This window comes from Nicotiana tabacum, chromosome 3 (assembly GCF_000715075.1).
Source record: "Nicotiana tabacum cultivar K326 chromosome 3, ASM71507v2, whole genome shotgun sequence".
NCBI classification, from domain to species: domain Eukaryota; kingdom Viridiplantae; phylum Streptophyta; class Magnoliopsida; order Solanales; family Solanaceae; genus Nicotiana; species Nicotiana tabacum.
The window spans coordinates 188751352-188823440 of NC_134082.1; the positions used below are offsets into that span (position 1 = coordinate 188751352).

At 37.0% G+C, this 72089-nt stretch overlaps 1 protein-coding gene and 2 long non-coding RNA genes across 7 annotated transcripts; all 3 read left to right on the plus strand.

The window, feature by feature from the left end:
- The first annotated feature begins 21397 nt into the window (after positions 1-21397).
- On the plus strand, positions 21398-27792 carry LOC107821218 (protein TRANSPORT INHIBITOR RESPONSE 1). 4 transcript variants are annotated; one of them, XM_075250324.1, is made up of 5 exons: positions 21398-21523; positions 22064-22806; positions 24709-25201; positions 26170-26943; positions 27029-27792. In XM_075250324.1, the coding sequence occupies exons 2-4, from the start codon at positions 22298-22300 to the stop codon at positions 26920-26922; spliced, it is 1755 nt and encodes a 584-aa protein (XP_075106425.1). In that variant the 5' UTR covers positions 21398-21523; positions 22064-22297; the 3' UTR covers positions 26923-26943; positions 27029-27792. The 4 variants fall into 4 exon arrangements, with proteins under 4 accessions (XP_075106425.1, XP_075106427.1, XP_075106426.1 ...); XM_075250326.1 differs by having other exon boundaries at positions 22248-22806; XM_075250325.1 differs by lacking the exon at positions 21398-21523 and adding an exon at positions 21636-21892.
- A 4050-nt stretch (positions 27793-31842) lies between these two features.
- On the plus strand, positions 31843-33057 carry LOC107780464 (uncharacterized). Its single transcript, XR_001646829.2, has 2 exons — positions 31843-32614; positions 32757-33057. It is a non-coding gene; the product is annotated as an uncharacterized LOC107780464 (long non-coding RNA).
- Positions 33058-49992: 16935 nt separating this feature from the next.
- LOC107780462 (uncharacterized) lies at positions 49993-55447 on the plus strand. Of its 2 annotated transcripts, none has more exons than XR_012708072.1 (5): positions 49993-50394; positions 50645-50773; positions 53293-53386; positions 54496-54574; positions 55204-55447. It is a non-coding gene; the product is annotated as an uncharacterized LOC107780462 (long non-coding RNA). The 2 variants fall into 2 exon arrangements; XR_012708073.1 differs by having other exon boundaries at positions 53333-53386.
- Positions 55448-72089: the final 16642 nt, after the last annotated feature.

Consider the following 72089-nt stretch of genomic DNA (forward strand, 5'->3'; position numbering starts at 1 on the left):
ACTTCAACGTTATATTGGGCATGGATTGGCTATCTCCGTGTTGTGCTATTTTAGATTGTCATGCTAAGACAATGACATTGGCTATGCCGGGTGTGCCACAGATTGAGTTGTGAGGTTCGACTGATTATGTTCCCAGTAGGGTAATTTCATTCTTGAAGGCCCAGCGTATGGTTGGGAAGGGTTGTATTTCATATCTAGCATTTGTGAGGGATGTCGGTGCTGAGACTCCTAGTATTGATTCTATTTCTGTTGTGAGGGAGTTTCCTGATGTGTTTCCTGCAGACCTGCCAGGCATGCCATCGGACAGGGATATTGATTTAGGTATGAGTGCCCATTTCTATTCCACCGTATCGTATAGCACCAGCGGAGTTGAAGGAGTTGAAGGAGCAGCTTCAGGAACTCCTTGATAAGGGGTTTATTAAGTTTAGTGTGTCGCTTGGGGTGCGCCGGTTCTATTTGTTAAGAAGAAGGATGGCACGATGAGGATGTGCATTGATTACAAGTAGTTGAACAAAGTAACAATCAAGAACAAGTATCATTTGCCTCGTATTGATGATTTGTTTGACCAGCTTCAGGGAGCGAGAGTGTTCTCCAAGATTGATCTTCGTTCAGGTTATCACTAGTTGAAGATTAGAGACTTGGATATTCTTAAGACGGCTTTCAGGACCCGATATGGTCATTATGAGTTCTTGGTGATGTCTTTTGGGCTGACCAATGCCCCAGCAAGGTTCATGCATTTGATGAACAACGTGTTTCGGCCCTATCTCGACTCATTTGTCATAGTTTTCATTGATGATATTTCGGTGTACTCGCGGAGTCAGGACGAGCACGTGGAGCATTTGAGAGTTGTGTTGCAGATATTGAGGAAGGAGAAGCTTTATGCAAAGTTCTCCAAGTGTGAGTTTTGGCTCAGTTCAGTGGCTTTCTTGGGGCACGTGGTGTCCAACGATGGCATTCATGTTGATCCGAAAAAGATAGAGACGGTTCAGAGTTGGCCCAGACCATCCTCAGCTACAGAGATTCGCAGCTTCCTTGGTTTGGCGGGTTATTACCGTCGGTTTGTTTAGGGATTTTCATCTATAGTATCACCCTTGACCAAGTTGACTCAAAAGGGTGCTCCATTCAAGTGGTCGGATGAGTGTGAAGAGAGCTTTCAGAAGTTCAAGACAGCCTTGACAGCTCCGATATTAGTTTTGCCATCAGCTTCAGGTTCATATATAGTGTATTGTGATGCTTCGAGAGTTGGTATTGGGTGTGTGTTGATACAGGAGGGTAGAGTTATTGTTTATGCTTCTCGTCAGTTGAAGCCACATGAGAAGAACTACCCTATTCATGATTTGGAGTTGGCTGCCATTGTTCATGCGTTGAAGATTTGGAGGCATTATTTGTATGGTGTGTCTTTTGAGGTGTTTACTGATCATCGTAGCCTCCAGCACTTGTTCAAACAGAAATATCTCAATTTGAGATAGCGGAGATGGTTGGAGTTGCTAAAGGATTATGATATTACTATTTTATACCATCCGGGGAAGGCCAATGTGGTGGCCGATGCCTTGAGTAGGTGTTGCTCCCCCTTTTTCCTCGCAGAATCGGGTTTGTAACATTTGGAGGGACAACTCATTCTTTTTGGGAATTGAGTTTGATTTGAAGAGTCGCCACTTAATGATTAGGGTGCATTAGGACACCAATAGGGTTTGATTTGAGTAACCAGATATTGGTTAAGGGCTTGAAATTATTCAAAGGGGAAGGTGTTAGGCACCCCTTAGAATCCACTAGTGTGGTTCCTGGCCAGACAATTATTATGAGTTTAGGGTACAATTAACATGTAGACAAATAAAGCTCAAATATGAGGGGATTTCACATATAAAGGTTTGAAAATAGACAAAGTTTAAAAGAGCAATTTGAGGAAGCGGATTCTAGAATGAAAATGTTAAAGAAATAAGAGTAAAGGAAAGGGGGGGTCCTAGGTTTACTAAAAATATGGATCACCCCACACAACGTCCGGTAATCACTCCTCAATGAGGGGCTACATGTGACATTATCGTGTGGTCATCATATCCATATCTACCATTCCCACCCTGTTAAGGTATTTAAAGTGCGTGTTGGTCTTGTTTACTTATTGCATGCTATTACCCGTCCCAATCCTATCAGTCCCGGAGGCATTTAGGATTACTAATCTTAAATGGAGGGATATTGGGCTTATTTGTAGTTTCAAAGGTAAAAACTCTAAGTCAACATACAAAATACGTATTGCAAGTTGAGGGAAAACACATAACAAGCAGAGGCTCAGATATACCTCCTTGAACAAAGAAGCACGTAATCAGCATGACTTACACATACTGTTTAGGTCTAATTATTATAGATGAAGAAGGACAGTTACTGAGGCAGTTTTAGTTTATTACATAACTCAGATAAGAAGTCTGAATCAGGACTGCCTGCTAGTTGTAATAATTAACAGAAATAGATTCAGCTTATAATTTTATCCTAAGGCTTGCCTAAGCGTTGGACAAGGATCCTATAGGCATAATATCTACTGGATTCAGAAAATCAATGAAATAGTAGGGTCTGAAACATACTGGTTAAACTCGCTAAATAAGGGTAATCAGATTGTTAAAAGAGAGACAAGCCTTAATGAATTGGTTACAAGTTCTGCAACTGACAGTACCCATTATTACCAATTTTAGCTCTATACGTGAATGAAGCGGCTCAGGTTCGATTAGGAGTTCCTATAGGCATGCTTTCTACGTGTTGTTGATTTTGAACCTTGTAGACATGGTGTAAAAATGCAAAAAAAACTTATTGGCATAGTATCTAAATGCATAAGACTAGTTTTAATCCTACAAACATGGTATCTAGTTTGCAAAATTTTGCTTAAGGCCTATGCGCATGGTATCTAGATGTAATTGAATACGCAGAATTGAACAATCCTATAGGCATGACTTCTACATGTATTTGAATATGCATAATTCAAAATACCTATAAACATGATTTCTATATGAGAATTGGATATTCAGAACGACCTATAGGCATGATGTCTATATGCATTTGAGTATGCAGAATTCAAAATACCTATAGACATGGTATCTATATGAGAATTGGGATATGCAGAATTCAAAATGACCTATAGGCATGGTTTCTATATGCATTTGAATATGCAGAATTCAAAATACCTATGGTATCTACCCTTTGCATACATAGTTACCCACCCTTTTCACTAACCATCCCCAAGAGTTTATTACAAATTATTACAGCCCGGAATAAAATAAGAATATATCAGAAAAATATAAATAAAAGTACAACTAGAGGAAGCCTGATTCTGACTTCCTCACTGAGTTATGAGGTAAACCAACTCCAAGAGATCATGATCCAAAGCCTTTCTCCCATTTGAGTGTGTCAAAGTTCCCTAAGAGCCTCAATGGGACTCTGGGCAATGCTCACACCCAAATGTATTATTAGAACAGGGATAAGTGCAGTGTGGAAGGGCCACCCCTCAAGTGTCCAAGTTCAGAGGGAGCTCAAAGGGTCCAAAGGCAAGGCTCACAAGAGGGGGGCAGAACTTAAAGACTAAGAAAGTGTACAAGTGAAGAACAGAATGCTAAAGGGGGAAAGGAGAGGGAAACAACTACAAATAAGTACCCATACGGGGTCCAGGGGAATAGGGAATAGGGAAATTGTGAAGAGCCTATTACTTAGGCAAGGGCAGGCTTTAGGCATGCCCAACAATGGAGAATGTTAGCATACCTATAAACCTGCTAGAACACACATTATTAGAGGCTAGGATCCCAGGGGATCAAGTTTGATTCATGGACAATAATTTGCAGTATTGCCATGCCTCAAACCATAGCATGAACACATAAGGGGTAGGGGTTTGGGATTCATAATAGAACAGGCAGAAAGAAATTTCAGCATGCTAGATTAAGTGTTGAACTATACAGAAGCAGTAGGCAGACATGCATACAAAGGTAGTAAATAAACACATTGTTATGGTGCTGAAAACCTTAAATCAGGACATACCAGCTTTTAAAGAAGCAAATAGAGAAAAGCAGGCAGCAGGACTTGCAAATAGGACATAATACAAGTAACAAGAGAAAATACTTTTGAGTATGGGTATAAGTTCAGAAAGACTATGAGTGTTGGTGTATTTGTGTCATGAAGAGTAGGTATTTATAGTGTGAAAACAGGCGGAAAGAAGGTAAGAAAATAATTAAGGAACTGGGTATAAATTAAAATCAATTAGTACGAGACTTCCTTTAATTAAGGAGTTTAAACTTAAATGGTAATGAACAAAATTATTTAAGGAAAGGGATCAAGTAAGCATCTTGTGCAAAGTAGACAATTAAGGGTAGATACATTGGAGTTTACTTAAGGGAAGAATTTTGAAATACACGATTAAATAAATAAAGGTAAAAATCAATTAGTACATAGTAAATGAAGGAGTCAGAGATTTGTAATTACTGGTCCATGAATAAACCAAGTCAGAAAGGCTAAGGAAAGTTTTCGACCAAGTAACAGGGAAATCAGCAAACAAGGAAAGAAATCAATCAGGCTTACACAAAGGAAGTCTGAAATTAATCAAAAATTGAAAGCCATTTTAGAGGGAAGTTCAACACATATAAAGAGCACACAAGTATGCGAGGCTGAATTTAGGATAAAGAAAAACGTCACACAATTGCAATTTCAGTAAGTAGTAGACTATAGGGACATGGTAGTCACATAGGCCAGTCTCAGTAACTCAGTAATGTAGAAAAGAGAGAATATCAAATAGCATACAAAGGGTCCAGTAGAAAGACCTTAGAAGAGTTTAACAGGGAATCAGAACCATATAAAGAAACAAAGGTCGAAACAAAGCTTTGGAAGCCTAATCGAGTAGTAGATGAGATAACTTCAGAAACTCGAAATAAGTTCAAAGAAGTTAGGGCCTTTTTTTCTTTTGAAATCAAACAAGTTCAGAGATTTCAGAAAGGAACTGAGATCTTTAACATGCATCTTTCAGTAGAAGAAACTCATGGGAAACATAGTAAAAGAACAATATGCAAAACACAGTAGAAGAACTCATAAGAACATAGTAGAAGAAACACATAGGAAGACACAGTAGAAGAACTCATAAGAACACAATAGGAGAGACACATAAAAATCATAGTAGAAGAAACTAATAAGAAACATAGTAGAAGAAACACACAAGAGAGAGAAAATAAGAGAAGCATCTAAATAACTTAGAAAAACCCTAAATCGGAAAGATAAAGGTTTTGAAAGCATAGTTTGTTAAAAGAAATCTCGAGAAACCGTTTAAAAGTTTAGGGAAAACACGAATCTAGAATAGATCTAAAGAAATCAGAAGAAAAGTAGGGTTTCAGAAGAAACCAGATGGTGAGAAAGGCTTGGAGAGTCGTTGACCTGAGCAGGAGAAGTCAAGATCAGGCTCGAATAGCCACGGCTTGCCGGAGCAAGGTCGGAGGTGGCCATAGAACTCGAATCAAACAAGCTCTGGGCCAAGTTTCTTCATGGCCAGGCCTTGAAACTTCAGTAACCAAATGTGTAGGAGTTATAAGAGGTCGGTATATGACTTCTATGGCCTTGGAAGCCATGGATTGTGGTGGTTTTAGGGTGGGAGTGGAGGGAGACAACTAAGGTTTCTGAGAGAGAACTTAGGAGAGGGTGAATCCGGGGGCGGATACCGGTGAGAAATTATTAGAGTTTGGGAGGTATTGGGAAATTAAAAAGGAAAGGGTGAGTATGAGCCGTTGATCTAAATGATCAACGGCTGGGATTGAAAGGGGGATCCGAGCAGGTTATTAAGAGGGTCGTGGGTCGGGTAAATTTAAGATTTGGGCCGGGTAATGGGATCTGAAATTGGGTTCAATTAGGGGTGCCCAATCTGGTCAAAATTGAAATACAAATGGGCTATCATTTAAATAGCCATTTTCCCGTATTTATTTTCTAAAAAATAGTAAAATAATTTCTGGAAATAATTTAAAGATACTAAAATGATTAATAATATATTATAAAAATAAAAATACTGGAGTCAATTTTATAATTATAAACACAATTAAATCTTAAAATAGGCTAATATTGCAATTATATGCAATTTAGCTTTTAAAAATACTAAATAAATTTGTAAAATTATGCAAAAATTATGTAAGCTATATTTTAGTATAAATATGAGAATATAATAAGTGAATTGCCAAAATGACAATTTTGGGAATAATTATTGGGTTTTTCTTGATAAAATATGGCAATAAATTGATCCAAAAATCTTTAAAAATTAATGAAAAATAAGAAAACTCTTGGACATACTTATATATGCATACATATGCTATTTGAAAGGTAATTTTCATATAAAATATACAGGGAAAAATTGGGTATCAATAGTAGGAAGGCGGCGAGTATGAGGAGTTTGGCATATATTCCAGTTGGGGAGAGACCTTTTGCAGTTGATGTTTAGGTCTTGGCCAATCAATTCGTGAGATTCGATATTTCGGAGCCCAATCAGGTGTTGGCTTGTGTGATTTCTTGGTCTTCTTTATTTGATTGCATCAGAGAGCGCCAGTATGATGATCCTCATTTGCTTGTCCTTAAGGACAGAGTTCATCACGATGATGCCAGAGATGTGACTATTGGTGATGATGGGGTATTGAAGATGCAGGGTCGGATATGTGTTCCCATTGTAGATAAACTTCGGGAGTTAATTCTGGAGGAGGCCCATAGCTTGCGGTATTCCATCCATCCGGGCTCTGCGAAGATGTATCAGGATCCAAGTCAGTATTATTGGTGGAGGAGAATGAAGAAAGACATTGTGGGATTTGTAGCTCAGTGTCTCAATTGTCAGCAATTGAAATATGAGCATTAGAGACCGGGTGATTTGCTTCAACGGATGGATATTACAGAGTGGAAGTAGGAGAGGATCACTATGGATTTTTTAGTTGCACTCTCGTGGACTTTGAAGAAGTTTGATGCTATTTGGGTGATTGTGGATCGGCTGACCAAGTCCGCGTACTTCATTCCTGTGTGTACTACCTATTCTTCAGAGTGGTTGGCAGAGATCTATATCCGGGAGATTGTTCGTTTTCATGGTGTTCCGGTTTCTATCATTTCAGATAGAGGTACTTAGTTTACATCACAGTTTTGGAGAGCGGTGCAGAGAGAGTTGGGCACTCAGGTTGAGTTGAGCACAACTTTTCACCCTCAGACGGACAGGCAGTCCGACCGCACTATCCAGATATTGGAGGACATGTTGCGTGCTTGTGTCATTGATTTTAGAGGGTCATGGGATCAGTTTCTACCGCTCACAGAGTTTACTTATCACAACAGCTACCAGTCGAGTATTCAGATGGCTCCATATGAGGCTTTATGCGGGAGATGCGAAGCAGATATCCTCACCTATTCGAGGCTTCAGGTATATTTCTTGACTCATTCGAGGACGAACGTTTATTTAAGAGTGAGAGGATGTGATGACCCGATCAATCATCTCATGAGTTACCGCTTTATTTCCCCCATTTCTGCTTCTTATTGCTTTCGTTATCGGTATTATGTGTTATCGGATTGGTTGGTTCGGGTTAAGAAAGGTTTTGGTGAGATTTGAGACACTTAGTCTCTATTGAGTGAGTTTAAGTTGAAAAAGTCGGATGTTGACTTTTGTGAAAAAGGGCTCGGATGTGAATTCCGATGGTTCGAATAACTTCGGGAGATGATTTGGGACTTAGGAGCGTGATCGGAATGGGTTTTGGAGGTCCAGAGTAGATTTAGACTTAAATTGGCGAAGTTAGATTTTTGGCATTTTTCGGTTGATAGGGAGATTTTGATGTAGGGGTCGGAATGGAATTTCGGAAGTTGTAGTAGGTCCGTTGTGTCATTTGGGATGTGTGTGCAAAATTTTAGGTCTGTCGGACGCGGTTTGATAGACTTTTTGATCAAAAGTGGAATTCCGAGGATTTTGGAATCTTAGGCTTGAATCCGATGTGTTTTGGTTGATTTGATGTTGTTTGAGGGGTTTCGAAGATTGGTATAAGTTTGGATGATGATATATCACTTGTCAGTGCTTTTAGTTGAGGTCCCGGGGGCCTCGGGATGGATTCGGATGGTTGACGGAGAGTTTGGAGTTTTGGAGGAGATGCAGAATTTTCTGCTCCTATTGTTTCCGCACCTGTGGATTGGGGACTGCAGGTGTGACGCCACAAATGCAAAGAAAAGACCGCAGATGCGATCAAGGACGCGAAGGGCAGGAGTCGCAGATGCAGGGTTCTGAGCGCACCTGCGGTGGCGCAGGTGTGAGTAATTGATCACAGATGCAGTATTGGGTATTTAATTTAAAATCGTAGGTGCGTTGGGCTAGGCCGCAGAAGCGGAAAAAGGGCCGCAGGTGCGAAAACCTTGGGCCAAAAAGTATAAAAGATTTCCTTCGCGAATTTTTGGTTATTCCACCATTTCTAAGACGACTTTGGAGCATTTTGGGAGATTTTGAAGAGGGATTTCATAGAGGTAAGGTTTTTGGACCCTAAACTTGTTTCTATGGTGTTATTTCACTGATTTGACTTGAAATTAATGAAAATTAAGGGTTAAAAATTGGAAATTAAGGCTTGAGATTGGAGACCTTTGAGTAAGGGTTTGAGGGGTCATTTGTGGTCGGATTTTGGTACTTTTGATATGAATGAACTTGTGGAGTGATAAGGATTCTGTTGATGTAAATTTTATCGGCTGAGACGTGGGCCTGGGGGTCGGATTTTGGTTAATTTCGAGATTTGTGTTGTAATTTAATTCCTTTCAAGTGGGCTTTGTCTCCTTAGCATATTTTGATGGTTATGTACTAATTTTGGCTAGATTTGGAGCATTCGGAGGCCGATTCGAGAGGCAAAGGCATCGAGGGCTAGAGTTTGGACTAGATTAAGGTGAGTAATGATTGTAAATGTTGTCATGAGGGTATGAACCCCGGATTTCATATCGTTGTGCTATATTGAGGTGACACACACACTAGATGACGAGCGTAGGGTCGTGCACCGTTGGAGATTGTGACTTAGTCCATCCCGAATGACTGTTTTACCGCGTATTTGATTGAAAACTGTTTGCTATCATCATGTTTTGGGCTGAATGTCATATTTGGGCCTCGTGCCAACTGTTTTGGACCCTTAAGGGATTTTTACTACTATTTTCTCAATGTTTTGATTTTATACTTGTAATCAGTCACGCTATATTCTACTGTTTTTATAACTCAACCATGTTTACTCTATTTTGACATTTTAAATGATATTTTAGGCTGAGCATCATATTTTACTGTGCCCGAGTGGCTTTTAGAGATTTCTGACTGAATAGGGCCGAAGGCTTGTGTTGTGAGGACTATTATGGGATCGGGCTGCACGCCGCAGCAGTGTTGTACTGATTATGATTATGAGGCCGAGGGCTTGCGTTTTATGCCACGATGTGGCTTGATATGAGGTCGAGAGCCTATTTCATTATGCCACGAGATGGCTTGATATTGCGCTTGGGCCGTAAGGGGGCCCTCTCGGAGTTTGTACACCCCGAGTGAGCGCCGGTACCCAGTGTGATATGTGATATAGCCCGAGGGGCTGATGTTGTTCCATGTTATTGCCCGAGGGGCTGATTCTGTTGATATTGTGCCCGAGGGGCTGATTTTATGTGTTTATCTTTTCTCGCTGCTTTTTATTTACTTGTTTAACTGTTAAAAGGTGTTTTAAAGAAGCTTATACTAAACTAAGGTGTTTCTATAAGATTTCACTATTTTATTGCATTGTATTGGCTTTTCACTGCCTCTTTGTATCATTTTGCTGTGTTCTACGTGTTTTCTTATCGCTCAGTCTTCATTTATTTTTATTACTCACTGAGTTGGCATACTCACATTGCTCCTTGTACCATGTGTGCAAATTCAGGAGCTTTGGGTCCCGCCAGTGAGGATTGATTGCTCCCAGCAGGCCATTCAGAGTCCACTAGGTAGCTGCTTGGCGTTTGCAGCCAGTGTTTCTCCCTCCTATGTTATTTTCTGTGCTCTAGTTCTGTAATAGACTGTATAAACTTTTCGTACTCTTAGACAAATGATTAGATGCTCATGACTGGTGACACCCTGATGTCAGGATGTGTTTGTTTCCGCAGTTGATATATTTCACTATATTTTGGGGATTTATCATTATTAATGACTTAATTATGAATTATTATATCTGTTAATTTATTTGGGGGTTTGTGTCGGATGACCTTGTCTTCACGAGAGGCGCCATCACGATCGGATCTGGGTTTAGGGTCGTGACAATAAGGGTCTATCGTATGCAGTCTTACCCTGCATTTCTGCAAGAGGCTGTTTTCACGGTTCAAACTCATGACCTCCTTGTCACATGATAACAACTTTACCAGTTACATCAAGGCCGCCTTCCGTAAGACAATATAATCTTACCATTTAAATGTTCTTTTTTCGTCCCATGAAAAAAATTACAAAACTAAAGTTCATTGGTTCTTTTCCTTCTTCATTCATTTGGAGAGAGACAGAAAACCAAAAGATAGTGAGAAGAATAGTTAATGTTGGGGGACGGACTTAACTAGATAAAAGAGAAAGATATGAAAACCTAACTTTTAGCATCTAGGGAAAATCTCAGTCTTAATCATTGTTTAGAAATTTATTAATTGAAGAAAAAAAAAAGAGTTAGATAATAGATAGAAGGTTGGATGCATGTGCTTGCAATGTTCAAACTTCAAACCCTTTTTTGCAACAATAACTCAACTAGAGAGTTCTCCTATTCTTGGGGGGAGGTTGCAGGGGTTGGGGGACCCAAATGCCTTACGCTCACATATTCACATGAATGCTTTGTCAATATGCCACTATTCCATTCATTAGAAAGGACACTTTCCTAATACATTAATCCTATACTACACTATACTAACTAAGAGCCATAGCCGCAAAAGAAAAAAAAGAAGGAAAAATTTAGAGCCATCACAATGCTCCAATTTAGGAGAGCTTAAGGTGTTATAGTCAGATTTTCTATAACAACATTCCTATATAATAGCTATTTATTATAAAAGTTATAATTTTCTTGAAATAATTTTTTATGTTATTATTTACCCCTTTATATATAACAATTTTTTTTACCTATAACAACCGCATTCATATTTATAGCAATACACTCTTTTTATAAGCCAAATGTGCAGTAAAAGTGGACTTTATATGATGTAGTTAATACTGTTTAAATTATTGGAACCCCTTGGATTCGGATTGGTTTAGAAAGAGCTTGGTTCTTCATACAAGCAAAGGGACACAAACTCAAACTCATTAATCAATTAAATCGGACCTATTACACATTATTTTATTCCACTAATTTTCTTGAAATAATAACCATGTGAAAAATGGTTTCTTGTTGGTCCGCAGTGAGTATATTAGAAGATGATTTTAGAGATGGTGAAGCTCATAACTGAGTTTAACTTATGAAAGTACTTTTGCCCTAATCATGGTTAATATATGACATAGTTTGATGCTGAATTCATTTAAAGACGAATTGGCGACTCAAATCTTTTCAATTTATTTCTTATAGAAAAAAGAAAAACAAAGGATCGGAGTACTTTTTTGTTACTGTGTTATAGTACAAATTGTGTTGAAGAGTACAATCATCTCACCCTTTAATATGTGTTGAAAATTTGATTTTTAAAAGGAGATTGGAATGGTTTTTTTCTTCTTTTTGATCCCTATGATTTGAAATGGATATATATTTCCATTTCTATGATACCCTTTGGCCATTACCCCCAACTTTTGTTTTAGAAAGCAAAATAAGCAGCGACACTTGTTTTTGTTTAAGAGAAAAAATATATAACCAAAATGCTAAACTATTCTTTCATCATATACAAAATTAGTTTAACCAAAATCAAATCCAGACACACACACATATTGTTTATTGAAAACTGATAAAACGAACCAATCAAACTTTTTAATGATCCAAGTGCTACGATTAACAACCATAGAAAAACCAAACTTCTAAGGGACAAGCGAATAAAGAATTAATTTAGATAGTCTAAGGTGATACAGAAAAAGTGAAAATCCTCCACATCATATAGATAAGCACCCCTTTACTTTATGTATTACGTACGTCTATATTCAATGCAATTTAATTAAATTGTGTAATACAAGTTAACCAGGTCGTCTTTAATTAAATTCTAGTCATAATTTAAACTCCTACCACTTATTGTGACAACGTTCGCGGAGGTAGATTTAGGACCCGTTTGTCCATTTGATTTTTTTTAAAAATTAATCTTCAAACTATTATTTGGTCCTAAATTTCATTGAATTTTTGAAGATGAGTTTCAAGTTTGAAAAGGCGGCACTTTTTCAAGTAAAAAGCCATTATTTCTTCTCGTAAAATTGAAATATTTTTTCAAGTGAAATACTTATCCAAACATAATTTTAAATTCAAATATCCTCTTTTAACTTAACTCCAAGTAGGGGTGTTCAAACCGAACCAAACCGAAAAACCAAATCAAATCGATTAAAAAATCCGACTAGATTTGGTTTGACTTGGTTTGGTATTGAGTAAAATAACCTGAACCAAACCGATATACAAATATATAAATTTTATTTATATTTTTATGACTTTATAGTGAATTTTCTTTAAAAAATGTAGAAATATTTGGGATCCTCTCATGTATTAACCTTGAAAGCGTAAATTAACGAAAAATTATTGTTAGACGACTAAGAAAATAACTATCATGTGTTACTAAAAAAATTCTCTCATTAGAAAATTCTAATAGATCATATGTTTGTCAATTTTTTCTATATTTACTAAACATATATTAACTTATCAAAGCTTTATCTATAATTTTAACAAACTAAGATTGAAATAATATTTATGTAACAAAAAAAACCCGAAAACCCGAAAAACTTGACAAAATCGAACCAATCCAAACCGATATAGTTGCTTTGGTTTGATTTTGATAAAAAACCGAATATCCATGTACACCCTAACTCCAAGCATAAAAACAAACTACAATTGTTGTTTGATGTTGTAATGGTGAAGGAGAAGAACGTGATGGATTAAGGATACAACTGTAATCGATTAATTAAGATAACAAGTTTACTAATACGTACTTGATTTTGTTTATGTTTTTTGTCTTCTTACGTTGAAATTCTTATTTTAATTATTAGGTAATATTTTGAAAGAAAATTATAGAGATTCGAGATCATTAGCTGTTTTCCTCAGCTGAATACATGCCTCACTAAACTCTCTTAATTAGTGTATGATTTATTCTTTGTTACATCCTCGACTCGTGCGGCTTAAGGAGGGAATCACGTGATTCCCTCACGTGCGCTCATCCTCGGCCAGCCCAAACTATGTCGGCAAACCCAGCTGTTAGTTTTACTTAATTCTGCACCAATTTTAATTTTATTTAATTTGATACAATTATTATTCTTTTAAATCGAAGTTAAGTGAAGCTTGAATAAATTAAGAACACTTAATTTTGTAATTCTTAAATGGAGAACTGCAGGAATATGTATTATTCATAGGATACTACAATAGTACAATTTGTTATGAAACAAAGACTATAAAGTAAAGACAAGTATTGAGAGAAACTGATATATTATTCGAACTCAAACTGATCTACATAATGAACTGAAATCTCTTCTATTTATAGAAGAAAGGAAGCTGCTCTGTAAGCTGCTACTACAAGCTGCTGTGTAAGCTGCTGCTGTACCAGATATGGATAATCTTCTACTGAGAGTAATATTTATCCATAACGGAGTACTGAATGGATAAGCTTATTATACCCGGTATGGATAATCTTCTACCGAGGGTAATGTTTATCCATAACTGGGTACTGAAAAGATAAGCTTATTATACCCGATATGGATAAACTTCTACTGGGGGTAATGTTTATCCATAACCGGGTACCGAAGTGATAAGCTTCTTCAGGAAGCTTATTTCCAATATAGTACTAAATAGATAAATATATTTACGGTGGAGTCCCATATGGATAAGCTTCTTCAGGAAGCTTATTTACAACGGAGTACTAAATGAACATCCATAATATAATATATTTATAACACTCCCTCTTGGATGTTCATTAAAAGATAATGTGTCTCATTAAAACCTCACTAGGAAAAACCACGTGGTAAAAAAATTCTAGTGAAGGAAAAAGAGTACACATATTTAGTAATACACATTGTTAGGTGCCTCATTAAAAACCTTATAAGGAAAACCCCATGAGAAAAAAACCTTAGTAAGGGAAAAAGAGTGCATCGCGTATTTTACTCCCCTGATGAAAACCTTGTTTCAAATATTTGAGTCTCCGCATTCCAATCTTGTATACCATCTTCTCAAAAGTTGAAGTTGGCAAAGATTTAGTGAATAAATCTGCTGGATTATCACTTGAACGGATTTGTTGCACATCAATGTCACCACTTTTCTGAAGATCGTGTGTGTAGAATAATTTTGGTGAAATGTGTTTCGTTCTATCTCCTTTTATAAATCCTCCCTTTAATAGCGTTATGCATGAAACATTGTCTCCGTATAATATTGTGGGTCTTTTATCACATTCCAACCCACATGTTTCTCGAATGAATCACTGATCTCAATCATATGCATTCCCTGCTTGCTGGTTTGAAATCGAACTTTATGGGTATCGGATAAATAACCTGCATTACCAATATGATATGCACCACTTTTGTTAGCATTAGCAAGATAAATAAGTGCACCATCTACACCGAGATAGAGTATTTCAGGACCAAGGAGTTCCTCGTATTCTTCTGGAGGTCGGAACAAATCCTTATTTACTTCAAGTGATCGAACAACCATTGGTGTACTCAATGGGTGCGCTTTGTCCATGTAAAAGCGTTTTAAGACCCTTTCTGTATAGGCAGATTGATAGATAAAGATCTCGTCTGCTAAATGTTCAATTTGCAGACCAAGACAAAGTTTTGTCTTTCCAAGATCTTTCATCTCAAATTCTTTCTTAAGATATTCAATTGCCTTTTGGAGCTCTTCTGGAGTTCCAACAAGATTTATGTCATCAACATAAACAGCAAGTATAACAAATTCTGATGCCATTTTCTTTATAAAAATACATGGACAAATAACATCATTTATGTAACATTCTTTCAGCAAATATTCACTAAGGCGATTATACTACATGCGCCCAGATTGCTTTAAACCGTACAAAGATCTTTATAATTTGATCTAGTACATTTCTCAAGACTTTGAATTATATGCTTCGGGCATTTTCAATCCTTCAAGGATCTTCATATAGATTTAGCCAAATAAGTCATATAGGTTAAGACTTGTATCTAAATGGTACGACATCTTCAAGTGTCTGGACTGCTAGTCCGATCCTCACAATCGTTTACAATATTGTGCACTATATTGTATCAAATGTATCGTCGACGATCATTTTGTGTCAGTTCCGAAGCGACATAACTTGTGGAGATCTCATCACTTTCTTTATTTTCAGGTACCTGAACTTTTTCGGGAGTTTCATGAAATGTTATGTCGTGGGCTCTTCTAGAGCTTATTTCCTCCTCATTATGATCATTTCGATCATTAGCTCCTACTATTTTTCAAGGATTGTTACCTTTGGAACCGATTGGTCTACCACGCTTCATGCGTACAGTAAACTCTATCCTTCAGGGACTTTAATTTTAATAGGAGCATTTGCAGCTGAAATATGATATTTAATTTTGGATCAGCAAATGCTTCTGGCATTCGACTTGAATTATCTTCTAAGTGAGGATCATGATAATTCGATTCATATAACATATTTTCAACTGTTTATTCCATCATTCAAATGTTAGAAAAACTAACATATATCCTCAATCATCTTTGGGAAACATATCTTTGTATATTATGGTAGAGAAATTAATCACATACCACACAACAAAAGATAGTAAAAATATTTGGTTTCTGATCCTAAACCAATTGTGAATGGAGGACTTATCATATATTGTTGATCTGATGCATACAAGTGCTGCTATATGCAATTTAGAAAATCTTAGACCAACACATGAAGCTTTGTTCTCATAAGCAATGGTTTAGACATTAATAGGAGGTATTCAATGCTAAACCAGCTTGGATATAAACCAGCATTATCAAGATGAACTGTCTTGATTTCATAATCTGAAAATTATGCTCTTAATCGAGAAAAACAATTCCAAATGCCAAACTGCAGGTTGACAATAATTACACATGTAACCATCTCATATATGCACCTATAAGTGGTTCACATGATAGGTGAACGGGCCCATATTCACCTTTTATATATTTCAGAATCAGGGGTCTTAGTCCCAACTTTAGCTGGTATAATCATTCATTATGAGAACAAGCAACACATGAGAATTCCTGAAGAATCTTCTAGTTCTTTAGTATATGCTTATCTGAATTTTCAAATAGCTCATTTAAAAATGGCAAATGAAAATTTCAAGTTTATCATGTCATGTGTTATCTCTTAGTAAACTTTTGGTTTACTATGGCATAAACTTTTGCTTTAGTAAACTTCTGGTTTACTGTGATACATGATATAGTACAAATTAAAGAATAAGGTAGGTAACTTCTCACATACATATTATTTTACCCCCTATGATTGTGGAAACATGAAGATTATCAATCTTCCAATCATTTGTAGTCTCAATATGATAGCCATTTGTATTAGTAAACTTCAGGTTTACTACAACATATGTTTTGACCATAATCATATAATATGAATGACATATTTGTATATAAGCTCTTCGAGAGTCTTAATTTATTATCCACAATCTAATATTTATCTGGCACTACTGGTGTCATGTATTCTTTAGGCAAACATTTAGCTCTTCAGGAGTTATTGATACATTTTGTACTATCAAATATTTCTCAGACACTGCTGGTGTCATGAGAGAAAATCACAATCAAATAAACAATGTAAAACAATTGTTTAAGCACACGAAAACTCTTCTTCATAATATTTTTCCACTTCAGGAGGCAATTTCAACTGTGTTACTTCTTCAGGAGCAAATTTAAAATACGAAATATTGAGTATATATTCTCTCAATTATATTAACTCTTCTGGAGGTGAATTGTAATGTATTCACATCAAGAGCGCATTCATATTTACCCGATTTATTAGTATTGTCACATTCACTTCAGGGAATGGATTAATGTTATCAAAAGTTCTCATCCTTCAGGAAATCGAACATAATTATCTGAATGCGCATTAATCACATCAAATTGTGATGCCTCAACCTCTTTTAAAATATTTACTACTTCAGGAGCAAATCGAGGCGTGCATTTAATATAGAGAATATTTATGTAGCTTATCTTCAATTGTAACTATAGAAAGCCTAAATTATCACTTCTGGTGATCATAGACATATACCACTTCTGGTGGTTAACAAAATATAATTACAATGAGATGTATGAAATATAACTACTTCTGTTGGTTGTATATTTCTTGCAAACTCTGCTAGAGTTTAAGTTGATCTAATAATATTATCCATATTCTTTAAAATGACATAAATAAGATATATTATAGTAAACATCATTATCAAATCATAATTTTTCTTTATGTACAACAATTACATAACCATACTATCTATTACAAATAACAAAAATTAAAATATTTACATTTCTACAGATTCACCACCGATTACATGACTTGTTTCTCCTTCTGGGAGTGCAAAGTAATCAACTACATCCAAATGCATGAAGTCTGAATTATCTTCAGAAATAAAATTTGCTTCAGCATTTTTCTCTGTCTTCTTCAGGGAGGCTTGATAAAGCTCAACCAGGTGCTTTGGCGTACGACAAGTACGTGACCAGTGCCCTTTTCCTCCACATCTATAGCATGCATTTTCTACATTTGGCGCTTGCACCGCTTCATGCTTTTGTTCCTTCCTTTTTCACTGCTGGTGGTGAGAAGGCTTCTTTGGTGCATTATTATTACCATGATTGAGGTTTCTTCCCCGACCACGGTCATGACCACGACTGGGGCCACGACCTCTTCCACGTTTAGCTTGGTGGAAGTTCGTCTCATTCACTTCAGGGAATGGACAAGAACCAATAGGTCGGCTTTCATGATTTTTCATTAATAGCTCATTATGTTGCTCTGCTATAAGAAGATGTGAGATAAGTTCAGAATACTTTTTAAATCTCATCTCTCGATATTGCTGCTGCAAGAGCATATTCGAGGCATGAAAAGTGGTGAAAGTTTTCTCCAACATATCATGATCAGTAATATTATCACCACATAATTTTAATTGGGAAATAATTCTGAACATAGCAGAATTATACTCACTGATAGATTTAAAATCTTGTAGCCTTAGATGAGTCCAATCATAACGTGCCTGTGGAAGAACGACCATCTTCAGGTGGTCATATCTATCTTTCAAATTATTCCACAGTATGACTGGATCTTTAATAGTGAGATATTCCATTTTCAGGCCCTCATCAAGGTGATGGCGTAGGAATATCATTGCTTTGGCACGGTCTTGGTTTGATGCCTGATTTTTATCCTTGATGGTGTCTGCCAGACCCATCGCATCAAGATGAATTTCAGCATCAAGCACCCAAGACATGTAGCGTTTGCCCGATATATCCAGGGCTACAAATTTAAGTTTAGAAAGATTTGACATTATTTAGGAAAAGAAAGTTCTTACCTCAGATACTTTCAAAATATTTGCTCGAGATGGTAGAGCTTCGTGCTGATAACGTGTTATGAAACAAAGACTATAAAGTAAAGACAAGTATAGAGAGAAACTGATATATTATTCGAACTCAAACTGATCTACATAATGAACTGAAATCTCTTCTATTTATAGAAGAAAGGAAGTTGCTCTGTAAGCTGCTACTACAAGCTGCTGTGTAAGCTGCTACTACAAGCTGCTGTGTAAGCTGCTACTACAAGCTGCAGTGTAAGCTACTATAAGCTGCTGTGTAAGCTGCTACTACAAGCTGCTGTGTAAGCTGCTGCTGTACCAGATATGGATAATCTTCTACTGAGAGCAATATTTATCCATAACGGAGTACTGAATGGATAAGCTTATTATACCCGGTATGAATAATCTTCTACCGGGGGTAATGTTTATCCATAACTGGTTACTGAAAAGATAAGCTTATTATACCCGATATGGATAAACTTCTACTGGGGGTAATGTTTATCCATAACCGGGTACCGAAGTGATAAACTTCTTCAGGAAGCTTATTTCCAATATAGTACTAAATAGATAAATATATTTACGGTGGAGTCCCATATGGATAAGCTTCTTCAGGAAGCTTATTTACAACGGAGTACTAAATGAACATCCATAATATAATATATTTATAACACAATTGATGAAGTACATGTTTATAAAAAACAAAATGGATTGGTATGTGTTCTTATTTTAATTTTTAGCTGTTAAAATAAAAGTACTTGATTTAATACAATCACCTAAAAAAATTCTATATTTTCTTTAAGAAAAACAAAGAACTCCTACTATATTCGTTTCCACCATTTGCCTAATTTTGTTTTTTAGGAGCGTTTTCCGCAAATACCAAATATGAAAAAATTACAACAAATTATTTTGTTAACAATTTCATTTTCATCCAATTATCTTGTGATTTCAGTCAATTATTTTGTTACCAGTTTCATCCAATTATTTTGGAAGGTTAGGCTTACTTTTTCACCCTAATTTGGAAAACTTTTGAACTAGATCAATATAATTTTATTTAATTACGTGAATCCTTCTTTTAGGTTAGGTATCTATGTGGATGATTGCATTCTTGGCTATAAAATTAGTTATTATACAGAAAGCTACTTTTTAAAATAGAATTCCTTCCTAATTCTAACCCGGAACAATGATTTACTTATTTTTTTCTCTCTATATATTCAAGCCTTGATAGATAGAATTTTTGGTATCTATTGTCGGTGGAAATAGCAGATATCCCGTAGAATAAATCAAGGCGCGCACAAACTGGTCTGGACGCCACAATTTAAAAAAATATATTTTCCATTTATTAATGTATATACGTAGGAAATAGAGCATTTTAATTTCGTTGTAAAATATTTGGAGAAAGAGAGTGTCTGTAGGCGTTTGGATAATATTTGAATGATGTTAAAGTAAAAACTTAGTAGTATTTCGATATTGTTGACATGAATTTCACTTAACAAAGATTAAAAAACGGGTAATTAAAAACCACTATTGCTCAATTTTATTTGAAATACCATCAAAGAAGTAGTAGCATGCATGACGTGGAAAAAGGGAAAGAAAGTATATATTAATAAATAAATACAAATAATACCTAAACTCTAATATGAAAGCCAAAATGTGTAGTGTGACATGCCAATCTTTGCTGACAAAAGCTTTAGGACCGCCACTTTTTCACTTCGTCCAATATCCTTATGCTAATCTCATTATTTTCTTCTCATATATGCACTTTTAATTATCTCTTCCAAATTAAGAAAAATTGTTAAACTAATCTTTATAGTTTTCACCTCCCTTATTCACATTTTTTTCCTTATCTGTTCTCTCAAAATTGATAGTTTGAACTTTGGAGGACAATATATGTTTATTTCTGGTCCAGTTTTGGAAAGGACCAAACAAAATTGCATAAAATATACTTGTGGGTGAAAATTATTTACACCTCCTTGCTTTACTTACGAGGTTGTGTAAGGATATTTATGAACTTTTATTAATGTTTCATTCGCATTGATCCCCCTCTCCCTTATTTTTGGTCAAATACATTACAGCCCATTCAACTTGCCACTATTTTTTATTTTGGCACTCTATCTCTATCTTATTTCATTTTAGCCTTTCAACTTTATTTTATATGTTCCATTTTGGCCTTCCAATTCTATTTTTTATGTTCCACTTTAACACAAAAGCTGAAAATACGGGCAAAAAATTATAGCCTGTTATCTGAGGTGTAATAAATATACATATATTTTTTGCACTGGTTTCAGCTATTGTGTTAAAGTGGAATATAAGAAATAAAGATGGAAGGCCAAAATGAAACATATAAAATAGAGTTAGAGGTCAAAATGAAACAAGGTAGAGATAGAGTGCTAAAATAAAAAATGGTGCCAAGTTGGATGGGTTGTATATGTATTTGGGCATTCTTTTTTTTTTTCCAAAATTGATAAGTATAATAAGCAATGGAAATACCACATATCGTAATTGAGGGGTGAAAGGTACAAAATTACCCATTACCGTTACTTCGCACCATAAAAATGGCTCTTGTCTAATATGCGCCGTGAAAGATGTATGCACCAACGTGATTGTGTACACGTGTCAGGAAATCATATGCTCGCCCTACTGTCCCCACGCTGGAGAGGGTTGGGTGTGGCTCGCCTGCCATGTCTGTCAGCTTCACCTACGGTGGACTTTGTTATTATTATAACCTTTATGTGTACAGTAGTTTGATAAATTAAAAAATATAGTATATATTATGTAATTTGATACTTATTTTTATGCAATAAAGTTTTCTTTTTCTTTCGGGGGGAATAATTTGGTTTGCTATATAATATAAGTGGTTGGGTTGAGAGTTTCTTTGGCTCTTCTGGTTCACCAAAGTGTCCACATTTTTACACCACACTCAAGACTGAGGTATGCAATAAAAAAAAGCCTACACCTTTTTCAATTCTTGTTCAATCCCAATTTATTTTCTCAAGAACCCACCTTTTCCTGATTTTTCTTGTAATTGGACTGTATTTTTTGTGGTGGAGTTTTTTTTTTTTTTTTTTTTTTTTTAATCTTTTTAATTTGATCTAGGTATGGTCTTAAGCTGATTTTTATGTGTCATTTTCTATCTGCTTTTTTCAGAAGTGTTTCAGAAAGTTCTGCTATTTCTGACCCTCTTTCTCCTCTCTTCAAGAAATACTCTTTAGACCAATATATCTTTTATTTGTTATCTTGAAAGCTCTACCAAAGTGGACTAGAACTGATTGCAGATGATGTTTTCTTGTTGAATTTCAGGTGCCTCAAGATGGGTTTAGTTTCTAGTATTTACTATTAATTCGTTTCATTTTTTTGTTACAAATCTTGGAAAATTAGTGTTATTCTTTGTAATTTGCAGTTGATAATTTGTCTACATCTCAAAAATGGTATAAAGATTTAAACTTTGTAATTGCTTTCATTTAAATGCAGTTTCCTTGAGGAGAGTAAACTGTTTGAATCTACAAGGAGCTGAAAACGCTTTAAAGATTAAAAACTTTGCCATTACTTTATTGGGATGCAGTTTTCTTGAGGAGATTTAGCTGTTTGAATCTACAAGGAGCTGAAAATGGTGTAAAGATTTAAACTTTGCGCGATTGTTTTTATTTAAATGCAGTTTTTTTCTTGAGGAGATTTAAGCTCTTTTGAATCTACAAGGAGCTGAAAATGAATCCCAGCTTGAAAAAACCGAGGGAATCGGTGGATTTGTTGAATGAGTCAACAGCATCACCATTCCCAGATGAGGTGTTGGAGAAGGTGCTGTCACTTGTGCAGTCTCACAAGGACAGAAACTCAGCTTCATTGGTTTGTAAGGATTGGTACAATGCAGAGCGTTGGACAAGGACTAAGTTGTTCATCGGGAACTGCTATTCGGTCTCTCCTGATATTGTAGCAAGAAGATTTCCCAAGATTAAGAGCGTTACCCTTAAAGGGAAGCCAAGATTTTCCGACTTTAATTTGGTCCCAGAGAATTGGGGTGCTGATATTCAGGCTTGGCTTGATGTTTTTGCCAAAGTTTACCCCTTTCTTGAGGAGTTGAGGTTGAAGAGGATGACCGTTAGTGATGAGAGTTTGGAGTTTTTGGCTAAATCATTTCATGGATTTAAGGCTCTCTCTTTGTTGAGTTGTGATGGATTTAGCACTGATGGGATCAAATCCATTGCTACTTACTGCAAGTAAGTCTATCTTGTTAACAACATTGATTGTTATCCTGAACTATTTCAAGTAGCAAATTCTTTTAGTTCATATTTTTCTGATTGGTAGATACTGTAATATCAGTAAAGTTTCAATTTTTATACCAGTTATGTTTCAGGTATGGGTGTTGATTGGATGAAAACCTTCTATTTCTTTCTTCAAATAGTTTTATTTTTATTTTTTATAATTTGGCTGTAACTGGGTATTTCTAGCTTTGATCTTTTAGGTTCTTAGTTTTAGTATGGTGGATTTAGAATTCATTCAAGCCACATAGAGAAAAGGAAACAATACTGTTTACGTGGTGGTCCAAGCTAATTATTGTAGTAATGGAGGACAAAACAGTAGACCCATGTGTCTGGATGTGGAAAGGTTAAGAAACTTTCATTTTCATTTATAATGGCCATGTGGGTGAAGAAACAAAGTGACATGTCCTTTGTTCGGGACACGATATACGCCTGTTATCTTGTTGTCACCACCCTGCCTTCTCTCACATTTAAAAAGAAAGAAGAACAAAAAGATAGACAAAGTATAAGTGGAAATTGAAGTGGTTCTAGTTTATGATTTCTTTTCCTCTTCATTTTTATGTCACTTTCTTGATGTGACATTGACCTGTTAATGAGCATTAACTTAGAGAATTCCTTGATGCAATTGTTAGGCAAAAATAACTCTTCTTATTTGCCAAGAAAGAGTATCTCTTTTAACTTAGACTCCATACTGTACATTTCATCGCTTTACCTTTTATTGGCGATTAGACCTGTGGAGCTTGAACTAGTATATGCTGTCAAGTTGTCGCCCTAGATTTATAGCAATGCTGGGTTATTAAGGTTCACGAGACTGTCATGTTGATTTTTTTCTTAGCAAATAAGGAAGGTATTGACTGGTGCTCATGGATGGCCCGTGTAATTAGTATTCTGACTTGTAAGTATTTCCAAGTTTATACCATCACAAAGTTCCAGATTGTTTACCAAGTTTCCATTTGAGCAGCACTTATGATTCCGATATCGCATAGTTTGAAACCTAGAAGCTGGCATCTTGCGATTTTATGTTATGAGAATCTGAACCAAAAAGAAACTGAGAATATGGATCTTTGGATGTTATGATAAGCAATTAATGAAGACGTTGGCTACTGCTCATGTATGGCCTGTGTGATTAGGATTCTGATATCATATAGTTTCAAACATAGAAGTTGGCATCTTTACGACTTTACATAATGAGAGTCTGAACCAAAGGGAATCTAAGAATGTGGAATCTTTGGATGCTATCATAAGCTATTAGAATTCTCACTTTCAACGTATTTCCATGTTTATACCATCACAAATTCTAATTGCTTACCAAAAGTTCATCTTGAGTTGCATTTAATGATTCCGAATCATAGAAGCTGACAACTTTACAATTTTACATTATGAGAGTCTGAACGAAAAAGAATCTGAGAATTTGAGATCTTTGAATATTATGATCTTCAATTGTTCCAAGGGGATATAGTTTGAAGGATGGCTCTAAATATCACATCCCATATTTCTATATGCTGCAGAAGCAGGACTTGTATGTTCACTTTCTGGTTTGTGGCTCTGATACATAACAAATTTCTTCATTTATTATCAAAATGATGCATACAATTATAATGAGGTTCTATGTACATGATGATAACAAGAACTCGTTTGAGTGATTTCATAGTTCTTCTTGCTCCAGACCCCACCTAAGCTGGTGATACCCCTAATAAATCATCAAGGTTTAGAAAATGCAAAATACGGTTTTCTCCATAGGCAACAAAAAGTCAGCTTGTTTTGTTGCCCGCTCTTAAATTAATGCTTAACAACAGTCTATGGATGAATCCCAGTTGTCTTAATTGCTTTACCAATCTAAATGGTGGTTTCCCTTTGCAGGAGGTTGACAGAGCTGGACATTCAGGAGAATGGCATGGATGATATCGCTGGTAGTTGGCTAAGTTGTTTTCCAGATGACTTTGCATCACTGGAGGTGCTAAACTTTGCCAGTCTGAACAGTGAGATCAGTTTCGATGCCCTAGAGAGACTTGTCAGTAGGTGCAAATCACTGAGGGTTCTGAAGGTGAATAAGAACATTAACTTGGATCAATTGCAACGCCTGCTTGTCCGGGCTCCTCAGTTGATGGAGCTCGGTACAGGATCCTTTCATCAAGAACTCACGAGTCGGCAGTACGCACAAGTTGAAAGTGCATTCAGCAACTGCAAACATCTGCACACTCTCTCGGGTTTATGGGAAGCGACTTCTCTATATTTACCAGTTCTTTATGCAGCCTGTTCTAGTCTGACTTTTCTCAACTTGAGCTATGCAACCATTGGGAGTGGTGAATTATCGAAGCTTCTTGCTCATTGCCAAAATTTGAGACGCCTTTGGGTAAGGATCTAACTGCAACTCTAAATATCTCTGTGACTAATCCTTTCATGATGAAGTCTTAGGTATTAGCATCCTAACATTTGGCATTTTGTGGAGGAATGACACAGAGATCTTTAATTTTTCCCACCTATGTTTTCTCTGAGGAACAAATAACCTCACCACTAGAGAGCATTGGATGTGTTCATTAGAATTGATATTTCCTTCATGTACTTCTTGTATCTTTTTGATGCCTTTTATTGACATCGCTTACTTTATCAAAAATCTTCCTTACTAGTTTAGAGAAGAAGTTTGTCTGACATCATCCTCAATTCTTTGCCAAGAAAAAGTTGGGATTGAACTACTCTTTAATATCATAGTTATTTACTGGTGTATGTACATTCCTGTTTAAGGTTAGCTTGAGCCTCACATGATGGACTGATCAGGACTATCTACATGCTTTTAAGAGGAATATTACCTGTTTATCGCCTTAGTAATAGAAGGAGGAGATACCACATTCATTCGTCACGGTATCTGGTGAATTCTTAATCTGTATGGTGAATGTAAAATATTTCAGCTGATATACCACTGGTGCCATTTGTATGCTATTAGAGGCGCAGTTGTTGTTCTGATGATCAACTGTTGTATTCTTCAGGATAAAGGGTAAAATTGAAAAGGTAGAGGAAAATAAGGAGTTTACAACTGTAGTCTCTAACAATATATTTTCATTCCAGCACTAAGTACAATTTTAAAAGCAAATAAATTTCATGACTTTGTTTTCTTCATTGTCACTGAAAATGACCACTAATATGTCTTAGAAAGTTTAAACTGCTCTGTGGTTGTTTTCTCTGGGGGGAAAATCTTCAAAGGATCCCACTGTTTGTCCTCTGGTGGAAATCGCCGTTTCATAGCCGCTCCTCTACTCACCTTCTTATCCTGGTAATTCCATTTTTCTATTTTTAAGGTCTTCATGCCTAATCTTTCTGTTATAGGTCCTTGACACTGTCGAAGATAAGGGATTAGAGGCTGTTGGAACCAGCTGCCCCTTGCTTGAAGAACTGCGAGTCTTCCCTGCCGACCCTTTTGACCAGGATATAGCCCATGGGGTGACGGAGTCGGGCTTTGTGGCTGTGTCTGCCGGCTGTCCTAAGCTTCAATATGTTCTCTATTTTTGCCGGCAAATGACTAATGCTGCTGTTGCAACGATAGTGCGTAACTGCCCTGATTTCACCCATTTTCGTCTCTGCATAATGAATCCTGGCCAACCAGATTACCTGACAAATGAACCCATGGACGAGGCTTTTGGTGCAGTGGTCAAGACTTGTACGAAGCTCCAGAGGCTTTCCGTTTCTGGCCTGTTAACTGACCAGACATTTGAGTATATCGGGAAGTATGCCAAAAACCTTGAGACGCTTTCAGTGGCTTTTGCTGGAAGCAGTGACTGGGGTATGCAGTGCGTGCTTGACGGCTGTTCTAAGCTGAGGAAGCTGGAGATAAGGGATTGTCCATTCGGAAATGCAGCACTTCTTTCTGGACTGGACAAGTATGAATCCATGCGGTGTCTTTGGATGTCAGCTTGCAATGTCACCATGAATGGTTGTCGGCTACTTGCAAAAGAGATGCCTAGGTTGAATGTCGAGGTAATCAAAGATGAGGACAGCGATGACTATGCTGATAAAGTGTACGTCTATCGTTCTGTAGCAGGGCCACGAAGAGATGCTCCACCTTTTGTTAAAACTCTTTAGTACAAAGAAACTGGAATTCTGGTAAGCTCCCTCCCCTCTCCACGCCAAAGAATGAAATTAATACATTGATATGCTGATAATGAAAAGTTTTATGTATATCTGTCAGTTGCTGCACTGATGTTCATAAAGGTGGAAGAGAGTAAGTGGACAATGGGGCTGAATATGCTACACTTTCTATGTTTTACTTGTTGGAGAAGCTCGAAAATTTTCAAGGAAGATCAACAAAAGGGATGTCTGTGCTCTTGTTGGCCTTTATGCATAATTATGATGAGAAAGAAACCATGCTAATCTCTTACAGTTGGTGAGACCTTTGAGGCCATTGCAAATAATCATCACTCTATCGGCATTGCCAACTGCCAATGGCAATACATGGAGCAGGGACGGGAATAAGTGGAACGAATGACCACATGACGGAGTTGACAAGTTATATCTGCACGAGAAAACTTTCAGCAGAATGTGCATATCAGAAAATCTGAAGAGTCCTGAAGTTTTCTGGATCTTTCAAAGTGGAAGCAAGAGAGGACTTAGATATTGAGGGTGAAACTCTCTCAAGAAAGAGCAAGATGATGAATGCTGGTTTGGTAAATCGCACAGTTTTTCCACAATAAGCAGCATAATCATAAAGAAAGAAAAATGAAGAGAGTCAGATTTTAATCATGTTACTTGAATAGTTGAATGATGATCATTAGGTCTCACAGACTTTAGTCCTTTTTTTTTTCTTGCACCAGACTGAAGTCATTTGGCCAAAGTTGAAATTGCAAAAGAAGAAGAAACCATAGTATTCTTTTACATGTGATTGCTGCCTTGTCCTTTCTTCGTCAGAATGTAGTTAGTTAAAATTAAGACATTTATTCACTTCCATTTGCTTCATTCCTTGCGTTTTTAACACAGCTTTATCCATTGACTCTCTACGCTACATAAATGCAAGATTCAATGAGTAAGATATATCCTAAAAGCAGTATTTTGAACTGAATGGTTTCACTTTACGTCGTTATTTAAGGACAAAAAATGTAAGATGTTTGTGTAAGAGTGTAAAAAAGCTTAAAAAACAAAGTGATAAAATCATTTTTTTTAAAACGATTTTATGGCTGTGGAGGACTAAACATCGAAGTTTAAGCAGATAAAAGATGAATTAACGCCTTAAGTAGAAAGACAAATGAATAATTGTGATACCAATCACTATACTGAAAAAAAGACTAGCGTAACGACCCCGCCGGTCATTTTGAGAAATTAAGCTATGTTCGGCTGCGTAAGGTCTGGAATAGCTTCGTAATATGATTATCGACTTGCGTGCATGGTTGAATTCAGTTAACGGATGATTCAGAGTCAAATTGGAAGAAGGAATCTAGTTTTGGAAATTTAAACGGTGAGAATTTGACCGAAATTGGACTTTTGAGTAAATGGCCCCATAATGGGTTTTGGGTGATCTCAACAGCTTCGTATGGTGATTTTGGACTTAGATGTGCGTCCGGATTCGTATTTGGAGGTCTGTAGGGTAATTTGAGGCGTTTCGGCTAAAGTTGGAAAAGTTGAAGTTTGGAAAGTGGAGAAGTTTGACTAATAGTTGACTATTGTGATATCGGGATCGGAATGCGATTCCGAGAGTTGGAGCAACTCCGTTATGTTAGTTTGGAATGTGTATTTGGTTTTTGTAAAATTTGTCGGGTTCCGAGGTGCGAGCCCGGGGGGGGGGGGGGTCGACTTTTGGACCGATTTTTGAATTTTGTTAAAGATTGAAACTTTATGATCCGGAATAGTTTCTTATGTGTTTTATTTGTGCTTTGAAGTTAATTTGAGCCGTCCGGAGGTTTTTTCACCCGAGAAGTGCATTTTAGTGTATCAGTTTGTCGTCTTTGTGGTAAGTATCTTGCCTAACCTTGTGTGGGGGACTTCCCCTTAGGATTTGAGTCTGCTATATTGATTGTAGTTCGTGTACGCGAGGTGACAAGTGCGTGCTCGGACTTATTTGGAAAAAATTGGCTTTTTAGGGTTCTTAGGTCCTTATATTCAATGTGTATGAATGTGTACTTGATATTCTTGAGTTTTCCACTTACTAGTTTCACCTCTACATGCTCTAATTGGAATTACTTGCTTATGATTCATTCTTATTGCCTATTTGACTCTTATTTTGCTTAACTGAAGATTTTTACCTCTTATATTGTCATGCTATCTTTCATAATTGCTCGTCTTTATTGGAAATTATTATTATCTCCCATGTAATTGTTTGGTTTTAATTGAGGTTATGAATATCTTCCCCCTGCTCATCCTTAATTGAAATTGTTGTATATTCTTCGTAAATTTCCCAACCTTAAAAGACGTTTAGATATCCTATATTTAGTTGACATTTCCTCATTTGGAATTATTTGATTCGTGTTAGCTTCCTTGTTGTTGAATTACATATTGTGGGATCATTGCTTCATATTATTTTCTCCCTTGTTGAGCTGTTCTTATTACGCTTAGTATTCTCTATTGTGATTATTCCTTGTGAGCTAGTTTTACTGTCTCCTTGTGATCGAAAGTTCTTGAGTTGATTTACTTGTCGTGTTCTTGTATATATTGTCATTGTTGCTGTTGTACTTGTTGTGGTGGTGCACAAGGTTTCTGCCGTGCGATTGTTGTTATGGGGTTGCACGAGGTTTCTGCCGTGCTATTGCTACTATTGATATATTGCACATGCGGCGTGACAAGGTGGGGTGTGTATATATATGCTTATATGTGGGTTGTGCACGTGGCGAGACAAGTTGGGAACATTATGATGCACGTGTGGCGAAATAAGGCGGGCACTTATTATGTCATTATTTACACACTTGGCGAGACAAGGCGGACTATGTCAGGGATTAATTGTGATGATTTGTGATGGCCTGTGGGCATTCTTGTTGTTTGATATTGTGTTGTGGTGCGCTTACCTGTATGATCTTTATCTCGTGGAAGTTGTGAGGAAACATCTAACGTGATGCCCGTTCTTTTCCTTATGCTTATTAGCTGGTAGGAACTATGTTAAAGCACTTGCACAAGCATACACGTAGTTGAACACTCCTATTGAATGTGAAGTCCTCCTGATTTTGCTGAGTATAGATGCACACCCTCGTTTACTTGTTATATATGTGAGAGTGGCTCTAGTTAGCAAGTGAGTTGTCAGCATGACCATAAGGTGTGATAGGGGCACAAAATGCCAAGTGTTAGATTTCAGGTACTGGGATTCGTGAGTTGTAATTTGTCCGAGATTCGGTACTTCGTGGAAATTGTTGGATAATAACTGATGTGAAAACTGTCGTAGGATATGAGTTATTGCTTACCTTTACTGTATTGTAAATTTAGGATTTGGGTTTGTGTTTTCGCTCGGTCTTCTATGTCATTATTGTAGCACCCCGGAAAATTTTGAAGTACTTAAGCGCTATAAAGAAAGTTGATGTGTGCTAATTATATTATTTTGTATGCAGACGAGGACTATTAATATGATGGATATTAATTGGATATGATAATAAGTGTGCGAGGCGTATTTGAAGTGATATAGTTCATAAGGAGAGCCCTTTGGGCAAATCAAGATGGAAATTGCATGATAGACTAAAGTTCCAAATGAGTACGCCCAAGACCTAACTTTGGACAATCATATATACATATATATAAAGGTTTGAGTTATGAACAACCTATCAAATGAAAGGTCTTTGAGTCTAGTTTTTAACGCTTCAAACCGTTTGTCATTTGGACATTCCTACAAGAAGTTATGATCAAATTATCAAAGGCGGGCGGAGGAGCCTGCGGATGCAAAGCATCCGGAGCCGCGTCAGAAAGAATGACTGGCAGTGAAGTGTTGCCATAGCGTCCAAGGCCGCGTCCGAAGCCCTGAAATCTGGGCCTATAAATACCAAGTCGGGGGAGAGAGTATTTTGAGTATTGCGGGTTAGGGTTCTTGAGGTGAAGGGGCGATTTTGAGCTCAAATCAAGTCCAATCAACCGAGGTAAGTTTTTAATGATGTTTTGGGTTGATATTACTCAATATACATGAGTTCTAACATCCAAATTCTAGATTTCATCATCAAATCCTCAAGAACACAAAAATCACCAAAGTTGTAATTTTTCAAGATTGATCTACTAGAGGTAATTTCAATGCTTCAAACTTGTTTATTATGAGTAGTTAGAAGTATTTGAAGTATTTGGTTGAAAGATTGGATTATAAAAATCTAATTCATGACATGAATAGTACTTTTAAGAAAATAAGAGAGAAGATGAATGGTGAATCTTGGGGATGAAATTGATTGAATAAAATGAACCTATGGAATTATTTATTAGCAAAAGATGGAAGTGATCAACTAAATAAACATCCGAATTATATATAGTGTGAGCACGTAATTTTTGCCCTATAAGAAGTACTCCCATAAAATATAAGAAAATAATTTTTCCAATTTTAGCAATTTTATAGGATTTTTCATAGAAATTTTGTTAATTAGTTGCATCTTTGTGCATATTTAATTTCCATTAAAAATAAAATATCAAAAATACCATGCATTTGCATTTAGAATTTATTTTTATATTTTTAGGTTAATTAGTAAATTAGTTGTTTTATAAAAATAAAAAATCACAAAAAATGGCTCATTTTTGCATTTTTAGCCTTTTAATATTAAACTAGTAATTTCTTCTTTTAATTTAGGAGTAATTAACTTTCATAAATATCTTAGTAGGTAATTAACTTAATTTTACAGCTTAGTTTAATTTAAGAGTCTAATTTAGTTTTTTTTAATTAATTAAAATGGGAAAAGAAAAACAAATGGAAAAGATAGGAAAAGAGAATTAGGGTTGTTGATTTTGGCCCAAATACTAAGGCCCAATTTTTCCATTAATCCTCCCCAGCCACTCGCTCGCCCGTCTGCCCCAAACCCGACCCGTTCCCAAACGCTAATAAACAAAAGATACACAGAACCCTAATCTCCAAGACCCAAATCGGCGCAAACACTGTTCTTCTTCTCCAAACAACAGAATTCGTTCCCAAAAATCGCCAAAATTCAGGCGAGTGAAACCCAAACTCGCATCACGCGTTTTATTTTCTTTCCTCTTGCCATAGCGTAATTGTTTCTGACAAATTCCCCCTCCCTCACATGCTCTCTTTGATTTTAGTTCAGATTTTTCGCTCTTCAGATGAAAAAAGGAAAAATGGGGAGCGTTAGATTGGATTCGAGCTAATATACTCCCTCCATTTGTCCCTCTTTCATCAGAAACGGGGTAAGAAATCAGTTTGGGGGAGGATTTTTCATTTTGGGGGGTTTTCGTGGAGAGAAAGGAAGAAGATTCGAGAAGACCTGAAGGTCTATAAAATGTGAGAACGTTTTCTTATTCTGGGGATTTTTTTTGAAGAATATTTGGGGAAACGATTTGAGAGAGATTTCGGAAGAAAGTTAAAATTAGGGTTTGAGATTTTTGTTCTTCATTTTTTTATTGTTCTTTTATTTCTGGTACTAGAATAGAAGAAAAAAAAATCACTAAATGTTCTGCTATTTCATTTCTATGTCGATTATTGTTTAAATTTTTTTGAAATCTCTAGAGTCCATCTTCTTCATTTCGATTATGGATTTTGGTTTAAAAGTGGAAGTCATTTGAGAAGTTCGAGTCTGTTGCTGCTCGAGGGTTGATTTTCAGCTGCTATTTGCTTCCTTTGGGTCGATTTCAGGGTTGTATTAATTCAGTCTCTTAATTCCAGGTTCATTTCTTTTCTTCTCTTTAGTTCTCGTTGTGAATCGATATCCGAATGAACTATAAAACGGGTCGAAGTTTAAAGTAATAGCTGAGATTTGTGTGGTTATCTTAGTTTCATTTTGCTGCTCTGTTCTTCTTATTTTCAGCTTCTTCCATGATTTCACATGTGTGCTAACGCATGTCCATATAATCCTCTGGCCTCAGAATTGGTTGGTTGCCAGTCGAATAAGTTTAAATGGCTCGTGTATTTGTGAAGTTCATGCTTGTTTGTGTACCAGGTGCCAATCAGTCGAGTTACGAGTAGTTTTGTTCATGCCTTAATGCTGAAAATGTACAGACTATCTTGACACTAGATTTCCAATCAGTTTGCATTCTCTGTTTACTGGTTCCTATTCCCAGTGATTTGTTTTCACCTTTAAATAAGATTGGATTATCTCAGCTCTAAAACACTGATTTCTTTTAGTTAGATGGAGAAAACTTGATAGCTTTCCGCTTCTCTGTAGATTCTGTGCAAATTGTTTTACTCAAGATGGGATTGAATTGGAGTTTTGTTGGTGTATTGCTGTCTTTGCTAAGCTACTTATCCATATAACTTTACACTCGAAGGAACATTGATATGTTGAAGAGAAAATCGATCCATGAACTAAGTTTAGCGATTGCTTCTTGGTTCCTTGTTCATGCTTAGAGCCACAGATTTCTTTTAGTGTCGAACACATAGCTGATGAATGTTCGCTTGGATCTCGTAGTGCTGCAGTGTTATCATGATGAGTTTTGTGCTTGGCTGCTTGAATCTGCCTAACCTTGGTATAGCTTAAATGTGATGAGCCTTTAAAACAGGCCTGCCTAGTCTCATTTAAAGTTTTCAGGCAAAATAAGTTCACTGCTCTTGTTTGATGTTTGTTCAAATTAAGGAAATCTGGATTCAAGTGTCAGAGTGTTTTTATAAAATTGGTGCAAACCTTCAATTGATGTGTTGTTTCATATTTTTATGAGTTCATACCTAGGGATGATGATTGTTTATTAAGGGTTAGCAAGCCTAAGGTCTGTTACTAGAAGAAATACAGTGAGAGGGAGGGGTGATCGCAGGAGCAACATTCTGGGATTAAGAATTTTTGGGTAAAGTTGAAATCCTTTGTGAAAAGTAAAACACATATATGAAGTTTCTCTGCATTACTAGCTAGAAATCAGTAGTGGCTAATGGTAGTTAGATTGGGCCGTGGAATTTGTTGTTTCGCTAATTTAAAATAAAGGATTTGGACCTTGTGATGTTGGACTTGAATGGGCCGCAGCTTCTTAAGTCTTGGGCTTCAGTATTTTGGCCAAAGGGTTTTGGGCACATGATAACTTGTTTATTCCATCCATATTTTATCTCTTTTTCCAACTTGCGCATAAGTCGTGTTCCTCTCACATATTGTAGCTTAGCTAATTAAAAATCAGTGCTTGTAGAAAAGCCTTTAGGTGCGTTTAAAATACAATTGTGATTGTGTACACGTTCACGTGACATAATTACAATTTTAAAAATCAATTCGGAGTATGCATTCGCGCAACTTCAATCAATTTTTGCTTAATAATAATTGGTCTAATAGGTCGCTAATTAATTTAGGATTATATAGTTCGAGGTGCGCCATCCACAAGTCAATCATACATGACCCTCGTATTAATTTCATAATTTAGATATAACAAATAACAAATGATCGTAGTTTGATTTAGGCACGTTTAATATATTATCGTGGTCGTGGACACGTTCGCGTGACATGGTTACGATTTTAAAAATAAAACTGGAGTATGCGTTCGTGCAACTTTGGTCAAACTTTTCTTAATAATAATAATGCGTTATTAATTGTGGACATGTCGCGTGACATGATTTCTGACGCACCAAACAAATGGGTACACGTACGCGTGACCCGTTTCAATCTAATTTCTTAATTAAAAAAAGGCAAATGCACATAGGTTCTAAAATGAGTAGTTAGACAATTTAATAAGCCAGGTATGATCAAAGCGACCGTGCTAGAACTACGAAACTAGGGAATGCCTAACACCTTCTCCGTGGTTAACAGAATTCCTTACCCGAATTTCTGTGTTTGCGGAATATAAAACAGAGTCAATCTTTCCTCGATTCGGGATTTGAACCGGTGACTTGGTACATCACAAATTATCCCAAGTGGCGACTCTAATTTTTAAATAAAATCCCGTTTTGATTGTCACTTAAATAGGAAAAAACTCCCTTATACCCTTTACGGGGGTAGGAAAAAAGAGGTGTGACAGCTCTGGAAACTCTGCTGGGGATCGAACCCAGAATCTCTGGTTTAGGGTTCAAGAATTCGAGCTTGTTAATATGATTTTTACTTGGCTTCATTTATTGTTAATATTACTGTATTCTGTGAACCTTTTGTGCTAAATGTTATCTGCTTACCGATTTAATATTGTTTGAATTGTATATAACTGTCTTCTTACGCCACCCTCTTGAGTCTTCTGAAAATGGTGCACACGTTCGCGTGACCCGCTTTTTCTGTAGAAATTATACCAAATAAAATGAGGTTGGGCCAGCGACAAGGCCGGGTAGACTTTAGTGCTCCCGGTATGTCGCCCCCTCTTCGGCCCCAGTTGTCCGCTTGGGTAAACCCCAAGTCTAGAACACAACCCCAGGATTTAAACCTAGAAAAACACAGCCTCATACCAGATCCCTAGTAGGAACGCTTGCTTGCATCACGTGCATTCGACTTACGGGACTCAACATAAGGGTTTGGTCTGTCTAGGACAGTTGTGCCCCAAAATAACATACCATCCTGATGCATCCTATGCGTTATGTGAACATTTATTTGTTTCGGCCTACATGCTGACCGACTAGGGGAAATAAAGAAAAAGAAAAAACCAAGAGAGATGTTGGGAAGGAAATAAAGCCCGGTTCTGAAAAACCCGGTATTTGGAAATATCCCGAAACTCCGCCAAAATTTTCAAAAAAAAAAGGAAAGAGGAAGAGAGTTATTTCAAAAGAGTCAAACACTGTGTCAATTTCAAATGTGTCAAAGCTGACCGAACTACGCAGGTCTGATTTTCACCGGATGTGAGATACGTAGGCAACCTACATAAGGTTCGGCCTCATTTTTTAAAAAAAAAAAGGAAAAAAGAGTTAATGATCAAATAAATGTAGTTTGGAGTCTTGGTCAACATAAGTCGATCCAACTTCAGCAATGTCTTAAATCGTTCTTGCCAAGATAGCCTTAGAGTATCTTCAGTTTTCGAACGACTATTTTCGTAAAAGAATGGACAAGTTTGTGAAGTGTCATTTTTCTCATAAAGTAGTCCTCCCCGGCATCAAAATTCATTTGGAATTGGGAAGGGGCCACGTTTGCAAAACAATTATTTTGCTAAAATTAGCATATAGGGGAAGGAATCACGGTCCATTGATTTTTCTTGTAGAAATTGGAAAACTTGTTTTACAAAAGGTCCACCGGAGTCAAACCTAACCTTAACCCTCCACAGGCACAAATGAATACTATCCAGAACCCGTCACAAATGAACACTACCCAGAACTCGTCAGAAGTGGTTAGAAAACAAGCTCAGCAGTTACGTATGTGGTGGAATGATCTGGATGAAGATGGTCAAAAGTGGGTGAAAAAGTAGTTGGGTGCCTTTATAAACATTTTGGAAATCAAACCACGGGAAGATTTGATCAAGGCTTTGGTAACTTTTTGGGACCCTGTCCACAATGTTTTTCGTTTCTCAAACTTTGAGATCACCCCTACTTTTGAGGAAATGGCCGGGTACATTGAGTTTGGCTGGGATTTGAGGAAGCAACAACTTATATTTCCAAGTGCTCCTTCGGTGCACAAGTTCTTTGACCTCATGAATATCAGTAAACAAATGAAGAAGGCCCATGTAAGCAAAGGGTGTTGTTCTTTCCACTTCTTGTACTTCAGGTTCAGGCACTCGGCGGGGTTCGAAACGCACAAAAAGGGTTTGAGCTACAAGCAAGATAAACGCCTTTGGCAAATTCATCGCCGATTCGCTTTTATTGTGGAATTTTTGGGGATCATGGTTTTTCCAAATGAGGAAGGGACGGTGGATACTCGCATGGGCAGAATTGCGTAAATCCTCACTACCAAGGAAGATCATACACTTGTCCCATTGGTGCTGGCTGATATTTATCGAGCATTGACACTATGCAAAATTGGGGCTCAATTTTTTAAAGGTTGCAATATCCTTCTACAAATGTGGCTGATAGAGCATCTTCGCCATCATCCCAGATTCATGAGTTATGGTTCGAGCCTGGATAACTTCATTACCAGTTACGAGGAAAGGATAAAGGACTACAACGTGCCAGAAGGGTTTGAAGCATGGGTCTCCCACTTGAAAGTTCTTAAAGCAAGTCAAGTTGAGTGGCCTATAGGATGGCTCCCGATGACAGAAGCCATATACATGACTGCTACAAAGGGTTATCTGAGGTTAATGGGTGCGAGGAGCATCTAGACATATGCACCGGAGAGGGTTTTGAGGCAATTAGGAAGATATCAGATCGTGCCCGAAGATGAGGATCTAACCACCCAGGTGATAGAGTTGCATCCAGAAGCTGCATTGCCCGAGGCTTTAGTTCAGCAGAACTGGAACGGCTGCCGGTATCTGAAAAATGGCACCCAGGTACCAGATATTGCAAAGGGGGAAGTGGATCCAAATTATGCTGCATGGTTTGAGAAAAGGTCTTGTGTAAACAATGAGCGAGAGCCCAAGCCCGAGCCTAAGCCGAGAGGCCTGCCAAGAGACCTCATGTTCAAGCTTTTGATGATAAAATCAAAGAAAGGTTGGCATGGGGGGAGTAGGAGAAGAAATATCAAGCCAAGATTCACGCCTTGAAACAGAAGCTGAGAAATATGGAATTCAACAATGATCTCCAAGCACAAGAAGCCGAAGGTGAAAGAAAAAAGTTGGCCCAAGAGAATGAAGCTCTCCGAGCCCAAGTTCGAAAAATGAGAATAGCAATTGAGAACCCGGACAGGAGCAGAAAAGACGAAAAGCTCATCTACAGCCTTACCCAAAAAGTGCGTGATTTTGAGGATGAATTGCAAAAGACCGAAGCGGAGCTCACAAATGCCCGAGCCAAGTGAGCTAAGAATGCAGAGGGGCGGGCCAGTTTTGTTCTACAACTAAAGGAGAAGTATGACAAGGGAATGGTGAATATAAAGAAAAAGGTCAATGTCCTTGAAAATGAAATGTCCAAGCAAGCGAGAGATTCCAAGGAAGAAAAGGAGCACTGTTATGCCCTGATGGAAAACTAGAGAAAGACCTCCAACAGCTTCAAGAGCAAAACCATCCAGCCGAACAAGTTTTGGGTGCCAGATCTCAGCAGATCGGACGGTTGCTACATGATAAGGGTATTATCAGGGAAAAGGGTTAGGAGAATTGCGTACTACATTGTGATGAAATGCAGCGAGTGTGAAGACATGACCAGGTCCATGTTCTTCGCTTCAGTTATGATTTTTGTCCGACAGATTATGGATGACTTGTTTCGCCTCCAGGAAGACATTGTGCAGAGGCCTGCAACAAGGCCAACTGGAGCAGCAGTTGAAGCACTTATGTATTATTGACTTTATTTATTCGAGTTTATGTTTTAGTTTATTTTCAAGTCTGTATTGGTAGTTGTTAGTTCATTTCGAGTTTGTATTTTCAGTTTTCTTTTGAAGTTGTTGGTCCACTCATCAAGTTTGTTAGTCTTTATGTTTAAATCTGTAGGAGAAGTTGTCGTAATCAAGATTTTTTATTTTATTTTGTTTGAAAACCCCAATTATTTTTATTTTGTCATTTGTTTCACACTTGTTCCCAGAACTATGCTTGGTCTGATTCATGCGGCGGCATGATATGTAGGCAATCCCAATAGAATTCGATCATAACCGTGAAATGAAAAAAAGAAAGAGAAAAAAAAAGAGAAAACAAGAGAATTGTGGGAGGGAAAAATAGCAAAACAAGAGAGAAAAACGAGGGAATAAAAGAAAAACAAGTATCAAGCAAAGAAAAGCAGGAATGAAAAAAAGAGAGAAGTTGCAAAATGAAAGCTGGGATGACGCAAGCAACCGATCAAATGCATAATAGAAATGATTAACTGCTTAGGTGCATTGCATCCCCAATGTGCGGTTGCTTATCTGTTAAGCCCTAATCTCTAACAAGTTTGTTGTTGTCATCAAGTCCAGGCAGGTGGTTAGTTTGTTTGACATTCTAGAAACTCATTCGTACAACACCAGGTCCAAAGACAAGTTGATCATGGCTAACCAAGAACTGGATGCAAGTGTTATTGACCCGTCAAGAGAGAGGGAGGAGTCTGATATTAACCTGAAAGATGAGTTGTATAAGTTGAAACACCAGATGGAAGAGATGTACCAGGCATGGGTAAAAGGGCATCCACCACCATCCTACCCCGCCAACCCTGCTTTCGTCCCGCCGCTGGCTCAATCCCAGGAACCTCCCACTGTTGATTCATCTCCAGGCTTCCCCATTTACCACTACTACCAAGGCACCATTTCCCAAACACCACAAGCTCCACCACCCAAACCAGTTCCATACCCTCATCCACCAGCCAACCCTGTTTTTGTGGCACCCCCACTCGCCACACTCCACCGATCCTCCAGTGAGCCTTTATTCCAGACCCAAGATAACCAATACTATCCACCGGAGCCTACTTTCAAGGCCCCAATACCTTACTCCTACACTCCTCATTTCGACCTCCCTGTCGATACTGAGAAACCACCTAAAAACCTAGAACAGGAGGAGATGTTCTGGAAGGTTAGAAGCCTGGAACAGTCATTCAGAAACATGCATGGATTGGGAGGCTAGGTGAGCGTGGCCTACAAAGATTTGTGTCTATTTCCTAATGTTCAGTTGTCAGTGGGATTTAAGATGCAGAAGTTTGATTTGTATGATGGGCACGGAGACCCGGTGGCCCACTTGAGTGGATTCTGTAGTAAAATGAGAGGAGCTGATGGGAAGGATGAGCTATTGATAGCATACTTTAGCCAGAGTCGGAGTGTCTCGACATTGGAGTGGTACACTCGTCAGGATCACAATAGATGGTATACCTAGGATGATTTGGCCGAAGCATTCGCTCGCCATTTCCAATATAATATCGAGATTGTCCCAGATCGTTTGTCTTTGACTAAGATTGAGAAGAAGCCTAGTGAAAGTTTCAGAGAATATGGTTTTCGCTGGAGAGAACAAGCGGCAAGAGTTAACCCCTCGATGGAGGAGAGCGAAATGGTGGAGTACATTCTGCAGGCCTTGGAGCCCACTTACTTTGGCCATCTGATATCGACCATAGGCAAATCGTTTAATGATGTAGTGAAGATGGGTGGCATGGTGGAAGAAGGGTTTAAATCAAGCAAAATCATGAGTTACTCGGCTATCAAGGCAACTACCCAAGCCATTCAAAACAGTATTGGGGGAGAGATTGGAAAGAAGAAGAAAGAAGATGTGGCGACAATTGATTCAGGATCAAAGTTTGGACCTAGGGGCCCGTCACACCAATATATCCAGCCTCGACCCCATCACCGAACCTACACAAAAACCCCATATAATCCACCCCAACACTACTTCCCATCACCAGACCCTCATATTTCTATCCACCACGCCCAAACATATACTCAACCTCCTGCCTACACACAATGGTGTGCCCCAGCCCCACAAAACACCTACCCAGCTCGGTAAAATGCTTACCCACCCCCACGAGCATACTGAAACCCTATCGGCCCAGGTTTCCAGCACAATCCAGTATTCAAAAATGAGAGGTTGCAGCGGAAGAAAACCTTCGCCCCATTGGGGGAGTCTTATACCAGTATATTCCATATATTGAGACAGTTGGATATGCTGAGGCCAATTGAATCAAAATTGCCAAACCCTCCTCCAAAGAGTCTTGATTACTCCGTGAGATGTGAATATTGTTTTGGTACTCCGAGGCATGATACAGAGAAGTGCTGGCACTTAAAAAATTCCATCCAGGAGCTCATTGACACAAACCGGATTGAAGTCCAAACTCTAGAGGCACCCAACATCAACCAGAACCCATTACCAACCCATCAGGAAACAAACATGATTGAGATAGTACATAAGGGAGGGGAGCCCAAGAAGCCTTCATAGACCATCATGATGATTCGGTCCAGTGAGGTCAAGCCAGTTAAAAAACCAACAATTAAAGGATCAGTGAACAAGTTGAGTAGGACAAAGCGGTGAACCATCTGTGGTAGTCAAGAAAGGATCCCCAAGTGATGTTACGGCAAAGCAAGAAAAGTCAAAAGTGGTTGTGCCAGGAGTGGAGAACAAGCCTATCATAATATTAGAGGGTGCCCATTCGGATCCTGTCATTATCAAGCCTGTAACCTAGTTGCTAGTAATCAGCACCAAGGCCATCCCATGGAACTATGAACGGGTGATAGTGACCTATAAGGGAAAGGAAGTGAAAGAACAAGTCAATGAGGCCCAGGGATTAACTCGTTCGGGGAGGTGCTTCGCCCCAGAAGAGTTAAGGAAAGCTAAAATATCCAAAGATAACCCAGTTCTAGTGAAGAAAGCAGTGACTGAAGAAGAGGCGGAGGAGTTTTTGAGAAAAATAAAGGTACAAGATTATTCCATCGTGGAGCAATTGAGAAAGACGCATGCTCAGATTTCATTGTTGTCATTATTAATCCACTCAGACGAGCATCGTCGGGCCTTGATAAAAATTTTGAATGAGGCTCATGTTCCCAACAAAATTTCAGTAAACCATCTCAAAAAGATCGCCAACAAAATATTTGAGGTAAACAGGGTCACCTTCTCTGATGATGAGTTGCTTGTGGAAGGTACTGAACACAACAGAACTCTCTATCTTATGGTAAAATGTGAAGATTTTGTGGTTACCAAAGTATTAGTTGACAATGATTCCAGTGCAAACATCTGCCCTCTCTCTACTCTAAACAAGTTGAAAGTGGATGATGAGAGGATTCACAAGAACAACATCTGTATTCGGGGATTTGATGGTGGAGGGAAAGATTCAGTTGGTGATATAGTGCTTGAGTTGACAATAGGACTGGTGAAATTCACCATGGAGTTCTAGGTGCTAGACGTAGCCGTCTCCTACAATTTGTTGTTAGGTCACCCTTGGATTCATGCCGCTAAAGCAATCCCATCCACTCTGCACCAGATGGTCAAGTTCGAATGGAATAGACAGGAGATCGTTGTGCATGACGAAGATAATTTGTGTGCTCACAGTGATGCCTATTCCCGTTCATTAAGGTTGAAGATGACAAAGGGCCCTGGGTCTATCAGGTTTTTGAAATAGTGCCGGCCGAGAAAGTTCCAGAAGGGAAATGCGTTCCAACTCCAAAGATAACCTCCGCGTTAGTCATGATGGCCTTTGAAATGCTGAAAAATGGCTTTGTGCCCGGTAAAGGTCTGGGTGCATCTCTGCAAGGTATCATACAACCAGTGTCCCTCCTTGAAAAAATAGGCACGTTCGGTCTTGGATTCAAACCTATAACGGGAGATGTGAAAAGGGCCAAAAGGTTGAAACAGAAGGCGTGGGCGCTTCCAAAGCCTGTTCCGCGTCTCTCCAGGTCTTTTGTCAAGCCCAGTGCTAGGAAACGCCCAGTGACAACAGTTCCAAGTTCTGTTGTTAACATTGATGAGGAATTAATTGAAAGGTTCCAGAGGTTGTTTAATGATGTGAACATGGTGGAAGTTGGAGAAGGTTCTAGCAAAGCAGGTGTGCAGTTCGTTGGGCCGAATGTAAAGCTTAACAATTGGAAGGCTATTCCTCTCCCTACCCGGAAGGAGTTTTGGTAGTTTGTTTTGTTTTCCTTTCTATCTGGGTCATTCCAGGGTTGTGACCCAGATTTTTATTTTCCGCTTGTTAATGTACTAACCCCGTTATTCTTTATTTTAATGAAATGCAATTTCCCTTTCCATCACTCCTGATAGTTTTATTTTTTGTTTTCTTTTCTTCTATGTACAGTTTTTTATGCTGGTTTCAATGACATGACATGCATGAGGAATCTTCGGCCCAGTCTTAAAAGTCAATCTAATTCTGAAATAATAATCCAAGAAATAGAGTGTGATGATGAACCAGAATATGATGAGGATGAGGCCTTTGATTAGATTAGTAAGGAACTAAGTCATTTTGAAGAAAAACCCAAGCCTAATCTGAATGATACGAAAGCAATCAATCTAGGGGACCCAGGTAATGTCAGAGAAACTAAGATAAGTGTCCATCTTGAACCACATATCAGGGAAGCAATAATTAAAGCATTGTTTGAGTATAAGGATATTTTTGCATGGTCGTATGATGACATGCTAGGTTTAAGTACTGATTTGGTGGTCCATTAATTGCCAATTGATCCAGCATTCCCTCCCGTCAAGCAAAATTTGAGAAAATTCAAAATTGACATGAGTGTGAAGATTAAAGAAGAGGCCACAAAGCAGTTTGATGCAAAGGTCATTCAGGTCACGCGGTATCCCACATGGTTAACCAATGTTGTGCCTGTGCCAAAGAATAAAGGTAAGACCAGAGTATGTGTTGATTACCGTGGTCTCAACAAGACAAGTCCAAAGGACAACTTCCCATTGCCAAATATCCACACTTTGATTGATAATTGTGCCAAGCATGAGATTGGGTATTTTTTGGATTGCTATGTGGGCTATCATCAGATTTTAATGGATGAGGAAGATGCGGAAAAGACGACATACATCACGCCATGGGGGACATATTGCTATAGGGTCATGCCTTTTGGTTTGAAAACCGCAGAGGAAACTTACATGAGGGCAATGACAACCATATTCCACGACATGATACGCAATGAGATTGAGGTTTACGTGGATGATGTGATTATAAAGTCCAGGAAGCAGTCTGACCACGTCAAAGATTTGAGAAAGTTCTTCCAAAGGCTCCGCAGGTACAATCTTAAACTCAACCCTGCAAAGTGCATTTGGTGTTCCATCTGGGAAATTGTTGGGATTCATAGTTAGTCGGCGGGGCATTAAGTTGGATCCGTCAAAGATCAAGGCTATCCAGGAATTACCACCGCCGAAGAACAAGACCGAGGTAATGAGTTTGTTAGGGAGGCTGAACTACATTAGCAGGTTTATTGCTCAGCTCACGACAACTTGTGAGCCCATCTTTAAGCTACTAAAGAAGGATGCTGCGGTCAAGTGGACCGATGAGTGCCAAGAAGCCTTCGATAAGATCAAGGAGTATTTGTCGAACCCACCTGTGTTGGTCCCGCCAGAACCTGGAAGACCTTTGATTCTTTACTTGACAGTCCTGGATAACTTATTTGGTTGTGTGTTGGGTCAGCATGGCATCACTGGAAGGAAAGAGCAAGCCATCTACTATCTCAGCAAGAAGTTCACATCTTATGAGGTTAAGTATACTTCCCTTGAAAGAACATATTGTGCCCTGACTTGGGTAGCACAAAAGTTAAAGCATTACTTGTCATCCTACACTACTTACCTCGTCTCTTGTCTGGATCCTCTGAAGTATATCTTTTAGAAGACCGTGCCCACAGAAAGGCTCGCAAAGTGGCAAATCTTATTCACAGAGTTTGACATCGTATAGGTGACTCAGACAACGATGAAGGCCCAAGATCTAGCCGATCACTTGGCCGAGAACCCGGTGGATGAAGAATATGAACCTTTGAAGACTTACTTCCCTGATGAAGAGGTAATGCATATTGACGAGGTCGAGAATGATGAAAAGACCGGTTGGAAACTCTTCTTTGATGGGGCCGCTAACATGAAAGGTGTTGGGATATGGGCTATACTTATTTATGAAATAAGGGCATCACTACTCGGTTATGGCTCAGCTTCATTTCTATTGTACCAACAACATGGCCGAGTACGAGGCATACATTTTGGGTTTAAGCCTAACTGTAGATATGAGAATCCAGGAAGTTTTGGTCTTGGGAGACTCGGACCTTCTGGTGCACCAGATTCAAGGAGAATGGGAGACGTGAGATTTAAAGCTCATACCGTCTCGACAATGTCTGCATGATCTCTATCAGCGATTTCAATCGATAGAATTCAAGTACATTCCAAGGATCCATAATGAGGTTGCCGATACCTTGGCTACTTTGGCATCGATGTTCATCATCCAGATAAGGCTTATGTTGACCCTTTGCATATTTAGGTCCGTGATCAACATGCTTACTGTAACATGGTGGAAGAATAACTTGACAGTGAGCCTTGGTTCCACGATATTAGGGAGTACATCAGGTCGGGAGTATATCCAATACAAGCCACAGGGGATCAAAAGGGAACAATTCGTCGATTGGCAAGTGGACTTTTCTTTAGTGGGGGAGTTTTGTACAAAAGAACGCCAGATCTTGGATTGTTAAGATACATAGATGCTAGACAAGCCACGACCATCATGACCGAAGTACATTCCGGGGTTTGTGGGCCACATATGAGTGGGTATGTTCTGGCAAAGAAAATTCTTCGAGCGGGTTATTATTAGCTCACCATAGAACGAGATTGTATCAGTTTTGTGTGCAAATGTCATCAATGCTAAGTACACGGAGATTTGATTCATTCTCCGCCATCTAAATTGCACACAATGTCTGCACTATGGCCATTTGTTGCTTGGGGTATGGATGTTATCTAACCAATTGAGCCAGCAGCATCCAATGGACACAGGTTCATTCTGGTGGCCATTGACTATTTCACTAAGTGGGTTGAAGCTAAAACTTTTAAATCTGTGACCAAGAGGGCAGTGGTCGATTTTGCTCATTCAAATATCATTTGTCGGTTCGGAATCCTAAAGGTGATCATCACAGATAATGGGGCTAATCTTAACAGTCATTTGATGAAAGAAGTGTGTCAACAGTTTAAGATCACGCATCGCAATTCCACCCCGTATCGCCCCAAGGTGAATGGAGCAGTCGAGGCAGCCAACAAGAACATAAAGAATATACTTCGAAAAATGGTGCAAGGTTCCAGGCAATGGCATGAGAAGTTGCCCTTTGCGTTGTTGGGTTATCGCACTATTGTTCGCATTTCAGTAGGTGCAACTCCTTATCTGTTGGTATATGGCACTGAGGTAGTGATACCCGTGGAAGTTGAAATTCCATCCCTTCGGATTGTTGCTGAAGCCGAGATTGATGATGATGAGTGGGTCAAAACTGTTTGGAGCAGTTGAGTTTGATTGACGAGAAAGGATTGGCAGCAGTGTGCCATGGCCAGTTGTATCAAAAGAGAATGGCGAGAGCATACAACAAGAAGGTGCGTCCGCGAAAATTTGAAGTGGGTCAACAAGTATTGAAACGCATCCTTCCAAATCAGGCTGAAGCAAAAGGCAAGTTCGCCCCAAAATTGCAATGGCCGTTCAGTGTAACAAGAGTGTTGTCCGATGGTGCTTTTTATTTAACAGAGATAGAAGGCAAATGTGTAGATATAGCTATCAATTCTGATGCAGTCAAAAGATATCATGTATGATTTCTTTGGTTTAAATTGTATTTGTTTGTAGTTGGCATGTTTTGAAGATTGGAATAACGAAGACATTTTGTTCTGCTATCCAAATACTTTATCCTTTGTTACCCCTTTGAGCTGTACCTATTTACTTTCATACCCCTCTTTTGGAATCAGTAGCAAAATTCAGAAACACGAGCGCAAAAGGTGAGTAAAGAAAAAAAAGAGAAAACAAAAGAGAAAAGAGAGAGAAAAGGATGGATAGAGTGAAAAAAAAATGAGAGAAAAGAAAAGGAAAATAAAAGAAAGCAAAGAAAAGGAAAAGAGAAAAAGAAAAGAAAAGAGAAAATCACAACAACAAAGTAATTCCTATGTCATGAACTACGTTCGACCTGATTCCTTGTAAGGATACGTAGGCAGCCTCACGGTTCGGTCCTATCAAAGTAAAATCCAGAAGTCCCCAAGCAAAGAAACTGGGGCAGAAAGTTGTGGTTGTTGTAAGAAATTTGATTCCAAGAGTTGTAATGTTTTTAAACCCATTAAAGTTGTTTTGAGCCTCTTGATATCCGTTCTTTCTAACCCTATCCAAAAGCCCACGTTACGGTCCAAAGAAAGACCTTCCGATTAGTTTTCGAGAGATGATAGGTCGAGCAAGCAGAGGTGATTTATACCAGGGGCAACACTCCGGTCTAAGCAGGAAAAAAAAATGAGAGAGTCTTATTGGTGAAAACCCTCACGAGCACTGTAAGGTGATGGAAAGCTGAGAGAAATTAAAAATGAGAGAGTCTTATTGGTGAAAACCCTCATGGGCACTATAGGGACAGCAAGTTGAGAGATGATTAAATGAGAGAGGTTTGTTGGTGAAAACCCTTCAGGGCACCGCGGATCGAACAAGGTCAATGATTTGGCGAAGAAATTAGGTTATGGAGATCCTGGGGCATAAGGTATGACAATTGAAAGGTGATTGGTTGAATTGGTTGGGTTGATTAATCTGAAATGCATGTCATGATCATTGGCGCCAGCTGTTCCACTCAGATAAGTCTCTTTTCCTTTTCCCCTCTCAAACAGTCATCCAGTTTTGGACCTTCTTTTACTCCTAACTCTCAAAGTCATTGCATTTCATTTCTTTTGGGTTATTTCTCTAAGGTTTTTCCAATGTCGGCCTTGTTTAAGAAAGTACGAAAGAATTTCAAATCTTACCACCAACTTCCAAATTGCACAAAGCAAAATGCAGCCAAAGCATACCAGAAATAGCATGATGCAAAAGTTGAAAGAATAAGGTGTTAGTGAAAGTTCAAACGGATGAATGGTTTTTGAATTTTGTGTGAGATACATAGGTTCAGGTAGAAGGGTCAGAAATGTAAAACAACGATTTGGGTGAAGAGCAATCAGGTCATCCAAGGTCATACGGTTGAGAGTCAGTCAAAAAGTCAAACGGTTCTTAGCCAGTTCAAGGCAGCTAGTCAAAGCAGGGCACAACAACGAGAGGATTATCGTCAACAAGAATGCCGCAAACTAACCACCACATTTTAAAACTGACAAGATTTTTCTTTGATTGAAACAGGGGCAGAAAATTCTGTTCGTTTCGGAGAAACCTTCTGTAAAGAAAGCAATGTATCGGACAGGTTCGATCATAAATTCTCAAGACCCACCTGGATAATGAGATTTAATTTGAAGTTCTCAGGACCCTCCTAGACAATTGAACCTAGTTTATAATTCAAAACATTCATGAGTAACAAGATCTAGCATAAGATTTACCTTGAGGAAATATAAGTTGGCTTTGAAGTTTTCATTCTTAGGATAGGATTCAATTCGAAATTTTTAGGACCCTCCTGAATAATGGGACTTAGATTTAAAACCTCCATTAGATAACAAGATTTAGCGTAAGTTCTACCGTAGGGAAATATAATTTAGCCTTAAAATCGTCACTCTTAAGATAAGATTTGATTTTAACTTTTAGGACCCTCCTAGATAATGGGATCTAGCTTTTTAATTCTTAGAGATATTGGGTAACACAATTCAGTTAACACTCACAGATGTGCCCAGCTACCAAACAGGGGCAGAAAATCTTCTTTGTTTTGTCTATTCTGTGGTAATCAAGAGCCCACCTGGAGAACAAAGGGAAAAGCAATTCAAGTGTTGGTAATCAGGAGCCCACCTGAAGAACAAAGAGAAGCAGTTCAAGTTTCAAAGAAAAACCGTGTAAGCATTGGCAATCAGGATCCCACCTGGAGAACAAAGGGATAAACAATTCAAGTGTTGGTAATCAGGAGCCCACCTGGAGAACAAAGGGAAAATAAATTCAATTGTTGGTAATCAGGAGTCCACCTGGAGAATAAAGGGAAAAACAATTCGAGTGTTGGTAATCAGGAGCCCACCTGGAGAACAAAGGGAAAAGCTATTCGAGTGTTGGTAATCAGGAGCCCACCTGGAGAATAAAGGGAAAAGCAATTCGAATGTTGGTAATCAGGAGCCCACCTGAAGAACAAAGGGAATCAGTTCAAGTTTCGAAGAAAAACCGTGTAAGCGTTGGCAATCAGGAGCCCACCTGGAGAACAAAGGCAAAAGCAATTCAAGTGTTGGTAATCAGGAGCCCACCTGGAGAACAAAAGGAAAAGCAATTTGAGTGTTGGTAATCAGGAGCCCACCTGGAGAACAAAGGGAAAAGCAATTTGAGTATTGGTAATCAGGAGCCCACCTGAAAAAACAAAGGGAAACATTTCAAGTTTCAAGGAAAAACCGTATAAGTGTTGGCAATCAGGAGCCCACCTGGAGAACAAAGGGAAACAAGCAATGTCCAAAGGAAGATGGTGCAAGTTCGGCAATCAGGTGCCCACCTGGAAAACAAAGGGAAAACAAGTCAAGTTTCGGGAAAAAGGAAGATAATTCAAATGTTGGTAATCAGGCGCCCGCCTGGAAAACAGAGGGAAAGCACCTCAAAATACAACTCAGGTCAGCAACAAAGGAATTTCACTTGGAGAGTACAAGTCAACAAAGCAACAGAAACTGCAAGACCAATAACCTAGAGAGTACAAGTCAACAGAGTAACAGAAACTGCAAGACCAAGTTTGAAGATATAGATAGGATTATTGTAATTTATAGGTCATAGTTTAGTCTAGCTTCTTTTATTTCGTCTTGGTGTAATAAGGAGTTCAGCAAGCAGTAACAACAGCAACAACAGTGAAATCACAGCTTCCTAGTAGTCCCAACTACCGAAACTTCCAGATCTACACCGACCTCATTCCTTTATAGCCAAGGATATGTAGGCAACCTCTGAAGCAAGGTTCGGTCAGGCTCTTTCAAAAATTCTTCTTATGGAGTTTCAAACGGACAAAAATCCCTCATAATTTCTCATTTTATCTTTGCCCAAAAACCCTTCGTGTCTCTAAGCAAAGAGGGGCAGCTGTGAGCACGTGACTTTTGCCCTATAAGAAGTACTCCCATAAAATATAAGAAAATAAGTTTTCCAATATTCGCAATTTTATAGGATTTTTCGTAGAAATTTTGTTAATTAGTTGCATCTTTGTGCATATTTAATTTCCATTAAAAAACAAAATACCAAAAATATAATGCATTTGCATTTAGGATTTATTTTTACATTTTTAGGTTAATTAGTAAATTAGTTGTTTTATAAAAATGAAAAATCACAAAATATTGCTCATTTTTAGCCTTTTAATATTAAACTAGTAATTTCTTCTTTTAATTTAGGAGTAATTAACTTTCATAAATATCTTAGTAGGTAATTAACTTAATTTTACAGCTTAGTTTAATTTAAGAGTCTAATTTAGTTTTTTTAATTAATTAAAAAGGGAGAAGAAAAACAAATGAAAAAGAAAGGAAAAGAGAATTAGGGCTGTTGTTTTTGGCCCAAATACTAAGGCCCAATTTTTTTATTAATCCGCCCCAGCCACTCGCCCGCCCGTCTGCCCCAAACCTGACCCGTTCCCAAATGCTAATAAATAAAAGATACACAGAACCCTAATCTCCAAGACCCAAATCGGCGCAAACACTGTTCTTCTTCTCCAAACAACCGAATCCATTCTCAAAAATTGCCAAAATTCAGGCGAGTGAAACCCAAACTCACATCACACATTTTATTTTCTCTCCTCTTGCCATAGCGTAACCGTTTCTGATAGATTCCCCCTCCCTCACATGCTTTCTTTGATTTTAGTTCGGATTTTTCACTCTTCAGATGAAAATAAGGAAAAATAGGGAGCGTTAGATTGGATTCGAGCTAATATACTCCCTCCATTTGTCCCTCTTTCATCAGAAACGGGGTAAGAAATCAGTTTGGGGGAGGATTTTTTGTTTAGAGGGGTTTTCGTGGAGAGAAAGAAAGAAGATACGAGAAGACCTGAAGGTCTATAAAAGGTGAGAACGTTTTCTTATTCTGGGGATTTCTTTTGGAGAATATTTGGGGAAAAGATTTGAGAGAGATTTCGGAAGAAAGTTAAAATTAGGTTTCGAGATTTTTCTTCTTCATTTTTTATTGTTCTTTTATTTCTGGTACTAGAATAGAAGAAAAAAAATCACTGAATGTTCTGCTATTTCATTTCTATGTCGATTATTGTTTAACATTTTTTGAAATCTCTAGAGTCCATCTTCTTTATTTTGATTCTAGATTTTGGTTTAAAAATGGAAGTCATTTGAGATGTTCGAGTCTGTTGCTGCTCGAGGGTTGATTTTCAGCTACTATTTGCTTTCTTTGGGTCGATTTCAGTGTTGTATTAATTCAGTCTCTTAATTCCAGGTTCATTTCTTTTCTTCTCTTTAGTTCCCGTTGTGAATCGATCTCTGAATGAACTATAAAATGGGGCTAAGTTTAAAGTAACAACTGAGATTTGTGTGGTTATCTTAGTTTCATTTTGCTGCTATGTTCTTATTGTTTTCAACTTCTTCCATGATTTCACATGTGTGCTAACGAATGTCCATATGATCTCTGGGCTTATAATTGGTTGGTTGTCGGTCGAATAAGTTTAAATGGCTTGTGTATTTGTGAATTTTCATGCTTGTTTGCGTACTAGGTGCCAATCAGTCGAGTTACGAGTAGTTTTCTTCATTCCTTAGTGCTGAAAATGTACAGACTATTTTGACACTGGATTTCCAATCAGTTTGCATTCTCTGTTTACTTGTACCTAGTCCCAGTGATTTGTTTTCACCTTTGAATAAGATTAGATCATCTCAGCTCTAAAACACTGATTTCTTTTAGTTAGATAGAGAAAACTTGATAGCTTTCCCCTTCTCTATAGATTCTGTGCAAATTGTTTTACTCAAGATGGGATTGAATTGGAGTTTTGTTGGTGCATTGCTGTCTTTGATAAGTTAGTTATCCATATAGCTTTACACTCGAAGGAGCATTGATATATTGAAGAGAAAATGGATCCATGAATTAAGTTTAGCGATTGATTCTTGGTTCCTTGTTCATTCTTAAAGCCACAGATTTCTTTTAGTGTCGAATGCATAGCTGATGAATGTTTGCTTGGATCTCGTACTACTGCAATGTTATCATGATGCGTTTTGTGCTTGGCTACTTGAATCTGCCTAACCTTGGTATAGCTTAAATGTGATGAGCCTTTAAAACAGGCCTACCTAGTCTCATTTAAAGTTTTCTGGCAAAATAAGTTCACTGCTCTTGTTTGATGTTTGTTCAAATTAAGGGAATCTGGATTCAAGTGTCGGAGTGTTTTTATAAAACTGGTGCAAACCTTCAATTGATGTGTTGTTTCTTATTTTTATGAGTTCATACCTAGGAATGATGATTGTCTATTAAGGGTTAGCAAGCCTAAGGTCTGTTACTAGAGGAAATACGGTGAGAGGGAGGGGTGATCGCATGAGCAACATTCTGGGATTAAGAATTTTTGGGTAAAGTTGAAAACCTTTGTGAAAAGTAAAGCACATATATGAAGTTTCTCTGCATTACTAGCTAGAAATCAGTAGTGGCTAATGGCAGTTAGTTTGGGCCGTGGAATTTGTTGTTTCGCTAATTTAAAATAAAGGATTTGGACCTTGTGATGTTGGACTTGAATGGGCCGCAACTACTTGAGTCTCGGGCTTCAGTATTTTGGCCAAAGGGTTTTGGGCACATGATAACTTGTTTATTCCATCCATATTTTATCCCTTTTTCCAACTTGCACATAAGTCGTGTTCCTCTCATATATTGTAGTTTAGCTAATTAAAAATCAGCGCTCGTTGAAAAGCCTTTAGGTGCGTTTAAAATACAATTGTGATTGTGTATACGTTCACATGACATAATTACAATTTAAAAACCAATTTGGAGTATGCGTTCATGCAACTTCGATCAATTTTTGCTTAATAATAATTGGTCTAATAAATCGCTAATTAATTTAGGATTATATAGTTCGAGGTGCACCATCCACAAGTCAATCATACATGTCCCTCGTATTAATTTCATAATTTAGATATAACAAATAACAAATGATCGTAGTTTGCTTTACGCACGTTTAATATATTATCGTGGTCGTGGACACGTTCGCGTGACATGGTTACTATTTTAAAAACAAAACCAGAGTATGCGTTCGCGCAACTTTGGTAAAACTTTTCTTAATAATAATAAAGCATTATTAATTATGGACACATTCGCATGACATGATTTCTGACGGGCCAAACAAATGGGTACACGTACGCGTGACCCGTTTCAAGATAATTTCTTAATTAAAAAAGGCAAATGCACATAGGTTCTAAAATGAGTAGTTAGACAATTTAATAATCCAGGTATAATCAAAGCAACCGTGCTAGAATCATGGAACTCGGGAATGCCTAACACCTTATCTCGGGTTAATAGAATTCCTTACCCGGATTTCTGTGTTCGCGGATTATAAAACAGAGTCAATCTTTCCTCGATTCGAGATTTGAACCGCTAACTTGACACCACAAATTATCCCAAGTGGCGACTCTGATTTTTAAATAAAATAATTCCGTTTCAATTGTCACTTAAATTGAAAAAAAACCCGTATACCCTTTACGGGGGGGGGGGGGGGGGGGGTCCGGAAAAAGGAGGTGTGACATATGGTGCAAGTTTTGATTATAGAAGATGATGAATAGTAATTTGGTGGCATTGGGCAATGGATGTAGTAACATTAATGACTTCGAATGGGTATTAAAATATAAGGATGAAGTTGAATGGTTTAGCTTATAAATTTATTTGACGATTTGAGTTGTTGGAGGCTTGTAGCCACTTTATGAGCCATATATGGATATTGCTTAATATCTTAGGTCATATTTTGATGTAATTAGGATATCTAATTGTAGATATCAACTTGTTGGTGATGTTGAGATTTTTAATCAACAGTGGAATGATGGAAGAGGATTGAAAGCTTGTGAACATTAATAAAGCGCAAGCGAGGTAAGTTGATTAAAACTTACTCTTCTTGAGGGACTTTCCCTAAAAGCATGTTTCAAGTTAATACTTAAGTTGTTTGAAAATGTGCTTTCGTGCTTGTGGGGACAAACAAGTACGAATGTCTCCATGTACTAAAATATTATGTTGGATATGTAGTGTCATGCCGTTTTGTAAAATTTTATTTTAAATCCTATTGGCTAAATGACACTCAAGGTATATGTTATAAGATTTTATCAAAACTTATGTATTGACAAGAGTATACATATTTGAGTACTAAAGAAAAGTTTTCATGGAAAGTATTTCTTTTGGAAATTGATGTGCAGACTAGCCCTTGTGGTATCTTTTAAAGATTGATGTTAAATTGCAAAAGGCTTTAGCATGTAAAAGGTTGTTTATTTAGTTTTTGTTCAAATGATTTAGATTTTCTATAAATGCTATAATTTGATAAAAATAGATCCTTTGAAGCTACTATGCTGTGAATCTATTTTTTAAGTACCAAATGTTTTGGGAGTTACTTGTGTTCGCCGAGATTGACTTCGGATATATTGTGTTCGTCGTCATGAAACTACACATGCCGATGTAGGCGTAGATAGCCACTTTGTGGTATAGACTGTGGCAGAGTGCTCTCCCTCGAGAGAGTACTATGTTGTGCTATTATTAGCATGGTTGAGTCGATTCGTACGACACTACGATGAGACACTCTAAGCAAGTAGGGTATATGATACTTTCCGCTAGGTACATAACCTAGTTGACCTTCTTATGTCGGTAATGGTATGGTACTCCCAGTGAAAGGTAAGGATGATTTTCTTATGTTTAGGTCTAAGGATCCAAAAGTGATTTCAATGACTTAAAGCAAATGAAATAATTTTTTATGATTTTATAAAATCTTGGATTAGTGTAAGCATTTTAAAAGATTATATTGTGGGTTATATTTCACTTGGCTTTGGTTCAAAACCACAAGGGTCATGAATTGATAGAATTTCTTATCGTTTTATTTCAAATATTGGTGCATTATTTTTATAAAGTTTGTCCCAAGAACTTAAGTTAGCGAGAGTCTATGATACTTATTGAGTACCGTTGTAGTGTACTCATCCCTTAGGGGCCCCCTCTAGGGCCCTGCTTACTTTACATGTTTCAGGATGATGTATGATACATGGTATGTGGTCAGGCCAGGATGACTATCTTTCCAAGGTATTATGAAGCACCACTTTTATTTCGTGGTAGCTATCATGTTATTCCTTATTTTATTTTATTGGAACTTCTCCAACCGTTGGTTCTATTCTTTGGTATAGAGGCTCCATAGATAATTATGAAAGATTGTAGTAACGGGATTGTACACGACATTCATGAAAGTATATTTTACTTAGTCTCATTGTTATTATTATGAAAGGGCGTCATGTGTGATTTTGAATTGGAAAATATTTTATCATTTAACTTGAAAATGTATAAGATTTTCAAGGAGGTTCCGCAGTTAAATTTAGTTTTCATGCATATGATTTGGGTGCATCGCATGGTTTGGTTCGCTCAGGTCGGGTAGTGTGCCAGGTGCCGGTCACGTGGTTTTGGGTCGTGACAATTATTTTGGTATTTCCGATGTTACTTGCTGTTTTCTTCCCTTATTGTGATTGTAGTATCGTTAGCCATTTTGTGCAGTCTTTATATATACATCATGTTCCATTGTTCCTATATTTGTACAATTTATTGGACCGGTAGGTGTCTTGACTATTTCTCGTCACTACTCCACCGATGTTAGTCTTGATACTTACTTGGCAGCGCTGTGGTGTGCTCATGCTACTCTTTTGCACATTTTTGTTGTGCAGATCCAGATATCGATCATTAGTAGTTGTGCGGGTCATTGCTGAGGAGACTCAAGGTAAACCTGATGCTGCGTTCGCAGGCTTCAGAGTCACATTCTTACTTGTATTCAACTGTTTTCACTCTTTTTCGAATAGTTATACTTAGAAGTGGTAGCTAACTCTGTAGAGCTTATAACTTGTATTATTGGGTTTTGGGAATTATAAATTTTGTAGAGATTTCTGCTTCAAGACTATTACATTTCATTTATTATTGTGGTATCTCAGTATGAATTAGGCTTACCTAGTCCCTAAAACTAGGTGCCATCACGATACCCAAACGGAGGGAAAGTTGGGTCGTGACAACTAGCCATTTATAAATCTCTGAATCGTCAGATCATTGACGCGTGTACTATTTATTTAGGATAGAGGCAATTTTTCTTTTTCAAGATAAAACAAAGCTAAACGTATGCATAAGATGTGAAAATGGCGTGGGATAGCCACTATTTAAGGTGGTATTTATTTTTTATTCAATAATTCTAATGTTGAGCAAAAATAGCAACTACTCTATTAAAATTAATATGAAAAGACATTTTTACTCTTTCTTTCATAGAACCGGAGCCCTGACAATGGTTGTTTAGAGTTTGTTCGTTTTGTTTCAAAGGAAGATTGTCACACTAATGGCTTTCCGTCTCGTAGGGTAAGTTGGTTTCAGCCTAACTTTTGGTTTATCCTAAGGCTTGTTTGATCTCTATCTCAATTTTTGGGGGGATTTTTAAATTTTTGGTTTAGGTAGAAGACAAATGGTTGTTGTTGCTGGTAGGGCTTTGCTTGGAGCACCAACAACACAAATCAAGTTCAAAAGTTAAGGACATGTAGTCCTGAAGTTCTGAACTTAGAGTTCCAAGTTCAAAAGTTAAGGACATGTAGTCCTGAAGTCCTGAACTTAGACTAACAAACTCAAAAGTTAAGGACAATAGGTCCTAAACTTAGGCTAAGAAGCCCAAAAGTTAAGGACAATAAGTCCTGAACTTACAGTTACAAGTTCAAAAGTTAAGGACAATAGATCCTGAAGTCCTAAACTTAGACTAACAAGCTCAAAAGTTAAGGACAATAGATCCTGAACTTAGGCTAAGAAGCCCAAAAGTTAAGGACAATAGGTCCTGAACTTAGACTAACAAGCTCAAAAGTTAAGGGCATTTGGTCTGAACTTACAGTTACAAGTTCAAAAGTTAAGGACATGTAGTCCTGAAGTCCTGAACTTAGAGTTCCAAATTCAAAAGTTAAGGACATGTAGTCCCGAAGTCCTAAACTTAGGGTTACAAGTTCAAAAGTTAAGGACATGTAATCCTGATGTCCTGAAGTTAAGTTCAAAAGTTAAGGACATGAGTAGAAGGGTAATTTTGTCTGAGAAGTTAAAGTTTATTAAAGCAGTGGCTAAAGACTAAAGACATTTTAAACAGTGGCTTAAAAGTAAATACATGTCTTATTAGTGGCTAACCGTGCACTTCCCCCACATAAGATCAACTCAGCTACTTCAATCAAAGTTCATGAAATTGGGAAGCTTTTACTGATATAGCCACTAAAATGCCTTTGGGCCATCGATGTTGAACTTGGCAGGAATGACATCAGGTAGCCAGTTTAAAGGGCTAATATTTAAAAATTAACCAGTACACCCTAAATTTTAGTTTTTCAGTTTAATTTTTAAGGACAAAAATCGCCTTAATTGTCCTGAAGTTAAAAATTTTAGTTTAAATTTTCAGGATAAAATAAGTACGGACTAATCTCTAAATAACATTGTAGACATCGAAATTTTAACGAATCAAGCCAAATCCTAAATTAAAGATACTGCAGGACTTTTGAAATCCTAGGAGTCTATTAGGGTTTCTTAGAGGTTACTCTACCCTAAACCCTAACTTACATCTATATAAAGGGATACATATTCCCTTGAAGAGGCATCTAAAAAATCCCATAAATCTTGGGATATTCACAAAGGGATCAAGACATAAAATAATGCCGTGATTAATAGATGTGCTTCTTGATAATCAAGTACTTCAAGAATAATATTTATACAATGATCGACTTTCACGGAGATTAAGTAATCCAGAGAGGTCCGTATCATCCTACGTTCGAGAATACACTGATCTAGCCCTCGAATCACGGGGAACAATTCAGAAGAAGAATCAAGGGAACAAACAGAATTGTACCCGCATCATTTTATCAATAAAATTATGTTTATATTGTGGTTGCAATTTATTTTTGTATCACATATAATTTGTTGCAAACAAGCATCCTCAAAATAGCTATTTGTGCACTTGCCCCGATGGACTTGTCACATCTATATTACAAAAATATTACATAGTGATTAATTATCGGACAAAGATTACTTTTATCCCGCGGCCAATATTATTTACATACGATAGCCGTAAAGTGTATAAAATCTATATATTTTTTGTATATAAAGTACAGAAATGTATATATATACAAAAAAAATACAAAAATATACTTTTTCTTGGCTATTATTTTAAGAGCAGTTATACAGTATCACTTTCCCTTAATTATCCACACATGATGAATCAATATCGTCTTGTGATATAAGTAATTAAGTATGTTGTCTTATACACAAGCATGTTAAATAAAAGGAGTCCATTGCTCAAATGGTCACTCAACTATCCCAAATTATCACCTAAAGTCATTTTTCTTTCGTTTGTAACAACAAAGTCACTGAACTATGTCTATTGCACTCAGAAAGTCTCTCAACTAGATTTTTCAAATTTTGAATTGCCAAATACCTACTTTACCCTCTAAATTATAAGCACTTATCTTCTTTTTATTTTATTTTTTTATAATATTTTGATATTATGATTTTTTTCCTTTTTAATTTACATTATGAACTTACCTATAGAATGAATAAATAAATATTATTTATAAATTAGAAAAATCAAAAGTATTTAAGTATATATAATGCTGGAATAACAAAATAATGAGCATAGTAAAAATAATAATTAGAATAATTATTTAGTAATAGTGATTTTAGTATTACAACAAAAATTTAAAAATCTATTTGTCACACCTCCTTTTTCCGCCCCCGCGTGGGGACAAGGGAGTTTTTCCAATTAAAGGACAATCGAAACGGGATTTGTTTATTTATTTCAGAGTCGCCACTTGGGAGATTTAGGGTGTCCCAAGTCACCAATTTAATCCCGAATCGAGGAAAAGAATGACTCTGTATTACAGTTCGCGAACCAGAAATCCGGATAAGGAATTCTGTTAACCCGGGAGAAGGTGTTAGGCATTCCCGAGTTCCGTGGTTCTAGCACGGTCGCTCAACTGTCATATTCGGCTTGTTTATCTGATTTTATACAATTATGAGCTAATGTGCAAGTTTTAACTTTTAACCGCTTTCGTCATTATTTATATATTTTTTCAAGAATTGCAACATCATGGAAATACATCTCCAACCACGTCACATCAATGCACCCGTGGTTGTTGGCACATTTCAACTCTGTTGAGATTTGGATTTGGGTCACATAAATGTGCACCCGAGTTTTAAGAAAATTAAATTATTAAAAGGCGTGCCTAAAGCGACTAGCGTATCATTTACTTTGGGTAGGGCCGTGAAATTTTGCTAAACTGTCCATCCCGAAGTCTAAGCAATTTTAAAGCAAATATTTACCGAGGGCCCCACAATTTTGTATTTTTATTCGGTGAGGCTCATCTCATTCTTATTTTTTAAAGGAATTTGCAACGTCATGGACATGCATCTCGGATCACGTCACAATCAATGTACCCGTGATTAGAGACACATTTCGACTCCGTTGAGATTTGGATTTGGGTCACATAAATGTGCACCCGAGTTTAAGAAAGTAATTTAATTAAATCGCGTCTAAAGAGTCTAACGCATTATTATCTTTGGGGAAGGCAGTGAAATTCACTAAACAGTCCATCCCGAATTCTAAGTATTTATTATGACCAATTATTGAGGGCCCCGCAATTTGCATTTTTATTTGGCGAGGCTCGTCTCATTATTTATTTATTTTTTTTAAAAAAATAATCTTAGAATGACTACATTTTTTATTTTTCGTTTTTCTCTAAAATAAATGAAGAAAAATGTCCTACTTTATTTACATACTTTCGAGTTATTATAAATAAGTTTCGAAAGTGAGTCGTTTAAGGAGTTTACATGGGCAGCGCATAGAATGTTTTACATACAGACAGTAAAAGAAAGAAAAGACTACATTAAACTACAACTTCAAATCTTTCTCATTTTTTGCATTCATGTTTCGAGTAGCTTACAAGATGAACCAGTGTATCGTTTGTGTACCTGGTATTGTCAATACAAGAAGAAGAAGGTCAACAAAGTAGTATGTAACATAGCAACATACATCAGCATAAAGCCCAACACAGTAGCTACAACACCTCAATCCAGAAATCCCAGCAACACGGAGAAAACTAGTAAAAATGGAGAAGAAAAATAGTGCGGAAATCTCTCTTTGTTTTTCTTTCTAGATTTGAACTCTCTGTGGTGTTCTTCCGCTCTCAATATTTCAGAAAATTTGGTTATATCTTTTTTACTCTCTCCAAAATGAATTCTGTCCCGGTATATTCTGTGTATCCAGAGTGTATATCGAGTGTATACTGCTCTCTCCGCCCCCTCTTTTCTTCTTCTCTCTATCTAGTTTTTCCTCTTTTTTCCACCACTTCTTCCTAAATTTTCTCTTCTATTTATAGAAAAATTTTCGAAATTTTCAGATTTGTTTTTTATTATTTTATAATTTTTTTAATTAAAACAAATCCCACTTACAAATTGCTTTTATTTTTTTTAGAAAAAGAAATCCCACCTTTATTTACTTTTATTTTTAAAATTCCAACTTTAATTACTTTATCTTATTTAAAATCCCACTTTTTATTTTTTTAAAAGAGAATCTCACTTTATTTAACTTTTCTTTAAAAAACAAACCACTATCTTTTCTTTTTCTTTTTCTTTTAAAAAATGCTACTTTCAATTACTTTAAATTTTTTAAATTTTCAGATACCTTTATATTTATTTTTTAATTCCAACCTTCTTTTACTTTTAAATTTTTTAAAACTTTTTATTTTTTTTTAAATTTTCTACATGCTTTTACTTTTTTTAAAAAAAACAAAAAAAAAAAAGATTTTCACCTATTTTTACTTTTATTTTTTTTATTCAATACTTCCCTTTTTCTTATTTTTTTTAAATCATTCCCGAAATTATTATATATTTTTTAAAAATAAAAAATAAAAAAATAAAAAAAATAATAAAATAAAATATTTTCGGATTTTTTATATATAAAAAAACAAAAAATAAAACTATTAATAGTGATAATTCACCTTTTATTTTTTATTTTTTTTTGGTTTTGTTTTGTGTTGGACAAAAATGAAGAAGGGGTGTTGGGTTAATGGAGCGGACCGGGTCGACCCGGTTTGAAGTGGACCGGGTCATGGGGAAAGTTGGGCAATTATTTGGGCCTGTGGTTTGAAATTGAAGAAGTGGCCCAATCCGATTTTTCTTTGTATTTTTGTTCTCTTTTCTTCTTTTATTTTTCTAAAACTAAATTATAAAAGTACTTAAATTATTATTAAGAACTAAATTAAGTTATAAATGCGCAAATTAACTTCCAATAACAATTAACGCACAATATAATTAAGCATAAAATTGTTCATTTGGATATTAAATGCTAAAAATGCAAACGATGCCTATTTTTGTAAATTTTTATTTTTTGGTTAACAAACTTAATTACTAACAAATTGTAGAATTAAATCCTACATGCAAAATGCGACATATTTTTGTATTTTTTATTAATTTAGCAAATAAACATGCACAGACAAATACAAATAATTATTCAAAATATCACAAAATTGCACACCAAGGAAAATTATTTTATTTTTTGAATTTTTTGGGAGTAATTCTCATATAGGGCAAAAATCACGTGCTTACAGCTGCCCTCTTTGCCCGAAGACACGAAGGGTTTTCGTGCAAAGATAAAGCGAGCGATTTTTACCCATCCGAGTACTCCGTGTGAAACATTTTTTTTTAAAAGATTTGACCGAACCTTTGCTTCAAAGGTTTCCTACATATCCTGGGCTAAACAGGAATCAGGTCAATGTAGTTCGGGAAGTTTTGGTAGCTGGGACTACCGTGAGACTGCAATGTTACTGTTGTTGCATGTTATTACCACTGCTTACCGATCTCCTTGTTACACCATGCTTAAAATAAAACAAGAAGCTAGGTTAGAGTACAATTTGTTTTTGTTGTCTTGCTTCCTTGTCTGCTTGCATTTCTTCCGGTGCTTTTCTTCTTTTGACACATGTACTTGAGTTTGTATTGTGACCTCTTGTTGCAACCTTCTGTTTCCCGATGTCGGGGAATTTTATTGTTTCCTGCTGGGGATTCCTATTGTAACCCTCTGTGTTATTGTCCTCTGACTCGATCTTGAAATGTATGCCTCTGTTCTATGGGCGGGTTCCCAACTTCAACACTTGAAATGAAAATACTGAAATGTATTCCTCTGTTATATGGGCGGGCTCCCAACTTCAACACTTGAAATGAAAATACTGAATGTATGCCTCTGTTATCTGGGCGGGCTCCCAATTTCAACGCTTGAAATGTAAAGACTGAAATGTATGCCTCTATTATCTGGGCGGGCTCCCAAGTTCAACACTTGAAAAATGTATGCCTCTGTTCTATGGGCGGGCTCCCAACATCAACACTTGAAAAATATAAAGACTGAAATGTATGTCTCTGTTATCTGGGCAGGCTCCCAACTTCAACTCTTGAAATGTAAGACTGAAATGTATGCCTCTGTTATCTGGGCGGGCTCCCAACTTCAATGCTTGAAATGTAAAGACTGAAATGTATGCCTCTGTTCTATGGGCGGGCTCCCAACTTCAACAACAACTTTAAAAATAAATGTCATTCCTCTCTTCAGGCGGGCTCCTGACTTCAACAACAACTTTGAAAATAAACTACCTTTCCTCTCTTCAGGCGAGCTCCTGACGTCAAACTTGAAAAGTATGTCTCTGTTCTCCAGGCAGACTCCTGATTTCAACAACAACTTAGGAGGAAATGTCTCTCCTATGGGTAAAATAAACTTAGGAGGAAATGCCTCTCCTATGGGTAGGACTAAACTTAGGAGGAAATGCATCTCCTATGGGGTGAAACAAAAAGAAACTTAGGAGGAAATGCATCTCCTATGGGTAAAACTAAACGTAGGAGGAAATGCGTCTCCTATGGGTAAAAACAAACTTAGGAGGAAATGCCTCTCCTATGGGTGAAACTAAACTTAGGAGGAAATGCCTCTCTTATGGGTGAAAACAAACTTAGGAGGAAATGCATCTCCTGTGGGTGAAACTAAAACAAACTTAGGAGGAAATGCATCTCCTATGGATAAAACTAAACTTAGGAGGAAATGTGTCTCCTATGGGTAAAAGTAAACTTAGGAGGAAATGCATCTCCTATGGATGAAACTAAACTTAGGAGGAAATACCTCTCCTATGGGTAAAAATTAAACTTAGGAGGAAATGCCTCTCCTATGGGTGAAACTAAACTTAGGAGGAAATGCCTCTCCTATTGGTTCAACAACAACTTAGGAGGAAATATCTCTCCGAAGGGTAAAAACAAACTTAGGAGGAAATGCATCTCATATGGGTGAAACTAAAACAAACTTAGGAGGAAATGCATCTCCTATGGGTAAAACTAAACTTAGGAGGAAATGCGTCTCCTATGGGTAAAAGTAAACTTAGGAGAAAATGCGTCTCATATGAGTAAAAGTAAACTTAGGAGGAAATGCATCTCCTATGGGTGAAACTAAACTTAGGAGGAAATGCCTCTCCTATGGGTAAAAATTAAACTTAGGAGGAAATGCCTCTCCTATGGGTGAAACTAAACTTAGGAGGAAATGCCTCTCCTATTGGTTCAACAACAACTTAGGAGGAAATGTCTCTCCTATGGGTAAAAACAAACTTAGGAGGAAATGCATCTCCTATGGGTGAAACTAAAACAAACTTAGGAGGAAATGCATCTCCTATGGGTAAAAACAAACTTAGGAGGAAATGCATCTCCTATGGGTGAAACTAAAACAAACTTAGGAGGAAATGCATCTCCTATGGGTAAAAACTAAACTTAGGAGGAAATGCATCTCCTATGGGGTAAAAGTAAACTTAGGAGGAAATGCATCTCCTATGTTGTCTTCCCTCGAAACTACTGGGGATTATTTTGATGGGGATGACTTTTTCTTTTCTTCCTTACCCACTCTGGGTTGCCCAAAACTCTGTCGAGGATGCTTCTACATCTCGATGAGCCACTGGGGATAACACTGCGAACTGCTGAGTAACCCTGCTAAGGATAACACTGCTGAAGATAAATCTGCTGAGTAAATATGTTATCTTACTCCTTCCAAAATTACTTCCTTTTAAGTAGGATGTTTCATTCCTCTGCAAACTGCTTCCTTTTTTTTTCTCTTTTTTCTCTTTTTTTTTATTCTTTTTTATTCTTTTTTTTTATGCATAGCTTCTTCCTTCGAAGATTAACTCCCTTGAGACTCGTTTTGCCTTTCCCCGAAAGGAACCGCTGAGGATACCGATTTTCACCAAACTTGTGTTGGACTCCTCGAAACTGATGGGGATAACACTGTTGGGGAATTATTTACTTACCTGTTGGGGGGATATAATGTTATCAGCTGGGGATAACGCTGTCGAGGATAACACTGCTGGGGGATTCTGATCTTTCAGAACTAGTGCTTCACTCTTCGAAAGGCTGTTGGGAATGATACTGGCCTTTTGCTTTTCTGAGCACAAGCTTCATCCCTTTGTTCTGTCTGGTGGTGAACAACTTCCTCCATTGAAACTTATTATGTTGGGGGCAACACTGGTTCAGAGATCACTTCCCTTGTTATCTTTATTTTTCCCCAAATGGGTACCTGACTTCCAGAAAATTTTCTAAATGGAAGGAAAATTTTCTGCCCCAGTTTGATGATATCCTTTGTGGCATACATTTCTGGCATCAATGCCATTTCCTTTACCTGTTTCAAATCAAACAAAATTTGTTAGTTTTAAAACGTGGTGGTTGGTTGTGATACTCCTACTGGGATGGTTTTCCCTTTCTCCTTCCTTGCTGTGTGTTCCACAACTTGTTTGGGATGATATTATTTGCTGGGGATAATCCCTTTCTGCTGAGGATATCCCTCTTCTTTTGTGGCATAGTTCGGAAACTGGCATTTCCCCGACCTTTTAGTCTAGTATGAATTTCCCCAAATCATGCTCACTGCTTTCCTTGCTTTGTTCATAGGCCTTGGCCTTGAGGTTTATAACCTTGGTTTTGGCAAGAATATCACTCTTGACACTCGTCAATCCTTTTGTCAATTCCCTTTTGCTGGGGATATCTTTTTTTGACACTGGCCTCGCGCTTGTTCCTTGCTGACTATACCATTTGGATGTACTAGTCAGATCTCATCTTGCATGATTGGAAAGCTGATGGCCTATTTTGAAATCATTTCCCACTGGTTCTGACCAAACAGACTCTATTGGGGAATTTTCTGTGAAAGGAAAAGATAAAAGGGAACAGAATAAAAGACAAATGAAAAAGATGACTCTGTAACAAAAGAAACTATAAATAAAAACCTATCAAACGCAGACACCGACTCTAATGGTCATGACATGCATATGTGGCCTATCCTCCGTCGTTAATCGCCTTTCAAGACCTTCAATTGGCAATTCCCCATCTAATTCTCAATCTTATTCGACTTGTAATGCTCGAAGGGTTTTCACTATCAAGTCTCTCTCATTTTGGTTTTTCTCTCAGCTTTCATCGCCTTATGGTGTCCGCGAAGATTTTCACCGATAAGACTCTCTCATTTGTATCACTTTCCAGCTGGGGATTTGGAGTGTTGCCGGTATGACTCTCTCTGCTGGAGATTAGAGTCCTTTCTGCTGTGGAACAGAATGTTATGTTCGCCGGTAAGACTCTCATTTGTCTGACTTGGCATCTTTTACAGACTGGTCAGAAAGTCTTTCTTTGGACCGTAATGTGGGTTTTTGGACAGGCTAGAAAAAAAGGGTATTAAAGGCTCAAAAACAAAATAAATTTGGAGTTTTAAAATTACAACCTTCGGAACCAATTTTGCTTACCACAAGCTCAACCCTTGACCCAGTTTCTTGCTTGGGGGTTATTTACTTATTTTTTATTATTTTTATTACACCATGTACACTATGACCATTGTGGCCATTATGCACCCTATGACCGAGCCGTGAAGCGCCTACGTATCCTCTTTGAGGAATCAGGTCAAACGTAGTTCCCAATTCCTCTTTTTTCATTTGACTTTCCTTTGTTTTTTTGTTATCAGTTTTCTTTTCTTTTCCTTTTTTCGTTTTTTATTTTATTTTTTTTCTTTACCTTCCAGGCTCGTATTTCCTAGTCGTTGTTATTGATTCCGAATGAGGGGTATGAAAGAAAATAAATAAGGCTCAAAAGGGGTGACGAAGGATAAAGTGTTTAGGTAGCAGAACAAAATGCCTTCGTCATTCCAGTCCTCAAAACATGCCAAGTGCAAGCAACACAATTGAACATAGATTTATAGTCTCTTCCGATGGTGCTGGACTTGACAATTATGTTAAACACTTGCTTTTTCATTTGTCATTTCTAAAGCACTACTGGGCGACACTCTCACTCTCATGAACAATCCTCATGCCAATTTGGCGAATCTTGCATTTAACGGTTTTCTTTATGTTTTACTTGCCCCAGTTCCACATGATTCGGGCTTCAAATAATCTCAAACCGTTCTTATTTCCTTTAAATGCTTTGATCACCTTTACAGGGTTTTATGATTAACTTTTAAGATTAGGCCCAATATGTGCGCATGTTATGTCAAGAGAATCGGCGCTGAACAAAATGATAAAAGGATTAAACAAAAAGATGTCGGGAAAAAATAAAAGACCGGCTTTTGTATTAGACTACCGGCGAAATGGTTTGAATAATAAAACAAACAAAACAACCAGAATAAAATTCTAACACAGCCTCGACAAAACTTAAACAAACTGATATGACAAACTGGAAAGATAAGAAGGTTTGACACATGACAATATTCGGATTACAACCCTAAGAATAATCCGGACAACAGAAATGACAACAAAATAAGCCACCACAAGCTTCTCTCTTGCTAACCAAGGAACGGAGAGTCCTCCCACTTTATCAAAATTGGCATCTTAGCCACTGAGCTTTGCATTAATATTGTCGAGACCATTGCCAACTTCAATATCATCAACCTTAGTCAACAAGTCCCAATAGGATTCGAGTGCTTCTGTTATCAAGCTTGATCCCTGCAAAGTGTGCTTCCGGGTCTTGTATTTCCGGCTTACCACAAACCAACCACCTTAACTTTCTTTGTGATTCAAAGCGAAACAGGTTAGAATGGACTCCGTCGGTCCTCATTATTAATAACATCTTTTTTTTCTCTTTTGTTTGCTTTTTCATTTTACCTAAGCAGTTAAACCGTTCTATCAGAGATGCGATGCACTTGCGCTTTCCTTTATTTTTCTTTCTTCCCTTTTTTTTTCTTTTTCAGTGGTGGTCGAATCTTATGGAGATTGCCTACGTATCATGACCCCGCATGAATCAGACCTTGCGTAGTTCGGACCAAATGAAAGGTAACAACAATGAGACACATTTTTTTTTATCAATTTTCATAATAAAATAAACTGGGTTTCAAAGGTTGAAAGATGACCAACAAACTCAAAAATCAAACAACCCATATATTCTAGCCAAAAGATTTATAACCTCAAAACAAAAAGGCCAGCTTCCTTTCCCCGTTTGACAAATGCAACCAAACGGCTATTTTTGCAAATGTGCCCCCTTCCAAATCTCACATGAATTTTGAGGCCGGGGAGGATTATTTTGACACTTTACAAACTTGTCTGTTCTTTTACGAAAATAACCTTTTGACGATTGAAAGATACTCTAAGGCTATTTCGGCAAGAACGGTTTTAAGACGCGGCCGAAGCTGGCTCGGCTTTATTTTGACCAAAAATTCAAATGGTATTCACCTAACCGCTGACTCTTTTTTTTTTCAAATTACAATAAAAACCGGGTGTTGTAAACACGGCCCTTCAGCACCTCGGGGACGAAGATTTTTAAGGCTGTGTGGGTCAACTAGACCAAAAATCCTAAACATGACCCAAAAGGTGGCTGTTTATGCAAAGTCAGCCTTCCGGCGTCCCTTTCGGGAACATTCGGCTATGTCTTGATAAAACAGCGTCACCCGACTTCTTTATGACAAAATTAAAATTTGACATGTTTTTTATTGGCTATTTTTAGCAAAAGGGGAGGTTGGACACCACTAGACTTATTTATGACAAAATAAAAAATTTTGACACGTTTTTTTATTTATTTTTTGGTTTTTGACTATTTTAGCAAAAAAGGGGGTTGGACCCGATGAGGGTTGCCTACGTATCTCACATCCGGTGAGAATCAAACCCGCGTAGTTCGGGCAAATTAACCGAACTATTTTAAAACATGACTCTTTTCCATTTTTATTTTTTCCTGGCAAGACAATCTATTTTCCTTTTCTATTTTTGAAAAAGACAAAATAACGATTTTTTTTCCATTTTCAACAAACAATAAAACAATCTATTTTTCCAAAAAATAAAAGACTCTTTTTTTTTATATATTTTTTAGTAAAACAAAATAAAATATTTTTCTTTTTTTTTCAAAATTTCGGCAGAGTTTCGCCAGTAATTGGTTATTGATTTTTTCTAAAATAATCAATTAACTCCCTAACTGATATATTCTTTTTCCCTTTTTTTTCTTTTTTTTTCTTTTTTTTTTCCTTCAATTTTCCAACATTCCCGAGATTCAGAAACCGGTCAACATGCAAGTTCGAAACAAATATATGTACAGAGCAAGTAGGATGCATCAGAATGGTCTTTTCATTTCAGGTTGCTAGTCCTAGACGGACCCAACCCCTGTGTTGAGTCCCCTAAGTCAAATGTAACGTGATGCAAATAATCGTTCCTACTAGGGATCCGGAATGAGGTTTCGTTATACTAGGTTTATAACCTGGGTATATGTTCTAGACTGTGTACCCGAGCGGACAACTCGAGTCGAGGAGGGGGCAACTTACCGGGAACCAAAAGGCCATCCGGCTTCGTAACTTATCCGTCCTCTTTCTTATTTCAGGTATTGACACTAACAGAATAGGGAGCTTCGACCAGCGAGCTTCTCCCCGGAGGTAAGAAGAGAAGGGTTTCGGCACAGTTTATATACAGTTCAGATAATATCAAAGCGGTAAAAGATAACATTTAGTATGTTATGTCAGAACATGCAATATATATCAGATAATAAAGCCAAATATAACAATTATTCGAAGCTCGAATTCTTGAACCCTGAACCAGTGGTTCTGGGTTATCATCCCCAGCAGAGTCGCCAGAGCTGTCACACCTCCTTTTTCCGCCCCCGCATGGGGACAAGGGAGTTTTTCCAATTAAAGGACAATCGAAACGGGATTTGTTTATTTATTTCAGAGTCGCCACTTGGGAGATTTAGGGTGTCCCAAGTCACCAATTTAATCCCGAATCGAGGAAAAGAATGACTCTGTATTACAGTTCGCGAACCAGAAATCCGGATAAGGAATTATGTTAACCCGGGAGAAGGTGTTAGGCATTCCCGAGTTCCGTGGTTCTAGCACGGTCGCTCAACTGTCATATTCGGCTTGTTTATCTGATTTTATACAATTATGAGCTAATGTGCAAGTTTTAACTTTTAACCGCTTTCGTCATTATTTATATATTTTTTCAAGAATTGCAACATCATGGAAATACATCTCCAACCACGTCACATCAATGAACCCGTGGTTGTTGGCACATTTCAACTCTGTTGAGATTTGGATTTGGGTCACATAAATGTGCACCCGAGTTTTAAGAAAATTAAATTATTAAAAGGCGTGCCTAAAGCGACTAGCGTATCATTTACTTTGGGTAGGGCCGTGAAATTTTGCTAAACTGTCCATCCCGAAGTCTAAGCAATTTTAAAGCAAATATTTACCGAGGGCCCCACAATTTTGTATTTTTATTCGGTGAGGCTCATCTCATTCTTATTTTTTAAAGGAATTTGCAACGTCATGGACATGCATCTCGGATCACGTCACAATCAATGTACCCGTGATTAGAGACACATTTCGACTCCGTTGAGATTTGGATTTGGGTCACATAAATGTGCACCCGAGTTTAAGAAAGTAATTTAATTAAATCGCGTCTAAAGAGTCTAACGCATTATTATCTTTGGGGAAGGCAGTGAAATTCACTAAACAGTCCATCCCGAATTCTAAGTATTTATTATGACCAATTATTGAGGGCCCCGCAATTTGCATTTTTATTTGGCGAGGCTCGTCTCATTATTTATTTATTTTTTTAAAAAAATAATCTTAGAATGACTACATTTTTTATTTTTCGTTTTTCTCTAAAATAAATGAAGAAAAATGTCCTACTTTATTTACATACTTTCGAGTTATTATAAATAAGTTTCGAAAGTGAGTCGTTTAAAGAGTTTACATGGGCAGCGCATAGAATGTTTTACATACAGACAGTAAAAGAAAGAAAAGACTACATTAAACTACAACTTCAAATCTTTCTCATTTTTTGCATTCATGTTTCGAGTAGCTTACAAGATGAACCAGTGTATCGTTTGTGTACCTGGTATTGTCAATACAAGAAGAAGAAGGTCAGCAAAGTAGTATGTAACACAGCAACATACAGCAGCATAAAGCCCAACACAGTAGCTTCAACACCTCAATCCAGAAATCCCAGCAACACGGAGAAAACTAGTAAAAATGGAGAAGAAAAATAGTGCGGAAATCTCTCTTTGTTTTTATTTCTAGATTTCTCTGTGGTGTTCTTCCGCTCTCAATATTTCAGAAAATTTGGTTATATCTTTTTTACTCTCTCCAAAATGAATTCTGTCCCGGTATATTCTATGTATCCAGAGTGTATATCGAGTGTATACTGCTCTCTCCGCCCCCTCTTTTCTTCTTCTCTCTATCTAGTTTTTCCTCTTTTTTCCACCACTTCTTCCTAAATTTTCTATTCTATTTATAGCAAAATTTTCGAAATTTTCAGATTTGTTTTTTGTTATTTTATAATTCTTTTAATTAAAAGAAATCCCACTTACAAATTGCTTTTATTTTTTTTAGAAAAAGAAATCCTATCTTTATTTACTTTTATTTTTAAAATTCCAACTTTAATTACTTTATCTTATTTAAAATCCCACTTTTTATTTTTTTAAAAGAGAATCTCACTTTATTTAACTTTTCTTTAAAAAACAAACCACTATCTTTTCTTTTTCTTTTAAAAAATGCTACTTTCAATTACTTTAAATTTTTTAAATTTTCAGATACCTTTATATTTATTTTTTAATTCCAACCTTCTTTTACTTTTAAATTTTTTAAAACTTTTTATTTTTTTTAAATTTTCTACATTCTTTTACTTTTTTTTTAAATCATTAAAAAAAAAGATTTTCACCTATTTTTACTTTTATTTTTTTTATTCAATACTTCCCTTTTTCTTATTTTTTTTAAATCATTCCCGAAATTATTATATATTTTTTAAAAATAAAAAATAAAAAAATAAAAAAAATAATAAAATAAAATATTTTCGGATTTTTTATATATAAAAAAACAAAAAATAAAACTATTAATAGTGATAATTCACCTTTTATTTTTTATTTTTTTTGGTTTTGTTTTGTGTTGGACAAAAATGAAGAAGGGGTGTTGGGTTAATGGAGCGGACCGGGTCGACCCGGTTTGAAGTGGACCGGGTCATGGGGAAAGTTGGGCAATTATTTGGGCCTGTGGTTTGAAATTGAAGAAGTGGCCCAATCCGATTTTTCTTTGTATTTTTGTTCTCTTTTCTTCTTTTATTTTTCTAAAACTAAATTATAAAAGTACTTAAATTATTATTAAGAACTAAATTAAGTTATAAAAGCGCAAATTAACTTCCAATAACAATTAACGCACAATTAATTAAGCATAAAATTGTTCATTTGAATATTAAATGCTAAAAATGCAAACGATGCCTATTTTTGTAAATTTTTATTTTTTTGTAAACAAACTTAATTACTAACAAATTGTAGAATTAAATCCTACATGCAAAATGCGACATATTTTTGTATTTTTTATTAATTTAGCAAATAAAAATGCACAGACAAATACAAATAATTATTCAAAATATCACAAAATTGCACACGAAGGAAAATTATTTTATTTTTTGAATTTTTTGGGAGTAATTCTCATATAGGGCAAAAATCACGTGCTTACACTATTTACCCATTGAGAAGTATTCTCTTTACCTATTTCTGCACTTTCCTTAGTTTTATTCCCTTATTAACAACAAAAATTTATTTACACAATTGAGAATGAAAGAAAATAAAGGTTGTAAAATATATATTTCATGCACGTAATATAAAAATAATTATTTAAATAAAGGTATTTTTATAATATACATTATATATTTTTGAAAATTATTCTCAGTTTTATTATATATATTCCATGCATGACTTAACATAGTATATTTTACCCTATACAGATAGTCACTCCGCTTTTCGGCGACATAACTTTGTGTCGTCGGAAAGTTGGTCGAAACATAATAATATAATCGAGCGTAATTTTCAAGAATATATAGTGTATATTATAAAAATACCTTTATTTAACTAATTATTTTTATATTACGTGCATGGAATATATATTTTAAAATCTTTATTCTTTTTTTCATTCTGAATTGTGTAAATAAATTTTTGAATTTTTGTTGTTAATACTAAAAAGTTTTAAAAAAAATAAAAAAGAAGATAAATATTTATAATTTAGAGGGTAAAATAGGTATTTGGCAATCTAAGATTTGAAAAATCTAGTTGA

Excerpts from the sequence above, each read along its gene's own strand:
- LOC107821218 (XM_075250324.1), top strand. The coding sequence starts at position 22,298 with ATGAATCCCAGCTTGAAAAAACCGAGGGAATCGGTGGATTTGTTGAAT. Across the intron at positions 22,807-24,708 it reads TCCATTGCTACTTACTGCAA|GAGGTTGACAGAGCTGGACA; the intron begins GTAAGTCTATCT and ends TTCCCTTTGCAG. Across the intron at positions 25,202-26,169 it reads AAAATTTGAGACGCCTTTGG|GTCCTTGACACTGTCGAAGA; the intron begins GTAAGGATCTAA and ends TTTCTGTTATAG.